Source organism: Dromiciops gliroides, chromosome 4, assembly GCF_019393635.1.
Source record: "Dromiciops gliroides isolate mDroGli1 chromosome 4, mDroGli1.pri, whole genome shotgun sequence".
NCBI classification, from domain to species: domain Eukaryota; kingdom Metazoa; phylum Chordata; class Mammalia; order Microbiotheria; family Microbiotheriidae; genus Dromiciops; species Dromiciops gliroides.
Window position 1 is genome coordinate 218,263,362 of NC_057864.1, and position 72,089 is coordinate 218,335,450.

At 39.7% G+C, this 72,089-nt stretch overlaps 1 protein-coding gene and 1 pseudogene across 1 annotated transcript; both read right to left on the reverse strand.

The window, feature by feature from the left end:
- Positions 1-28,630: 28,630 nt before the first annotated feature.
- On the reverse strand, positions 28,631-42,223 carry ENPP7 (ectonucleotide pyrophosphatase/phosphodiesterase 7). The gene is made up of 5 exons (XM_043964811.1): positions 41,968-42,223; positions 40,195-40,340; positions 33,448-34,074; positions 30,980-31,199; positions 28,631-28,707 (listed from the first exon to the last, which is right to left on the reverse strand). Exons 1-5 carry the CDS (start codon positions 42,221-42,223, stop codon positions 28,631-28,633), a joined length of 1,326 nt encoding a protein of 441 aa, XP_043820746.1.
- A 7,295-nt stretch (positions 42,224-49,518) lies between these two features.
- Positions 49,519-57,204, reverse strand: LOC122754868 (annotated as a pseudogene).
- Between the last annotated feature and the right edge of the window lie 14,885 nt (positions 57,205-72,089).

Genomic DNA, 72,089 nt, shown 5'->3' on the forward strand with positions numbered 1-72,089 from the left:
CTGGAGGTGAATCCCTCTATTTTACAGATGGGGAGAATGAAGGTATTTAGAAAGCCCCAGCATTAAGTTTCCCACAGTGTCACACTTTCCTGTAAACCAGCAGGTGCTCCTGTTCTGTCCCAGGAGTAAATTAAAAGATTGAGAACAGACCAGAGGAAGTGGTGGTGGTGGTGGTGGGGATTTTGACATGAGGCCATTAATCAGTGGGGCACCCAGCTGGAGGGAAAAACTGGAGCCAGGGGCTCAGCCAGCTTCTGAAAGGGAATAATTTATTGGCATCAACAAATAGTACTTCAGTAAGAAGAAAAGCTGGTTGGAATCAAGCTTCAAGAATTTAACCAATCTTCCAGCCTCAGGGCAGAAGCCTGGAGGATGTTCCCACCAGTGAAGTCTGGGGGATAATCTAAACCACAGAAGCAATGAAGCTAGTTCTTTGCACCCCCGCCCCATACTCCCTACCCCACTCTTGATGCTCCTATAAAACTCCCCTTCCGGATTCTTTTTTCACCTATTCACAAGAGAAGTAAATCTAAATTCTCAAGGACTCTTATATCCTAGATGCTTTTTTCTTCTACATCCCCCCTCCCACCTCTGGAGTGGGATGAGGGGGAGCTGCCCTAGAGATAAATGTCTCTCCACTCCGAGGAATTATTCAGACTAACCAGCCACCTAGGGATGTTGGAGAGCTAATGTGCTCCCCCTTCTGGTTTCAATGTGAATGACTGCTTCTAGCATCAGGGAGAGACAGGGAGTCTTGAAAACTATATTCACACTGCATGGACATCAAACCCAACCGTTCTGTCATAAAAATTATAGAGTTTTAGAGTTGGAGTGGGCTTTAAAGCTCAGTCAGTTGGAATCATCAAACCACATGATCTCAGCTGGAAGGAACTCGAAGGGACCATCAAGTCCAATCTTCTGAATTTTGGAGGCAATTTAATACTATGTAGCCCTTCAGACTGACTCCATTGGCAAGATGTTACAGTCACGTGAAGTCATCACTTGATTTACTTAATAACTAGTTCAGGAATAATTTTCCTCTGGTTTTTTTTTTTTTTAGGCTGCATTACAAGAGAGGCAAAGTAGAAAGAATCTTGGGCTTTAAAGTCAGAGGATGGGGGTTTAATCTCAGCCTTGCCACTACCTAACCGTACACATCATCTCACCTCTCTTGGCCTCAGTTGTCCTGTTTGTCAAATGATAGGATTGGGCTAGATAACTTTTCTTTTTGCGGGGCAATGAGAGTTAAGTGACTTACCCAGGGTCACACAGCTAGTAAGTGTCAAGTGTCTGAGGCCGGATTTGAACTCAGGTCCTCCTGACTCCAGGCCCAATGCTTTATCCACTGTGCCACCTAGCTGTCCCCTCCAGATAACCTTTAAGGTCCCTCTAACTTTTTAAAAAAATTTAATTTCCCACCAATTACTTGTAAAAACAATTTTAAACATTTGTTTGAAAACATTTTTTTTTTTGAGTTCCAAATTCTCTTCCTTCCTCTCTATCTCCCTTATTGAAAAAGGCAAGCAATTTGATATTGGTTATATATGTGTAGTCATGCAAAACATATTTCCATGTTATATTGTGGAAGAAAATACACATAACTCCCCTGCCCCCAAATAAAGCAATTAAAGAAAAAGTATGCTTCAATCTACGTTCAGACTCTATCAGGTCATTCTCTGGAGATATATAATAGCATTTTTCATCATAAGTCTTTGAGAATTGTATTGGATCAATGTGTTTCTTTTTTTATGAGGCAATTGGAGTTAAGTGACTTGCCCAGGATCACACAGCTAGTAAAGTGTCTGAGGCTGGATTTGAACTCAGGTCCTCTTGAATCTAGGACCAGTGCTTTATCCACTGTACCACCTAGCTGCCCTGGATCAATGTGTTTCTGAGAAAGCTAAGTCATTCACAGTTGATAATCATAATAATATTGCTATTACTGGGTACAGTGTTCTCCTGGTTCTGCTCATTTCACACTGCATCAGTTCATGTAAGTCTTTCTAGGTTTTTCTGAGAGCATCCTACTCATCATTTCTTATAACACAAGAGTGTTCCATCATAATTATGTACAACTTGTTTAGTCATTCCCCAATTAATGGATATCACCTCAGTTTTCAATTCTTTGCCACCACTAAAAGAGCTGCTATAAATATTTTTGTACAAATAGGCAATTTTCCCTTCTAACTTTAAATTTATGACCCAATGGATTGCTGCTTTTGTTTTCTTTTTCTCATATAGTTTACCAACTTAAGGCTTTGTTTTCTTAGGTCATATGAAAAAAAATGGGTACAAAGAGCATTCACTGGAAGTCAGGAGTTTGGTATTTGTATATTGGCTCTGCCACTAATTGTGTAACTTTGGGATAATTTGCCTCACCTCAATTTCCACGTCTATAAAGTGAGAGGATTGTATCAGATGATATCTGAGTCTCTTTCAGCTTTGACAGTTTAGGATTCTTTAGGTTTTTATCCCCTGAGCTTACAGCAATTGATGGCCAAGAAATTCAAAAGGCTTCAAGAATACATTTCTGCTGTAAAGAATCTACAAAATGGGTACTCCACATGGGGATAATTATAAATTTTAGATTAACTGTAATGATGATAATAAGAGAGTGGGCCAAAAAAAGTCCAGCAAGTTGAGTACACACTTAATAAGTGCCTGCTTCAAAAAGTACTTATTTGTAGAATACTTTTCTTACAGTAAGCCTATGAGGAAGGTAGTATAAGTCCCAATATCCCCATATTACATATGAGAAAACTGAGACTCTGAGAGGTTGTAACTTGTCTAATGTTTTTTACACACACACACACACACATACATACATATATACACACATATACATATACATACACACACATATATAAAACTCTGAGTCAGGATTCAGACCTAGGTCTTCATTATGCTATGTGGCCCCTGTTATGGGGCAAAAAACCCCATACCTTCCCACAAGGTGGGTAGCAGGAGGGATAAAAAGAAGGAAAGGGTATGGATAATATCCATAGGTTAGAAAACTCAACAAGCATGAAGCTTAGGCTCTGGTCTCAGTCTCCCAACCCCCATCCAGTCTAGCAACTCTTTTACTTTTCCCTTTAGGGTTTTAGGATTAACCTTGATTGGTTGTGTCTTTTGGTACTAATGTTTATTAGTCTCCATGTATTGTATCCTCCCATAAGATTAATCAATGAGTTAATAACTTCCCAATATCAGTTGTGAGGTGATCTTTCCTCATCATCAATCAGTTCACATCAATCTGCCTTTACAGAGGGCTATCTACTGAGAAAATACACTATGAACAGAAATATAACAACCTCTGAGCAGAGAGCACACTCTCCTTTAGTACCACCATCCCTGGGGAAAGTGGGCTCAAACTTCAGGTCATTGCCACAAACATTTCTACCACCAAGTGGGACCCAGCTGATAGAGAAGTGGTTCTTTTGCTCACAGGACATGATGCCTTGGCTTCCAGGTTGATTCACTGTTGGGCTGGGTGCTTCTTTCATTGGGATTGGTTGCTGTGGTTACTGGAATACTCTGCAGTGGACTCCAGCTTTTGGATCCCTGGTGTCTCCTAGGACTTTTTGAACATACCATTTTCTGATACTCATTCATATAAGATCATGAAAGAATAGACATACCTATGACAGGAGAAAAAGGCACCCTACATCATAGCCTCATCATAGCCTGCTGCAGCAGTGCCTGCCACTGCCTGTTACTTCCCTCCCAAGTGGCGGGGAGAGCATTTTTTTTTCTCTCATGCAAAACCCAACAGGAATAGAGTGCTCTTCTGTCCCTACAAGCCCTTTTTAAAATGCGCATTCCATTCTGGGTCAGCAGCCAATTAAAAGACTTTTTTTTTTTTTTAAATCACAGTAAGCCAACAGGAAACAGAAAATACTTATATGTGCACTTAGGTAGAAAGGGAAAGGACTCCTGCATCACACATTTCTAGAAGAAAGCTCATCAAGCTTCCAGATGGATTTGCAGCAGACAGAGAATATTGTGCATGCTTTAAGGATTGTGCCCTCATTGACCAACTCCCTCATTATGTTTAAATTGATCAGCATGGACTGAATTTGCATTTATTCGCCATCAAAACACCCAGCCAATTAATTAAAACATTTAGTCACCTGGATTTTTTTTGGGGGGAGGGAGGACCAAATGATGACCAACATCTGGATAGACTGGTTATATAAATGTTAACTTCTTCTTCATCATCATCATCATCGTTCTTTTTAAATTTAATTTCTTTTCAGAATCTCAGGCATTTAAAAAATGAACATTTCCCTATACAAAGTAATACACATAGATTGGATATGAAACACTATTCCATACCATTTGCTTATTTTTATGAAAAGCACGAAACAGAGTACTTTGAAAACTGCCCTGTTTGCACTTTATTCTTAACTTCCTTCTGTTCCTCTCTGTGTAGTTTTTTTTAAATTTTTTTTCTGTGTAGTTTTTAAAAAAAAAGTTTTAATGGCCTCCTTTGTTTTTCTTCTTCTCCCTTTTAAAAATCACCATTATTACTCTGATCTCTTGCTGCTCTCCTTCCCACTTAAAAATAGAAATAAATAAATAGTTAAGCAAAACAAGTCCACATAGTAGCCACTTAAAAAATGTGTATCTCCTGTACCTTAAGTCGATCATGTCTGTCAGGAGAGGTACCTCTGGATATTTGAGTGGTTATTGCTTGGATCAGAATTCTGGAGTCTTTCAAAGTCATTATATTCTTTTTACAATGTATAAATTTTTTTCATGGTATAAATTGTTCTCCCATTTATATTTACTTATAATATGGTTAATACTGGTTATATTTGCATTAGTTTCTTCTTTCCTGGATTTTCTAAAAATCATCTTTCCTTATCATTTTGTATTAGCACAATAATGTTCTATTATATTTATGTACTACAATTCCTCGGATGATAGACACTTCCCTAGTTTACAGTTCTTTTCTTTTTTCTCTTTTAATCAACCCTTTAGGATTAGGAATTTTTTTTCCCTTGTGGCTATTCCTTCCCCTGCATTATTCTCCTTTTTAACCCTTCCTCTTCCTGTTCCCATCTGTTTCCCTAAACCACATAGGTTTGATTTATTTCTATAACAAACATATCCTCTCTGTCTCTGTCTGTCTCTCTCCCTCTCTCTGTCTCTCTCTGTCTCTGTCTGTCTCTCTGTCTGTCTCTGTCTCTCTGTCTCTTGCTCTCGCTCTCCCTGTCCCCTCTCTCCCTCCCTTCTCCAACTCTGTCTCTTCCTCTCCATCTCCCCCTCTTTCTTTTCGGCCTCCCTCTGTCCAGTTCACACAAGAATGATGTTCATCTGAAGGCCACTTCCCTCATCCCTTCCTCCTTGTTTGTATACTCTTTTCACGTACCCATATTATGAAAAATAGTAAATTATACCTCCTCCTCCTTCTTTTGTGCACTTGTGTCTTCCTTTTACCCTCCCTTTCCTCCCTTCTCTTAAAACTCTTAGAAATGAACAAATCCACTCCCAGGTTCTCTATTTTTATTAACTTCCTCAGTAATCTTTGATGTCCTTATCATTCTGAGAGGACATTTTTTTCCCTCCATTAGAATGTTAGCAGCAGGGGCGGCTAGGTGGCACAGTGGATAAAGCACCGGCCCTGGATTCAGGAGTACCTGAGTTCAAATCCGGCCTCAGACACTTGACACTTACTAGCTGTGTGACCCTGGGCAAGTCACTTAACCCCCATTGCCCAGCAAAAAAAAAAAAAAAAAGAATGTTAGCAGCACTACATCATACAGCCTATTCCAGTTGCTCAGATGTTGCTTTCTGCATTTCTCTTGAAACATAGCTCTAGTCTTTTCATTGGTAATTCTTGAAAGTCCACCAAAGGCTCATTTTTTCACCCTGTTAAATTATTTTCATTTTTAGGATGTTATTCTTGGTTGTAAGTCTATATATTTTGCCTTTTGGAATATTATATTCTAAGATCTCTTGTTTATAGTAAGAAGTTGCCAGGTCTTGTGTGATCCTGACTGTGTTTTTCTGGATGGTTGTAATATATTTTCTTTGATGTGGGAGCTCTGAATTTTGACTTTGGGGTTCTTCTTAGACTGTGCATGATCAGAGGATTCTATCTTTACTCCACATTATAATTTTAATAGATTTTGGCAGTTTTAATTTATGATTTCTTGAAATATAGTCTACAGCCTTTTCTTTTTTTTAAATAATGTTTTTCAGGGAGTAGGATGATCCTTGTAATATTTCTCTTTGTTTTCCTGTTTTCCACATCAGTTGTTTTTGGTAGCATATAACTTACATTTTCTTCTATTTTTTGAGCTCTAGATATTTTTTGCCCTGTGGAATCATTGATTTATTCATTCTATTCTCATTTTTAAGAAGTCTGTTACTTGTGTACGGTTTACCACTTTCTGTTCTATACTATTTATTCTTACAATTCTTAAGTCTGTAGCTTTTATTTCATTGTTTATCTCCTGATTTATTTTTTCTAGGTATCCATATAGTATTTGTGAAAAATCTTTTTTTCCTCTTTGAATCATTGCTTATAGTTACTGTGGAGTTAACGGTTTCCTTCTAGGTTGGAATTTTGAGCATCTCTTTCTTTTCTTTTTTTGCAGGGCAATGGGTTAAGTGACTTGCCCAGGGTGACACACCTAGTAAGTGTCAAGTGTCTTAGGCCGGATTTGAACTCAGGTACTCCTGACTCCAGGGCCAGTGCTCTATCTACTGCACCACCTAGCTGCCCCGTTGAGCATCTCTTGATAATTCTTTACAGTAGTGATTGTCTTCTTCAGTCTTAGTTTTTCAGTTAGGACTTTATGCCAGGGTCAGGCTCCTCTCTCTGATATATTTTTGGGTAGGGTGGTCGGCCCTGCTCAGTCTAGTATTGGATCACCTAGATTCTTCTGCTGACTTCCACCTGCCTGGATTAGGCCCCCCAGGATCTTTGAATTTCAGAGCATTGAACCTCAGGTCTTTTGGATTCCCTATAGTTTCTCCGGATAGAGTGCCAGTTTCAGAGAAACTGGACTTGATATGTTCTGGTCTGAGTGCTCCCTTACCCAGACTGATTGTTGCTGATCCCTGAAGCTATCCACCCTGGGATGTCTAAAGGAGTTCTTGACTTTTCCTGCCATGACATACAGATCCTTGTTGGCTATAATGGTCTCTGGCACATATCTAGTCATCCTGAGAGGCTACTACTTCTTTATCTGTGCTGGTATAGTTACTGGCTTCACTAATGGATCCCCTTATCTGTCACTTTGGGGCTTCCTAATTTTTTTTTGTGGTTCTGGAGTGTATGAAGTCATTTACTATAGTTTCTCATTGGATTTCTTGAGGATTATTTTTCCTGGGATTATTTTTGGGTTTTTGCTAGAGTAGGTATATGGGAGTTAGGCTCCCTCATCAGGCAGCCAACTTGGATAGAAGTTTTATCTGTTTATTTTATTCTTTTTCAAGAGGACAGGTAGAGATGACCCTGGGACTGGTGACTATCCTGCTATTGTTCTTTGAAATCTAATGTTCTGTAGATGATTGCAAAGGTACATTAAATAAACTTTTTTTGGTAGTAGAATAAATGTATTAGAATATCTTCTATAAGCTTCCTAAAAGCAGCCTCAGTTCAACTTCATTAACAAAGAGGATAACAGAGATGATATATCCTTTATCTCATTTCTCCATTATTTTCATTTTCTTTAATAAGACTCTATATTCTGAAAGTTTTTTGTTCTACTACAGCTTGGTGAGTATGAGTATTTGGTATGATGACATATATTAAAAATATGGATGAGTGTTATGGTTGAGCATTTCTCCTTGTGACAATGGTCTTGTTTCAGTACAATTTATTGGTTGAATTTCCCAGAATATTTTGAAGTTTATATTTTAGTATGGGGATTTGATATCTCCCAGTTCATAAAAGATAGTCAGATTCTGGTATATAATTCTAGCTTCCAGGTCATGCCTTCATTCCTTCATTAGGTTCTAACATTTTCTAGCCTGTTGTGAAGTGTTTATTTGTTGAATTTTCAAAGACATATTGAGCTTTGAATTTGTAGTAGGGGGTTTGTCCCAGCTCTAAACCTCTGATGGAATGAGAAAACAAATGTAGACATTGTAGTATCTCAGAATAAGATGAAATTTTTATCTTGTTGGCTTTGGAGGTTCTGAATGTACACCAGAATCCCATTTTAACATTGCTAATTATTATGGGGATTTGGATATGTCATACCAGAACATTTTAATGATTCATGTAATGCTTTAAAGTATGCAAAGAGGGGCAGCTAGGTGGTGCAATGGATAAAACACTGGACCTGGATTCAGGAGGACCTGAGTTCAAATGTGACCTCAGGGGGCAGCTAGGTGGCGCAGTGGATAGTGCACCGGCCCTGGAGTCAGGAGTACCTGAGTTCAAATCTGGCCTCAGACACTTAACACTTATTAGCTCTGTGACCCTGGGCAAGTCACTTAACCCCAATTGCCTCACTAAAATTAAAAAATTTTTTAAAAAATGTGACTTCAGACACTTGACACTTACTAGCTCTGTGACCCTGGGCAAGTCACTTAATCCTCATTGTCCTGCACCATAATAATAACAACAACAACAACAACAATAATAATAATAATGTATGCAAAGAACTTTACATGGATTTTCTCATTTGAGCTTCAGTCAGGTGTAACACATCACTCTCACCCTCCACTACCTGATGGTCAAGGTTTTATTTTAGCTCTCCCCTCCCAGGGTTTTCATTACCCTTAAGGGGATTGGTTAAGGTGTCTAGGCTCTCTGCAGATGGCTTCAGCCCCATATCATTTGTGTATGGGGGGGGTTCCCTATACCCCAGCTTGTTTTAGGGGTGGCTAGGTGGCCCAGTGGACAGAGTACCAGACCTAGAGTCAGAAAGACTCATCTTTCTGAGTTCAAATTCGGCTTCAGATACATACTAGTTGTGTGTCTCTGGGTAAGCCACTTCACCCTGTTTGCCTCGATTTCCTCATCTGTAAAATGAGCTGAAGAAGGAAATGGCAAATCAGTCCAGTATCTTTGCCAAGAAAACCCCAACTGGGCTCACAAAGTCAAACTGACAAATTGAAAAAATAACCAAAAATTTATTTCAGACGGTTTAATTACAAATATACAAACTTATTCCTCCAGTACATGGAGGGTATGATCATTCTTTTCCCTTGCACCACCTCTGGAGAGGGGAAAGGCATTAGGTTGATACTTTAGCTTGGTTCCTATAGAATACAATCCCAATTCCAAGTCCAAATCTTCTCCTGGGCTTTTGTCCCAAGGACCCTGTCTTCTCAGGGCTTTCATACCAATACTGGCTGGTGTTGTGACAGATAGCCAAGGTGACATCCTGGTAACATATTGACACTAGGGTATGAGTTATCAGTTTGTACCTGTGTAAGTCTTACTCCAGGATTGCCATGACTTGAATTCCAAGGTTCCAGGGAGATCCCTGAAAACTGAGGAGAACAAACACCCCCCAAGCCCATTTTTCCAAGTCAAGATAAAAGAGAGAAAGCAGAGAAAGCCCTTCCCACTTACTGGCCCAGTTTGTGGCATCCTGGCTGTAAGTAAACTGGGATCTTCATCCTCTAGTTGTAGCAGATAAAAGTAGTCCCAAAGAGCACAGCCAGAAAAAAAGAGCAATATGTTTAATCTTGTCAGTTTTCATTTTGGCAGGCAGCCAATCAAAGAAGGCTTTCTCCACCCATGTGATAGAGAACAAAGGCCTCTCAAGAGCAGCTCCATTGTAGGCAAACTGGGCATTTCCAAGAAAACCAGATTACATGGGTTTTATGGTTTGCCCATTGTCATACAACTAGTAATAACCAGAAGCAATATTTTGAACTCAGGTCTTCCTGATTTCAAGTCCAGTACTCTATCAGTTATGCCATATTAGCCCATTAAAGATGTACTGCGATAGCCACAATGTGGTTTCATCTCAGATTTCCTCTTTAAAAGCGCATTGTGGGCAGCTAGGTGGCACAGTGGATAGAGCACCGGCCCTGGATTCAGGAGGACCTGAGTTCAAATCCAGCCTCAGATACTTGACACTGACTAGCTGCGTGACCCTGGGCAAGTCATTTAACCCCAATCGCCTCACCCCCCCCCCAAAAAAAGAAAAGCACATTGTGAGATGGCAGAGTAGAGAAAGCATTCAGCTGAGTTCTCCAACATTTCCCTCCAAATAACTTTAAAATAACACCTCAAATAGAATTAAGGAGTGACAAAATCCACAAAAGGTCAGAGTGAGACATTCTTTCAGCCCAAGACAATTTAGGAGGTTGGAAAGAGAGATCTATTACATGGAGGTAGAGGCTGGCTATGGATGGATGAAACACCAGTGGTGGGATTAGGTGGTGGTAACAGAAGCAGTAGCAACTTTGGGAGCTCTCAAGGTAGAGTCAGACATGGCTCCTGGAAATTGTTCAGAAAGATATTATAGGGGAACCCTGTGCTAGCACTGGACACAGTATCAGATGCTGTTTGGCAAATCCACTGCCTGTACCCACTCCTGGGTCATAGTTCAAGGGCAGAGAGGAGCACTTTCACTTGAGAGAGCAGTATCCCTGAGGAGCAACTTTTTGGCAACTTTACTGCCCCCTACCTATTTCTGGGTCATAGTTCAAGGGCAGAGAGAACCACTTTCAGTGAAGAGGGAACAGAAGCCTTGAGGGGCAGTATTGATTTATTGATTAATTCCTTAAAAAGTAGAATTGGGCAAGTGAAAGGTTGAGACATCAAGAATATGAGACATGAAGAAACAAAGTCAAAAGAATGAAAAAATATCAGAAAATGTGAAATAAAATTACATTTACCCCCCACTCCAAACAGATTAAGGAGAGATAATTTAAGAATTATTGGACTATGTAAAAACTATGATCAAAGAAAGATCCTGACATCATATTTCAAGAAGTCATCAAGGAAAACTACCCTGATCCCAAAATGAAAATTCCTAGGAATATTATAACCAAATTTCAGAGCTCCCAGATCAAAGAGGATGTAACAATTGGAATGATGCCACCTGCTGGAGAGTTACTGTAACTTCTAAGAACTTTATCATTATCAGGGCATTTAGAAGGAGTCTACATAGAAGGAGGGTGTAGGAATGAGTCAGTTATGTTGGGATGATATAAAAAACCAGATAGGTGGGAAAGAGGGATGCCCTGGGGGGGAAGAGGGAAAGAATGGGGAAAATTATCTCACATAAAAGAGGTGCACAAGGAAGAGCTTTTACAGTGGAGGGGAAAATGTAGGAGAGGTGGGCAGCACTTAAATCTGCCTCACATCTAAAATGGTTCAAAAAGGGTATATATCTCTATCTTTATCTATATATGCACACATACTTAATTGGTAATAGAAATCTATCTTACCCAAAAGGGAAGTAGATGAGGAAGGTGATATGGGAAAGGGAAGTCATATATAAGAAGATAATGGTCAGAAGCAAAACAAACTTTAGAGAAAGAACAGGACAAAAAGAGATAGAGAAGGATAAACAGAAGAAAATAGGATGGTTAGTAATTACAGCTACAAATGTGAATGGGATGAACTCATCCATAAAACAGAAGCAGATAGTAGAATGGATTAGAAGCCTGAATCCAACAATATGTTGTTTATGTGAAACACATTTGAAACAGAGACACACACAGAATTAAAATAAGGGGCTGGAGCAGAATCCATTATGCTTCAGCAGTAGTAAAAAAAGCATGGGTAGTAATCATGATCTCAGACAAAGCAAAAGCAAAAATAGAGCTAATTAAAAGGGACAATCAGGGAAACTACCTTAGAAGGAACCACAGACAATGGAGTATTATCTATACTAAACATATATGCACCAAATGGTATAGCATCCAAATCTTTAAAGGAAAAGTTAAATGAATTATAGGAGGACATAGTAAAACTATACTGGTGGGAGACCTCAATTTCCCCCTCTAAGAGCTAGATAAATCTAATCATAAAATAAATAAGAAAGAAATCAAGGGGATTAATTAGAATCGTATAAAAAATTTGATATGTTAGACCTCAGGAGAAAACTAAATGTGAATAGAAAGGAACATACCTTTTTCTAAGCTGTATATGGAACCTTCAAAAAAAAATGCAACATATATAAAAACCTCACAGCCAAATGTAGAAAAGCAGAAATATTGAACACACTCTTTTCAGACCATAATGCAATAAAATTTCATGTAATAAAGAGTCATGGAAATATAGATTATAAATTAATTGGAAACTAATAATCTAATCCTAGAGAATGAATTGTTCATCCCCATTACATATAATGTTTGCTGATGGTTTTAGATAGATACTACTTATCATTTTAAGGAAAGCTCCATTTATTTCTATGTTCTCTAGTGTAACGATTGGAATGACGCCACCTGCTGGAGACTTACTGTAGAAAAGCTGTGCCATGAAGTGAACGTCTCTGAGGGCAAGACCATGTGTCTTTTCTTTGGCATCAGGAAGTGATGTTTGCTGGCGGGAGGAAGAAGGGGGAGCTGGGTGCTCTGACAGGGCTTTTTCCTGAGGACGCTGGTGGAGTAGGGAGCTAGAAATGTGCTCTCCCTTTAATAGATAGATGAATGTAGGCCTTTCTCTCTCTCTCTTTACCAAATTCTTATTCTCCTTAATAAATGCTTAAACGTCTAACTCTTGCTAAAGCTTATAATTTATTGGCGACCACTCATTAGATTTTAGAGTCTAGCTAGAATTTTAGCCTTTAACACTAGTGGTTTTACTAGGAATAGGTGCTGTATTTTGTCAAAAGCTTTCTCTGCATCTATTGAGAAAGTCATATGATTTCTGTTAGTTTTGTTATTGATATGGTTAGTTATATTGATAGTTTTCCTAATATCGAACCAGTCCTGTGTGATAAAATAATGGAATTTGGCAGATGCCCAGGGGTCCCACTTGATTGATTTAGTATTGTTTGAGAAACTGACTAAGTACCTACTTGGGATGATTAGATATAGGCCACATCAGGCCTGCCCTGAGTGACCGATACTGCTGATATCACCAGGGGGACAACTCTTGACCATGCAACTTGAAGGACCTCCCTTTTGGGGGAGGGAGAGAAAAAGTAGAAAAAAGGGAACACTTGCTGAGAGGAGCTTTCTTTCCTGTTGGTGAGCTTCTGAGAGTGGACTGAAGAGGGGCTGCACAACTGACTCCCATAGAAACTACGGACCCCAGGTGGTGAGTTAACAGAAACGAGGCCAGCTCTTCGAATTAGCTAAGCTGGAAGTAAGTTTGGGGATTGAGTCTTTGCTAGAACCAGGGAGTTTATCCATTTTTCTCTTCCCCTATTCCCTTGTCCCTGACTTTATTAACTTCACCTTTGTTGTATATTTTATCCCCGTTAATAAAATCTGGTTTGTTGGTGGAAAAGAGGCTGTTAATCTCTTTTCTTATTAGCCTGGGAGAAATAACTAAAAAGGCAGTTTGGAAGAGAGGAAATTTTGGACCTAGAGGTCCCTCATTATTTTCTGAACCCCAATATTATGGTGAGCCACCCAATTAACTCTTCCATAATAAATTTGGCCCTTACACCTGCATTCCTAGTATAAATCTCATGTGCCCATAGTATTATCCTGGTGATAAATAGCTATAATCTTTTTGCTAATAGTTTATTAAAATTTTACATCAATATTCATTAGGGAAATTATCTATAATTTTCTTTCTCTGTTTTGGCTCTTCCTAGTTTAGGTATCAGCACCATATCTGTCTCATAAAAGGAATTTGGTAGGATTCCTTCACCTGTTTTTCCAAATACTTTAGATAGTATTGGAATTAATTGACGAATGAATTGTTCAAAGAACATGTAGAAATAATCAATAATTTCATTAAAGAGGATGACAACAATGGAAAAACATGCTAAAATTTGTGTGATGAAACCATAGCATCTTTGCTCTAGCTAATGATAATAGTAACTTGAATTTATGGAAAACTTAAAGGTTTATTAAGCACTTTTTTTTTTTTAGTGAGGCAATTGGGGTTAAGTGACTTGCCCAGGGTCACACAGCTAGTAAGTGTTAAGTGTCTGAGGCCGGATTTGAACTCAGGTACTCCTGACTCCAGGGCCAGTGCTCTATACACTGTGCCACCTAGCTGCCCTATTAAGCACTTTTTACATTCTTTTTTTTTTTTTCAGTGAGGCAATTGGGGTTAAGTGACTTGCCCAGGGTCACACAGCTAGTAAGTGTTAAGTGTCTGAGGCCAGATTTGAACTCAGCTACTCCTGACTCCAGGGCTGGTGCTTTATCCACTGCGCCATCTAGCTGCCCCTTATTAAACACTTTTTAAACAGGGCTACATGCATTAAAGACTGAGGAGTCATAACCTAGTGTCCATATATCAATATATTTTTTGAAAATCTTAGCCATGACTGGTTATAATGCATATGTATAGAAAAACAATAGCAACTATACAAGTTACTGAATTTTAAGCTACTTCAAATTATACTGATAATCTAAATAATTTTCTACTCACATCAGCATCTGTCTTTACAGTACTTGCTTTGCAGAATACTTATATCTCTACATGTATACATCAATAAAAGAGAAAGAGCAGATCAATGAATTGAGCATTCAACAAAAGCAACTAGAAAAAGAACAAAATAAAAACCCCAATTCAAAAACAAAATAAAAATCCTTAAAGTCAAAGGAGAGAGTAATAAAACTGAAAGTTAAAAAACCCATTGAACTAATAAATAAAAAATTAAGAGCTGGTTTTACACAAAACCATTGGTTAATTTGGTTTAAAAAAAAACACCAAATTTTCAGTATCAAAAATGAAAAGGGTGAATGAACCATCAAAGAAGATGAAATTAAAGCAATTATTGAGAGTTATTATGCCCAATTATATACCAGTAAAATTGATAATCTAAGTGAAAACAGTAAATATTTACAAAAAAGTTAACTGCCAAGATTAACAGAATAGGAAATGAAATAGTTAGATAATGCTATCTTAGTAAAAGAGATTGAACAAGCCCAAAATGAGCTCCCTGAGAAAAACCCTGAGGACCAGATGGATTTAGAAGTGAATTCTACCAAACATTTGAGGAACAATTAATTCCTATTACTATATAAATTACTTGAAAAAGTGGGCAAAGAATGAGTACTACCAAATTCTGTTTATGACACAAATGTCTAAGCAAGGGAGAGCAAAAACAGAGAAAGAAACTATAGACCAATTTCTTTAATCAATATTGATGCAAAAATTTAAAATAAAATACTAACAAGGAGATTACAGCAATATTAGGAATGCATAGCTGGTTCAATATTAGGAAAACTATCAGCATAACTGACCATGTTAATAACAAAAACAACAGAAATCATATAATTATATCGATGGATGCCAAAAAAGCCTTTGACAAAATGAAATACCCATTCCTGTTAAAAACACCAGAAAGCATAAGAATCAATAGAGCATTTCTTTTTCTTTTTCTTTTTTCTTTTTTGGTGAGGCAATTGGGGTTAAGTGACTTGCCCAGGGTCACACAGCTAGTAAGTGTTAAGTGTCTGAGGCCGGATTTGAACTCAGGTCCTCCTGAATCCAGGCCCAGTGCTCTATCCACTGTGCCACCTAGCTGCCCCAATAGAGCATTTCTTAAAATGATAAGTAGTGTCTAAAACCAAGTATAAGTATTAATTGTAAAGGGGATAAGCTAGAAGCCTTTCCAATAAAATCCAGGGTGAAGCAAGTATGCCCATTATCACCACTATTATTATTATTTTTTTTTAAGTGAGGCAATTGGGGCTAAGCGACCTGCCCAGGGTCACACAGCCAGCAAGTGTTAAGTGTCCGAGGCCGGACCTGAACTCAGGTACTCCTGACTCCAGGGCCGGCGCTCCATCCACTGCGCATCACCACTATTATTAAATAAAGCTAGCTATAACAACAAGAAAAAGAAACTGAAGGAATAAAACAAAGGCAATGAGGAAACAAAACTATTACTCTTTTTTAGATGATATGATAGTATACTCAGATTACCCTAGAGAAGCAACTAAAAACTGGATGAAGCAATTAACTTCAAGAAGGTTGCAGGATATTAAAACCCCTCTACATAAATCATCAGCATTCTTTATGCTACCACCAAAAACCAAGACATAGAAAGAGAAATTACATTCTAAATAACTGCAGACAGTATAAAATACTTGAGAATCTACCTGCCAAGACAAACCCCAGGGACTATTGAATACAACTATACGACACTTTTCACACAAATAAAATCAGATCTAAATGATTGGAGAAATGTTAATTGCTCATGGGTAGGCTGAGCCAGTGTAATAAAAAATGACAATTCTACCTAAGTTAATTTACTTATTCAGTGCCATACCAATCAAACCACCAAAGAATTATTTTATAGAGCTAGAAAAAAACAAAATTCATCTGGAAGGAAAAAAATTCAAGAATATGAAGGGAATCGATGAAAAAATGTGAAGGAAGGAACTATATCACAAAGCGGTAATCAAAACAATCTGGTACTGGCTAAGCAACACAGTGGTGGATCAGCGGAATAGATTAGGCACATAATAATACTGTGGTAAATGACTATAGTAATCTGGTATTTGATAAGATCCAAGTCTTGGAGGTAAGAACTCACCATTTGACAAATATTGCTGGGAAAACTGGAAGTAATTTTGGCAGAAACAAGGCATATACCAACATTTTACATTGTATATCACGATAAGGTCAAAATAGATAAATTATTTTGACAAAAAGGGTAATATCATAAATAAATTAGGGGAGCATGGAAAAATGTATATGTCAGAGCTATGGATAAGAGAAGATAGAGAGGATCACAGGAAGTAAAATAGATAATTTTGATTACATGAAATTAAAAAGATTTTGTACAAACAACACTAATGTGGCCAAAATTAGAAGGAAAAGAGGGAACTGGAGAAATAATTTACAGCAAATTTCACTGATAAAGGTCTCATTTCTCAAATACATTTGGTACTGAGCCAAATTTATAAAAATAAGAGCTATTCCTCAGTTGATAAATAGTTAAAGGTTATGAATAGGCAGTTTTAGAAGAAGAAACCAAAATTATCAATAATCATTTGAAAAAATACTTAAAATCACTACTGATTAGAAAAATACAAATTTAAAAACTCTGAGATACCACCTCACACCCATCACATTTGCTAACATGCAGAAAAGGAAAATGACAACTGCTAGAGGGAATGTGGAAAAATAGGTATATTAATGCATTGTTGGTGGAATTGTGATCTAGTACAAACCATTCTAGAGAGCAATCTGGAATTATTTCCAAAGGGCTATAAAACTGTGCTTACTCTTTGACCCAGCAATATTACTACTAGGTCTGCATCTCAAAGAGATGAAAGAAAAGGAAAAAGGACTTATTTTTACAAAAGTATTTATGGTAGCTCTTTTTGTGGTGTCAAAGAATTGGAAATTGAGGGAATGCCCATCAATTGGGGAATAGCTGAACAAGTTGTGGTATATGAATATAATGGAATACTATTGTGTTATAAGAAATGAAATGCAGGATGGTTTCAGAAAAACCTAGGAAGACTTAAATAAATTCATGCAAAGTGAAGTGAGCAAAACCAGGAGAACATTGTACACAGTTATAACAATATTGTAAGGATGATCAGTTGTGAAAGACCCACCTACTCTGATCCAGACAATGATCCAAGATAGTTCTGAAGGACCTGTAATGAAAAATGCTATTTCCAGAAAGAGAACTAATAAACTCTGAACGCAGATTGAAGCATACTTTTTTAAGCTTTTTCTTTCCTTTTTTGGTTTGTTTTATTTTGCAACATGGATAATATGAAAATGTGTTTTTCATGACTACATACATAATATACATATACATACATACATATACACACATATAAAACCAATATTAAATTGCTTGCCTTCTGAAGGAAGGGGGATGGGGTGGGAAGGAGGGAGAGACTTTGGAACTCAAAATTTTTAAAAATGATCATTAAAAATTTTAACAGGCAACTGGGAAATATTTAATGAAATAAACAGCACTAGAAATTTAAAAACAAAGTTCTATGGGCTTTTTATTATTAATGCAGGGAAGGTATTTATGCTAATGGAACAGGCATACTATGTCTAATTTTAAATAGAACATGATACACAGGTTAAGAAACTTTGCTTTTCTTTTGAAATAATGACCTGCATCACCATTTATTTATAAGTAAAAAAGTCAATAGCACTGTACATTAGATCTCTTCTGGTTCAATAAAAATGTTAATTAAAAAAGCTTACTACAACAGCACTAACCTATAGTTTTGCAATTCTTTGCTCTAGCTAATGATAATAGTAAGTTGAATTTATGGAAGCTTTAAAGGTTTATTAAGCACTTTTTAAACAGGGCTACATGCTTTAAAGACTGAGGAGTCATACTCCAGTGTCATTATAGCACTGTATTTTGCATATTAGTCATATCACCCAATATATTTTTTTTAAATCTCAGCCATGGTTTCTTTTAATGCATTTGCATAGAATAACAATAGCATCTATACAAGTTACTGAATTTTAAACTACTTCAAATAATACTGATAATCTCAATAATTTTCTACTCACATCAGCATCTGTTCACAGTACATAATGCTTATTTTTTCCCCCTTCATTATATTCTTTGAGCAAGAGGCTTTACAGATGGGGAAACTGAGTACCTGAGAGGGATCCTTTACTTGTCCAGGTAGGCTCAGTGACTTCAGGGGAGAGGACTAGATTCCTGGTTTTCTGAAGCTTCTCCCCAGCTCCCTTGCCTTTTTAAGCTTCCCCAGATAGCACCAGCAGCTAGGGTAATGAACAAAGAGCAGAACTAAACGGAGAATCGGCTCAGGGTGGGTGATTCCATTCACATTTCCTGCTGAATCGTTTGCACTGAATTCATTCCTCCATAGTTTGTCAGGCCAGAATAAATGACCCTCCAATCCTAAAACTGAACTCCATTACATTTTCCTCTTCTCCGGAGCAGCTCAGAATTGGGGCTTTGTGCAGTGAAAAGGGATGCAGAGAGCTCGCTGGTACTCCCTAGTGGTTACAACTGGCAGGACTTTATACAACACTTGGAGAGATTTTTTTTTTTCCTTCCCCTTTGGAGAGGTTGTGTGAGCCTTTAGAACTAATTCCATGGTGGTAAGAGTCATTGAGGGACAGAGGGCTTGCAGGGACTGTGGGCTGAGAAGAGAGGAGCAGGAAGAATTGCATTAAGCTGCGTTTTGAAGGTACAAGTCTTGAACCCCATGCTGTCATACAGTAAGCATTTATTCCATATTCCAATTACTCAGCATTTATCAAATTGCCAGCTTTATGCAAGGCTCTGAGGCTACAAAGATGACTAGGATGTAGTCTCTACTCTCAAAAATCTAGTGGACCCACAATATTTGTTGCATCTTATGTGCCGAACACTGTGCTAAACCTGGTGGGAAGATACAAAGAATGATAAAACTTGATTGGTGTCTTCAGGGAGCTCAGAATCTAGTTGGGAAAACAAAAGGAACTGAAAAGAAAAGATAAGAGAACAAAGCAAGGCAGAATATAATTGAGAATCTGGCTTAGGGCTTTGAATACACTAGACAATAAATGCGTATTGAATTGAACTAAAAAGCTAATGTGTGACTGGAGGTCAGAGAAGTGAGAGATGATTATATACTGCGGCAGATGGGGAAGAGTTTCTGTAAGAGGTAGGACTTGAGTTGAACTTTGAAGAATTATTAGTGTTTGGGTTAGAATCATTACCCCCCCCAACAATTCCTATTTTAGGATTTACAAAATTTGCAAATTTTTGAGGCTTTTTATGTTATACCCCTAAACAGATAAGAAGCTTGGGGGCATGGTGGATGGAACACTGGCCCTGGCATCAGGAGGACCTGAGTTCAAATAAGGCCTCAGACACTTAATGTGTGATTCTGGGCAAGTCACTTAACCCTATTTGCCTCCAAAAACAGAACAAAACAAAACAACCAGATAAGGAAATTGAATTTCATTGAAGATGGAAGGGACTTGCTCAAGCTCACATAGCTAGTATAAGTGAAGATGTAACTATAACTCAGGTTATAGAAATCCTAGCAAGATCATGTATCATGTTAAAATTCCATCTCAGATACTCACTAGCTAAGAGGGACCACTTAGTTAACTGCTCCCAGTCTCCCAGTTTCTTCCTCTGTAAAATGATGAGAGCACCCAAGCACTAACTTTATGGGTTGTTGTGATAATCAGATTAAACAATGTATAGAAATTGCTTTGTAAAGCATTATATAAATATCAACTGTTTATAGTTATTATTGTGGTGATGACAATGGCCTTACTCTTTCAGAGCTTGAGGCTGGCTACCTGTATTTCCCCATCAGAGTTCAAGGACAGCCCTGAAAAGAGTGTAGTAAATCTTCTCTAATGTCTTCAGCTTTAGCCGCCCTTTCTGATAATGTTTCCCTACTGTTAGCTGCCAGTAATTAGTGCTGGATTTCCATTTAACCAGTTAATATCAGTTAGCTTTTTTTTTTGTTCTTTGTTTTTTAGTGAGGCAATTGGGGTTAAGTGACTTGCTCAGGGTCACACAGCTAGTAAGTGTTAAGTGTCTGAGGCCGGATTTGAACTCAGGTACTCCTGATTCCAGGGCCAGTGCTCTATCCACTGCACCACCTAGTTGCCCCAGTTAGCTTTTTTTTAAACATACATTTTAAAATTTTGAGTTCCCAACTCTCTCTCTCTAGCCCTTCCCCCACCCATTGAGAAGGCAAGCAATATGATATCCATTATACATGTGAAGTCAAAAAAATAATATTTCCACATTAGCTAACATGTTGCAAGAAAACCCCAATAAAAATAAAGAAAGTGAAAAAAATTGCTTAAAATCTTCACTCAGAGTTCATCAGTTCTCTTCGTGGAGGTGGATAGCATTTTTCATCATGAGTCCTTTGGAATTGTCTTGAATCATTGTATTGACCAGAGTAGCTAAGTCTTTCGCAATTGATCATTGTTAAAATGTTACTGTTGCTGTATACTGCTGTTTTCCTGGTTCTTCTCACTTTACTTTGAATTAATTCATATAAGTCTTCCCGTGTTTTTCTAAACCTACCACCTTATCATTTCGTATAGCATAGTAGCATTCCATCACAATCATATACCACAACATGTTCAGCCATTACTCAATTGATGGGCATACCCTTGATTTCCAATTCTTTTACACCACAAAAAGAGCTGCGGTAAATTTTTTTTTTTTTGGTACACACAGGTCCTTTCCCTTTTTCTTTGATCTCTTTGTGATACATACCTAGTAGTGGTATTCCTGGGTCAAAGGCTATGCACATTTTTATAGCCTTTTGGGAATAGTTCCAAATTGTTCTTCAGAATGTTTGGACTGGTTCACAGTTTTACCAAGAGTGCATTAATGTACCCATTTTCCCACATCCCCCCCCCAGCATTTGTCATTTTTTCTGTCATTTTAGCCAATTTGATAAGTGTGAAGTGGTACCTGAGTTCTTTTAATTTGTATTTCTCTAGATATTAATGGTTTAGAGTATTTTTTCATGTGACCATTAATAACTTTGGTTCCTTCTGAAAACTGTTTATATCTTTTGACCCTTTATCAATTGGAGAATGGCTCTTATTTGTATAAACTTGTCTCAATTCCCTATGTATTTGACATATGAGACCTTTATCAGAGAAACTTGTAAATCTCCACCTGCCCGAGTTGCGCCCCGTGGCACCCCCCCCCCAATTGGGGTTAAGTGACTTGCCCAGGGTCACACAGCTAGTAAGTGTTAAGTGTCTGAGGCCGGATTTGAACTCAGGTACTCCTGAGTCCAGGGCTGGTGCTTTATCTACTGTGCCACCTAGCTGCCCCCTGAATTAACTTTTACAAAGAGATATTTACTTACAAGTTATAGAAAGAACAGAAGTATAAAAATATCCTTTCAGTACATAGGGACACATTCTTCCTTTTGTCCCTGAGAAGAGTGGGCTCAATCTTAAATCAGTTTTTACATGGCATTCAACTCACCAAGTTATTTCCAAATTCAGCATGGTTAGGTCCATTATGTTGCTCAACCACTTGGTCTTCACCATCTGGCTTCTAGCAAATCCTGGGAGAGACTCTAGTTACCAGACCTTGGTGGCTTGCTCTTTTGAACTTTGGAAATTCCCCAAATCAAAGTCATTTCCAGTCTTCTCCCCCTAATATAAGAAAGAACAGATGCTAATACTATTTTTATTTTTGTTGTTTTGTTTCTTCTTTCTTGTGGTTTTCCCATTTTGTTATGATTCTTCTTTCACAACATGACTAATGTGGAAATATATTTAACATGATTATACTGTATGACCTATATCATATTGCTTGCTGTGTTGGGGAGGGGGAAAGAAAGAGAGGGAAGGAGAAAATTTGGAACTCAAAATCTTACATAAATGAAATGTTGAAAACTATTTTTTCATGTAATTGGAAAAAAAGAAAATAAAATGTTTTTTAGACATTAAAAAAAGAACAGATGTGGAAGCAAAGAACAGATTCCTTCAATGAGGAGGGCCCGAGGCCTCTTCCATCATTGTCTTTGTCACCTGAATAGCAGGTAGGTGGGAAGGAACCAGAGCAGAACAAGGGACTCACTTCTGCTGATCAGCACCTTTCGAATATACCTTAGGTCTAGCTCTGAAGTCACCAAACGCTTTGTCTCTCCATCATGTGGTTTGTAGGCTAGAAGCAGTTACAGAATGTCTGCTCATTCTCCAAGCTGGGGAGTAGGGCACTTCCATTACACAGCTTTATGCCTTTCTGAAAGCAGGCTCCCCAGTTTCTTCTGTGTAGGGATTGTACTTGGTTACATTAAATTGTTATTATCGTTATTATTATTTGGAACTGAAAGAGACCATAAAAGTCATCTAATCCAACCTCTTCATTTTACAGTTGAAGAAACTACCAAAGCCCTAAAAGGTTAAATGACCTTTAGCTGATAATAACTGACATTTATGTAGTGCTTTAAAATTTACAAAGTCCTTTACAAATGTTCTAATTTGAGTCTCACAATAACATTGTAAGATAGGTTTTATAGATATTATTATGCCCATTGTACCACTGAGTTAACTAATACTTAGAGACTTGTCCATGGTCACACAAGTAGTAAGTATCACAGGTGGGATCTGAATGTGTCTTTCTGCTCCCACTGCCTTGGATGGGCACATCCCCTACAATGGGAATCAGTGATTTTCACACAGAGATTTTTCATGCATCAAATACTTCTCCTTGTTCTGCATTTATTGTTATTTTTGGGGAATCAGAGATCAGCATTTACAGTTGGGTAAACGGATTTTGTCCTTCAGTCATCCAATTTATTTGCCTTTGAAACATTAGCCTACTGTAGTAATTTACAGAGAATAAAATGTAGCAAAATTAACAAATTGTTTGATACTATAATTTGTGGTACAGGATTGCTTATTGGGATGTAGGCATGTATTTTTGCTACGGCTGCCACTAGTGAGAACAGGGGTTCTTAAGCTGGGGTCTTTGCACATGACTTTTTTTTGGGGGGTGGGGCAGGGCAATGGGGGTTAAGTGACTTGCCCAAAGTCACACACCTAGTAAGTGTCAAGTGTCTGAGGCTGGATTTGAATTCAGGACCTCCTGAATCCAGGGCTGGTGCTTTATCCACTGTGCCACCTAGTTGCCCCTGCACATGACTTTTTTTTTTTTTTAGTGAGGCAATTGGGGTTAAGTGACTTGCCCAGGGTCACACAGCTAGTAAGTGTTAAGTGTCTGAGATCGGATTTGAACTCAGGTACTCCTGACTCCAGGGCCGGTGCTTTATCCACTGCGCCACCTAGCCGCCCCATGCACATGACTTTTTAAAACATCTTATATCTGTATTTCAGTATAATTGGTTTATAATCCCATATATTTAATTTTGTACATTTAAAAACATCCTGAAAAGGAGTCTGTAAGTTTCTCCAGAATTCCAGAGGAGTCCATGGCATATGAATTTGTAGGGCCTTTCTCCCTGAATCTCCCACCTCTCAGGTGGCATAACATGGCTGAAATGAGCCATGGAAGGAAGGAGGGTAGGAACGTGGTGCTTTCTATACTTATAGGATGAGTGGGGCTAACCCAGAAGCATGTAAGGCCTTTATCCTAGGAGTATGTCTAGTAGGTATACATTTTCTGTGTTTCAAGACATGGAAAACAGAAGACTGGGCACCATTGATAGAAAAAGTGAAGTGGGTGTCTCCTGTACTTCAGGTTTTTCCACAGGGCAAGGGGAATTAAGAGGAAGTCAAAGATCCAAGGCTGGAGCTGGGCTTGGCTCCAGGCTCTGCTGCCACAGTGGCAAACATGAAGCAGCCATAACAAAGACTACTTAAGTGAATCACATCTAGGCCTATCATCTGGGTGAGATGATGACATGTTTAAATTTTTTTTATTAATAGATGATTTTTTATTAATCTTTTTCACGTCACTTTAGTTTTTCCCCACTAATTAACAAAATTTTATTTTCTTGTTCTCCCATCTCTTCCCCTTTCCACTGAAAAATAAAATCCTCATAACATATACATAGTAAAGCAAGAGAAAATCTTGTACTGATCATTACCAAAAATATATGTCTCATTCTGAATCTTGAGGCCATTTCTTTGTTGGTTTTGTGTGTGTGTGTGTGTGTGTGTGTGTGTGTGTGTGTGTGTAGGCCATTTCTTTGACAGTAGGTGAGTAGCATGGTTTATACTGGATTCTCTGGAATTGTTTTTGATGGTTGTATTTTTCAGAGTTCTTGTCTTTCAAAGTTGTTTGTAGTTATTTGTATACATTTTCTTCCTGTTTCTGCTCACTTTGTTCTATCACAGTTAATACACATCTTCCCAGTTTTCCCTACTTTTTATCATTATAGAAGTATTCCATTTTATTAAGAAACCTAATTTGTTCAGCCATTCCTCAACTGATGAGCATCCTCTGAGTTTTTATTGTCATGAAAGAGAGCATTATATAAATATTTTTGCACGTATAAGTCCTTTTCCTTTTATTTTGTTCTCTATGGTCAGTAGGCCTAGTTGTAGTATTGTGTCAAAGGGGGGATGCATAGTTCATTGACTTTTTTAATATATTGGATATATATTCTAAATTTGTTTTCAATTATGGCTGGACCATTTCACAGCTCTTTCAATAATATTTTTCCATAGCCCCTCTAACATTTGTTACTTTCCTTTTTTGTTATCTGCCAACTTTATGGGTGTGAGGTGGAACCCCAGGGTTTCTTTAGTTTGCATTTCTCTAATTATTAGTGATTTGGAACTTTTTTCTTTTTTCTTTTTTTTTTTTTTTTGCGGGGCGAAGCATTGGGGTTAAGTGACTTGCCCAGGGTCACACAGCTAGTAAGTGTTAAGTTTCTGAGGACAGATTTGAATTCAGGTCCTCCTGAATCCAGGGCCAGTGCTCTATCCACTGTGCCACCTAGCTGCCCCTGGAACTTTTTTTCATGACTATTAGCATGCATTACTTACTTTGAAAATAACTTGTTCATATCCTTTGACCACTTATCAGTTGGAAGATGGCTATTATTCTTATAAATTGGAATCAATTCCATATAAATGTTTTGAAAATGAGATATTTATTAGAGAAACAGGCTGTAAATATTTACCACAGTTAATGTTCTAATTCTTTCCTTTCTTGTTTTAAGTGCATTGGTTTTGTTTGTGCAAAGCCTTTTTAATTTTATGTAATCAACATTGAGCATTTTATCTTCTGTGATTCTATCCATTCTTTCTTTGGTCATGAACTGTTATCCTAACCACTGACCCTGGGGATAGCAAAAGGAAGAGAGGATTTTATAAGTCTTGCTTTGATTCATGGCTATTGATTTAGTGAATTAAAGTGTAGTGTCCTCTTTCTATTGACACCTACATGTCTACATCACACAGAGAAACATTCTCAGTGTTTCACAGAGACTCAGGGGCAGGAATTCACAAATGTAACAAGAAAAGGTACAAATATCTAGCTAGATTGTGTTCACATTCTTATGCCTAATTTTAGGCACATCCTTAGAAAGAGAGATATAGGCTCATGTGCAAAGAAGATCAAAGCTCGAGGGAACCTTAGAGATAATCTAGTCTAGGGCTTAATAACTTGGGGTGGGGTCCATGATTATTTAAAAAATATTTTGATAATAGTATTTCAATATAACTAGTTCCTTTTTTCATCGTATGTATTTTATGCATTTAAAAACATTATTCTGAGAGGGGAATTCTGAGATAGGATGCACCAGATTGCCAAATGGGTTCATTACACAAAAAATTTAGAACCCTTCATCTAGTACAACTTCCTAATTTTAAAAAATGACAAAACTGAGGCCCAGAGGAAGGGAAAGTGATTTACCTAAGGTCATAGCAAGTAAAAAGCAGAGTCAGGACTAAAACCCCATTTTTTGGTATAGATACACACACATACACAGCCCTGGTCAAGGCATACTCACATTTTCCTTTTGATTTTGGCTATAAAGAGCCATGACTTGACAAAGTAGGAACCCAAATAGATCTCTCCCCACAGGGTGAGGTAACGTTCACACAATAACTATGGAGGTGGCTGGGTCTCCAATAATCTTCATGCTGATGAATCACTAGGCAGTTTTCTTAGGGCCATTGCTGCTCCCTTTCTTGCTAAAAGTTCCCCAAGTAGAGTCTTCCTAAGTCTTTCAGATTCCCATAGCAAATATCTGGAATATTGTTTCAGGTGGGAGGAGGGAGATGGTGCTGGAGCCACTCAGTATTCCAGATTGCATGGTGAGTGATATTAAGAGAACAGAGTGGTCTTACCTGACAATGACTTGAATTTTGTATTAATTTACCTAGACTAAGAACTAGGAGCAGTTCATTAGAAATTCATGGAGGTCACATATAGGCCATATATGACATATATAGTTCTCTTCCTAATACTACATTAAAACATGGGACATTCAGATATCTAGACAGCTTTCAGGGACATTAAGAAACAAAAAGCTAAAATCTAGGACAATTTCATTTGTATATATGGAGAAACTAGTGCCTCTAACTTTACCCTAAGGGCCACCAGGCAAATGTTATAAACCACCTTGTCCTGAATTTCTGACCCTTCAAGGCTCAGCTTACGTGCCATGTTCTCTAGGAAACTTTCCCTGCAGTCCTCCAACCATAAGTGATCTTTTCCTCCTTATTTTCTTGGAATTCTTTCTCTGATCTCTTCTTTTTTTTATTATTTATTTTATTTTTTGGTGAGGCAATTGGGGTTAAGTGACTTGCCCAGGGTCACACAGCTAGTAAGTGTTAAGTGTCTGAGGCCGGATTTGAACTCAGGTACTCCTGAATCCAGGGCTGGTGCTCTATCCACTGCGCCATCTAGCTGCCCCCTGATCTCTTCTTCATCTCCATTACTCTTCCCCTCTTCCCACCTCCCCCACCCATCTCATATTATACTCTTTTTGTTGTTGTTGGTGGTGGTGTAGTCCTTTGACCAAGGGCATTCTGTCTTATAAGTGATTTATTTTGTTAGCTATAGTAGGAGAATCATAAGTGATCCAATTTTAGGATCTCTCACGGGAGAATGGGGGAGTATTTGCACTAACTTTGTTCAAGAGTTCTGTATTTTTTTATCGGTTCTCTTGTTCTTTTCCCCCTCCACCCTCCAAGAAATAACAAAAGGAATATTTTAATTCTTTGTCCCCCCCCCCATTTTTCAGGAATAAAATTTTTATCAAAACGAAAAAAAAAACCCTCAAAGAATGTTTTGAGAGCAAAGACTTTGTGTAAAGTAGGTGCTTAATGAATGAATGAACCACAATCTCACTTCAGCTGAGACAACTCTGACTTGGGCCATAAATAATGCTTGAATGAAGAGGCAAATGGACTGACTGTAGGTTCTGGAGTTTTAGAGGAGCCCAGAGCAGGAAACCTGCCTCAAGGAGCAGCCAGAGAGAGCCCTTCTACAGTAATGAGTCCTTTTCAGTTGCACTGTTACCATTTGTTTTATTCAATTCAGTTCTATTCTACCAATATTTGTCAAGAAATTACTATACAAAAGGCACTCAAGATACAAAGAAAAAATAAAACATTCCTCACCCTCACCCTACAGATAAATAAATCCAAGAGAGAGAAAGTACAAATAATGGAGGTGACATCTTGTAGGAGGTAGCCCTTGAACTCAGTCTTGAAGGAAAATAGGTATTCTAAGAGACAGCGGTAAGGAATCCATCTTGTACAAAGGCCTGGAGGGAGATAGGAGTTGGCATGTTATGTCGGAGGAAAAGCTAGTGGTCTGGGTTGGGTGGAATAGAGGGTGCACAAAGGGAAGTAATATGAAAGCAGTCTGAGAATGCAGGCAGGCTGGGGCCAGATCGTGGAGGGCTTGATATGTCAGGCTGAAGAGTTTGCATTTGACCTTAGAATCAATAGGGAGTTGCTGAAGGTTTTCACATAAGGGAGTGGTGGGGTCAGAGCTGTGTCTTAGGAAGATTAATTTGGCAGCTATGTGAAAGATGGATTGGAGAGGGGAGAGACTGGAAGCAGTCTCTCTTCTTCATCCAGTCCTGACCTCCCCTGAATTCAGGAAGGAGAGAGAGCCTGGGGAGCAAAGATGACATTTCCTACCCCTTTATTACATTTCCACTGAATACTTACCTTGAATGGTGGTGGATGTTAGAAGATTGTCCTCAGCAAGGTCAAGGCCATCATGAGTCCCAAAGGCAGCTTTCCATATGACAGGTGGGAAGAACCTAAGGAAAGTTTTTTTTTAAAAGACTTCTAGTGAACTAGAACTAGAGATGAAGATGAAACTAATCCAGGGTGCAGGTGGAGGGATCTCTATCTTTCACTCTTTTATGGATGGGAGAGAATCTGCCCTTGGAAACTCTTTTTTTTAGCCCAGGATTACTGGGGTTTGAGATTTCTTATGGAAGATGTACAGTTTGTATTTTATTCTTTTTTTTTTTTTTTTTTGGTGGGGCAACGAGGGTTAAATGACTTGCCCAGGATCACACAGCTAGTAAGTGTTAAGTGTCTGAGGCCGGATTTGAACTCAGGCCCTCCTGAATCCAGGGCCAGTTCTCAATCCACTGTGCCACCTACCTGCCCCTTGTCTTTTTTTTTTTTTTAAAGTGAGGCAATTGGGGTTAAGTGACTTGCTCAGGGTCACACAGCTAGTAAGTGTTAAGTGTCTGAAGCCGGATTTTAACTCAGGTACTCCTGAATCCAGGGCCGGTTCTCAATCCACTGCGCCACCTACCTGCCCCTTGTCTTTTATTCTTTTTTTTTTTTTTTTTGGTTTGTTTTTGCAGGCAATGGGGGTTAAGTGACTTGCCCAGAGTCACACAGCTAGTAAGTGTCAAGTGTCTGAGGCCGGATTTGAACTCAGGTACTCCTGAATCCAGGGCCGGTGCTTTAACCACTGCGCCATCTAGCTGCCCCTGTCTTTTATTCTTAATAGTTTTTTGGGTACAGCTTCCACATTAGTCCAGGCTGATCTTGGTGATTTCAGGCAGGACTTCTGGATGTGACAGGGGCACTCCTATTTTTCCTTACCCCCTTTAGGGTGAAAAAATTATGTGAGTCATAGAATGCTTTTTGAAGGAGTCTGACCCTAGAGTTAGTTGAATGACAGAAGCTTGTTCCAGGTTATCCAAGTGGAAAACAAGACATCACTTCGCACGGTGAACTTAGGCAATTTACTTAACCTCAATAGCCTTGGAAACCTCACCCTCGCATTCAGTTCAAACATCTGATGATTCTAGGAAGTGTAAGATATTATTATAATTGTTGTTGTTTTGTTGTTTTTTGGCAACTAGGAAATAGAGTGCTGGAGCTGAAATCAGGAAGTTATTGTGGAGTCATTTCAGTTGTGTCTGACTCTTTGTGACCCCATTTGGGGTTTTCTTGGCAGAGATCCTGGAGTGGTTTGCCATTGCCTTCTCCAGCTCATTTTACAGATGAGGAAACTGAGGCAAACAAGGTTCGTACAGCAAGTAAGTGTTTGAGGCTGGTTTTGAAATCATGAAGATGAGTCTTCCTGATCCACAGTTCAATCCACCACACCACTTAGCTGCCCACAGGAATCAGGAAGACCTGAGTTTAAATACTAGCTGTGTGACTCTGGACAAGTCATTTAATTTCTTTTTGCCTTACTTTCCTCAACTATGAAGTAGGGGGTAATAAGAACACCCACTTCCCAGGGTTGTTGGGGGGGATAAAATAAGATATTTATTTGTAAAGTGTTTGGCAAAGCTTTAAGTGCTATATAATTATCTCAGAGAGCTGAGGAAGAAGAGAGTAGGTGAGAGACTGGTTATAGGCAATACTTTTGCATGGTTTGTGTCATGGAATTGGTGGCCCATGTTTTCCAAAGTTTTATAGTGTTTGCAAAGTGAAAGGAGAAACGGGAATGGGAAGACAGTATTGTGCCTCCTGGGTAAACTATAATGCCTTTGGGTTCCACTAGATGTCACTGTTTCAAAAGGAATTTTCCTAGATCTCCCAACATATCTTTAGTCACCACCACCTAAGCTCCTCAGAGAGGGAAGGGGTGTGTGTGTGTGTGTGTGTGTGTGTGTGTGTGTGTGTGTGTGTGTGTGTGTGTGTGAGAGAGAGAGAGAGAGAGAGAGAGAGAGAGAGAGAGAGAGAGAGAGAGAGAGAGAGAGAGTGCATGCGTGTGTGCAGGCACGTGGCTATGGTCATCTTTTCCATTGAGCTCGAGAGTATATAACCCGTGCACAAACCCACTGGGGGGGGGGAGGAGGAAGGGAGGGGAAGAGAGAGAGAGAGAGAGAGAGAGAGAGAGAGAGAGAGAGAGAGAGAGAGAGAGAGAGAGAGAGAGAGAGGAGGGAGGGAGAGAGAGGAGGAGGAGGAGGGGGAGGAGGGGGAGAAGGGGGGGAAGGAGGAGAAAGGAAGGAAGGAAGGAAGGAAGGAAGGAAGGAAGGAAGGAAGGAAGGAAGGAAGGAGAAAGCTAGACAGATAGGGACAAAGGCCAGTACAGGTCTGAATCCCCGCTGGTACCTGAGTGTAGCATGGGCACAGTGATATCTAGGCTCCCATCGTTGGCCTCTGGTACTATGCCCAGCAGTTTACAAAGAAGCTCGTATACATGGACACTCTCAAAGGGTTCTACTTCCAAGCCTCTCTTGAAGTCAGGACCCACAGCTCGGAAGATGGTCTTCATGTCCATGCCTTCATTGTCAAAACCATGTTCCCCATTGTTAAATTGGACATTAATTCTCTGTAAGGAAGGAGAATGCCAGCCATTGCCGGCATTGCTAGGTGAGATCGCCTGTTCCCCCAGCATCTTACTCTAGCTTCTTGCCTGCAGATTTCTCATCCACATTCAGCCCTTCTCCATTGTAGTCACATGCACAGAAATGGGAGAGAGCAAGAGCAAGCTAAGACTCAGATTTTTTTTTTTTTTTACTCCTGGTCCTGGAGACAGAAGCTCAATGAATATTCATCATCATGACTTATAAATATAAATAAATGAGGGGAACTACCAATCCAGAAATTTTTGTGTTTGTTTGTTTGTTTTTGGTGGGGCAATGAGAGTTAAGTGACTTGCCCAGGGTCACAGCTAGTTAAGTGCCAAATGACTGAAGTTGGATTTGAACTCAGGTCCTCCTGAATCCAAGGCCAATGCTTTATCCACTGTGCCACCTAGCTGCCCCCCTAGAAACTGCATTTTTAAAGTAGGATTTTGAGCTGGAAGGGTCCTTAGAGAGGTAATTTAGTTTGATCCCTTCATTTTATAGATAATATAGAGGCCCCAAGTGGGTAAGTGACTTGCTTCAGCTCACATAGGTAGCAAATTGCAGAGCTAGGATTTGAACCGATGTCCTCTTATTTCAAATCTTATGTTCTTTCCATTATATATCACAGACTCTCCAGTTCCCTAATAATACCTTTCTCACCTGAATGACTTCCTCTGTTCTGCTCTTGGCTCCTGGTTTACCTGTTTTCTAGTTTTTCTCCTCTCGGCCAGCCACAATTCTTCTGTTCTTGACCATGTCACACACACACACACACACACACACACTCCTGATAGAGTGGTTGATATTTAGTGCAAATTGTGTATTGGATAAAAGTAGTGAAAAGTCTCTGATGATACTTGAGAATTGAAATAGATCACCTATTGAATGGCAGGGTTTTCCAGAATTTGGGCTCCAGAGCCTTGGTCTTCCATTGGATGTGAAGATGTGCTTTGTGAGATAATGTGGATGCTAGGAAAAGCTGTCAAGGGTAAAAGAAGCCAGGAGAGCAGTCTTCTAAAATTTTGATTTATCCGAATCCCTGACTCAAGCGTATGCTGACTGTATGACCCTAGGCAAGTTGCTTAACATCTCTGTGTTTTAGGCAACTTTCTTTGACTCTGGATTGCACCCAAAGTGCAAGTGCTTGGAGCTCCCTGCACCAAGGAAATCCAGTTCCTCAGTGGAAGAGGTAGGAGAAGGGGACTCCGCCTGAAGAGCCTGGATCAGGAGGGATATTCTTTTGGTAGAGTGGAAAGTGTGTTAGGATAGAAGTCAAGGACCTGGGTTTGAATCCTGGCTAGCTATGTGACCTTGGGCAACTGACCAAACCTGTCTGGGTCTTAATTTCCTCATCTGCAAAGTGAAGGGGCTGGACCAAATGGCTGGTCCCTTCCAGCTCTGAATCAATGATCCTTCTGTCCCATTATATTTACATGGATCATCCATTCCCATTATATCACACAATATGCAGACACACATTACAATCTCCACATTCTTTATCTTTTCCCTTCACTCCCCCAATGCTATAAGTTTGACATTCCCCTCCACTCCTCAAGTCTTTCCCATGCTGTATCAGACCCGTTGCCTTCTAAAATAATACTTTACATTCTGTGTCTGACCACCCTCCTCTCCTGTGGTTCCTCTCCATACTGTCTATCTTCTACTTTGGGCTGTATCTAATAGTTTCCCATAGTCCCTTCCACCCTCTGTGTGACACATACCCTTTGCCATCATTCCTTTTATCTTGTGTCTGTTCCTCCATACAGCCTTCCCTTCCCCTGTGTCTGACACATATCCTTTACCATCAGCCCTTTCTACTTGGGTCTGATACACGTGCCTCATGGACTTCCCTTATCCTGTATCTCTCATGCACATATTGCTATCTTCTCCCTGCATCATATATAACACACATATACCCCATGTTTTAGTATCATTGATGTCTCCATTCCCCGCCCCCCAATTTCCTGATACCCTCTTTATTGCATTTAGTCCAGGCCCTCCAAAATTACAATTTTTGGATGCTGTCAACATATATCATTTCCAGAAGTATTCCACAGCCAAATTAATTTGGGAAACTCCCAAACACTACCTGAATAGATAAATGAACACTTGGTTAACACTTCCTTTCAAATGAAATAATAGGCATAGTGCCTGGCACATGCTAGGTGCTAAATCATTGCATATTTCCTTCCAATTCCTCACCCCCTTCCCTTTCATCAGCCACCTTACCCCATGAATGACGTAGCCTGAATCACTATACATGACCAGTGGAACAATTCTGTCGTTATTGGCATAGTGAAAATGCTCAGGGAAAGACTCCTTCTTGTAGACGTGGAGTTTAGGATGTGCATTCTTAAGGATTTCATACACCGTCTCTAGCTTCCCTTCTTTGGGGAGTAGCATCCCATTAGGTCCATAGTCTAGGAGTTCAAACTCAATATCCTTGAAGGTGAAATTGGGGAACTTGTGAAATTCGACCAAATCACTGGCATTCTTTAGAACAGTGGTCATGCCATGGTCAGATGTAATTATCAAGTTGAGGTTATCCATGAGGTTATTCTTCTCAATACTTTCCCGGAGGTAACCCACAGTTCGGTCCACCTGTAATACCATGTCTTTTCTCTCTTGGGACTCAGGGCCATACTTGTGGCCTGTGGAGTCTGGCTCCCCAAAGTAAAGGGTGACCAGATCCAGGTCATCTTCTGTGAACCAGTTCATCACCGTGTCAATGTTCTGCCTCCATTCTTTCTCGTCATTGTACTTATGTAGGACACCTTCCTTCCTGCTCACAGTAACTGATTCACCTTGGTAGCTGACATTACCACCTGGGTAAAAGAACGATCCGGTTTTTAAGCCCTGTCAAGGAAAGTTAGCAGATGGATCAATAGATGTTTGCAGTTCACCAGTATTTTTTTCTGTCTATTCTGGTTTACTTCCTTTTTTTTTTTTTTTTTAGTGAGGCAATTGGGGTTAAGTGACTTGCCCAGGGTCACACAGCTAGTAAGTGTTAAGTGTCTGAGGCTGGATTTGAACTCAGGTACTCCTGACTCCAGGGCCGGTGCTCTATCCACTGCGCCATCTAGCCGCCCCTCTGGTTTACTTCTTAATACCCACTCACTCATCTAATTTGCTTATCTACCCATCCGTGATTCTGTGTTACTGGAAAAACTTACACAAACTGATACAAAGTGAAATGAACAGAACCAGGAGAATATTTTATACAGTAATAGCAGTATTGTTAGATGATCAACTGCGAATAACTTAGCTATTCTCAGCAACAATGATTGAAGACAATTCTGATGGACTTATGATAAAAAAAATGCTATCCATCTCCAGAGAAAGAACTGATGGAGTCTGAATGCAGATTGAAACTTACTTTTCCCTTAATTAATTTTCCTTTTTTTTCTTTCACAGCATGATTTACATGGAAGTATGTTTTGCTTGACTGCACATGTATAACTTTTGTTAAATTGCTTGCCTTCTCAATGAGGGGAGCAGGAAGGGAGGGAGAGAATTTAGTATTCAAAATTTGAAAAAAAGAATGTTAAAATTATTTTTACACATAATTGGGGGAAAATAAAATATTAATTTTTAAAAAGAATTTATATCTCTGATGTTATGCTATTTTCAAAATATTCTTATGACACAGGTAGAGTAGGAATTGTTATCCTCATTTTATATAGGAGAGAGTTATATCTCAGAGTAGTTAAAGATCAGTAGGTATAATTTATTCAAACATTTCACAATTGATTTTTCATTTCTTTGCTATCACTAAAAGAGTTGCTATAAATATTTTTGTACATATAGATCCCTTTCCTCTTTAATCTCTTTGAGGTATAGGTCAAGTAATAGTATTGTTGGGTTGAAGGGTATCTGAAAGCCATTTGAAAAAAAAATGCTCCAAATCAATAATGGGGAAATGCAAATTAAAGCAAATCTGCAGATCTACCCCACATCCATAAGATTGGAGAAGTGGGCAAAAATGGAAAATGACAAGTGTCTCAGGAGCTGTGAGAAAATAGGCTCACTGATGCACTATTGATGGGGCTATGAATTGGTTCTACTGTTCTGGAAAGCAATTTGGAACTACACCACTAAAGTTACTCAACTGCAATGGAAAGGCATTTATGAAAACCAGAGTGCTATATTAAGTAGTATTCTAATTACTATTATGGTTTAAAGTGACAACCTTAATTAGGGTCAGACCTGGGACTAGAAACCAGATCCTTTGACTGAGGCTTAGCAAAGAGCCCGAGTTCTTTTATTAGTGTTGTGCTTCTTCTATCCATTTGTTTTCTACCAGAGACTTATGTGAAGAGGCATTATGGTCTACCGGAAAGAGAGTTGGAACTGGAATCAAGAGACACCTGGGTTAGAATTCCAGCTCTGACTCTCAATTGTTCTTTGAGTCTGAGAAAGTCACTTAATCCATGTGAGCCTCAGTTTCCTTATCTGTACAGGGGGATAATAAGATTTGTTTTATGTTCTCTTAGCACTTTGCAAACCTTAACGTGCTCTACCAATGAAAGTAATTATAATGATTAAATAGCATAAAAAAGAGATAAACAAAGACGTGTAGACAGAAAAAAAGGGGGGAGAGCTACACAGACTGAGTTGAAGGATAATGGTTGGACAGCATAAGGGTTGCCCTATATTGGCATTTTTTTTTTGGTCCAAACATGTGATTTCATTGATATGGGGAATTCCCATTGAGGAACATCTCCAAATGCCTCTACCAATGATCAGCGACTGTAGTGGCTTCAATGGTGGCAACTTAGAGAGTTGCCCAGGGACATTGAGAGGTTAAGTGATTTGCCCGTAGTCACACAGCTGGTCTGTGTCAGAGGCGGAATTTGAACCCAGCTCTTCTTGACTCTGAGACCAGTTCTCTGTCCACTATCTTGCCTCTATCTACTCAGTTCCCTGACGCTGTGCTAGTATCCTTAAAATATTAAGAGAATCATAGGATTTCATTTAGTATGTTGGGGTGATCTTCTAAGGATGATTCCAATAGATATATGAAAAGAATCACACAGGGTAAAAGGGTAGAGAAGGGTTTTGATCTGCAGTGAGTGGTGATCTGAAGGGATTATTCACATCAGTGAGATTATCTGTCTGTCCATCTATCAGGTATAAATAGGTAACCACCCATCCCCATTTTCTTTCTTCACACAATTTCTGACCCACATCATCTTTCCCATTGATCTAGCTATCATTTCACATAGACTAAGTACTCACACAGTGGTAGATGTTGTCGGGTACCAACTAATTAGTCTTTTCTTCTTTCCAGCACAGCCCTATGGAATGAGGCCTAATCAGTTTTCACATTCACTCTCCGACTGAGGGAGACTCAAGTTTGTGTTTACTCAGGTTACTATGTGAGGAGTGGGCTCTTAGGCTTATGTTATTCTCACTTGCAAATTTCCATTCCTTCTTGACTGTAAGAATAGTCCTTAGTCTATGGCCCTGGATTACCTTTGGCAGCAAAATTTGATCTGAAATCAGGAGATCTGGGTTCAAGCCTCAGCTCTGTCACTTTTTAGCTGTGGTACCCTGGGAGAGTAATTTCATTTCTCTGAGTTTGTTTCTTTCTCTGCAAATGGGGGCAAGAATACCTATTTTATGTTTTGAGACCCAAATGAGATAATGGATGTGAAAGTGCTTTGTGACAATTATTATCACAGCAGGACTGGAATACAGGAGGTCTTCATTATTTGAGGCTAATTGGTACTGGAAAAAGGTGAATCCACTTAAAATAGGGAACAAGATTTCATAGTAAATAGTGAAAAAGGGTTTGATGAGGACTTTATTTTTGAAAAATAAGTCTACAAAATATAAAAATAGGCTTGTTTTATATTATACATTTAAAACTTTTTAAGTAATCTTATTTTTAATTTATGGAATAAAACAAGCATTTCCATAACATAGTATAATAAAAAAAGATGATGGCTCATGAACCTGCAAATCTATTATGTACAGCTTGCCATTCCTTTTAAATATATGATAAAGCTATCATGTACATTTCTTTTTTCCTTCTTTTTTCTTCCCCCACCCCTACCCTACAGATGGTTACCATTAGACACAAATATATGTGTGCATGAATATATATGTGTATATGTATTGTGTATGTATGTATATATAATCATAAATATACATACTGAACTGATGTTCATTCTCTGGATGTAGATATAATTTCAGTTATGTGCTATTTCTTAGAAGGAAAATGAATGAATCAAATTTTTTGGGGGTGGCATAGTATTATATAGAATCCTTTATTTCAATATGACTTTTGCAGCATGACCATAAGGGTAATTGTTGCAAAAAATATCAATTTGTTTCATCAATTTTCCTGAGTCTCTTAATCCTTTGATATTTTGAATCATCCTCTTTTGAAGTACCTAAGGACAATCAGTGAGTGATTTCCTGCAGATGCAAGAGGACAGGCAGGTATAGACTCTAGTTTTAGGTAGAAAAGGATGTTTGAATCAGGGCCAATTTTATAAATTTATTTCATATACATTTTTAATAACTTCATATGTTTATTAGTTAATGTTTTTCATGTTATGATAACTTGTTTCCTCCCTCATACAACTTCATTGAGAGGCAGTATGGAGTAGTGGATAGAAAACTGACTTCAGGAAAACCTCACTTCAAGTGCTGCCTCTGTGTGACAATGCATTAACTTCTCAGTGTTCCAGGAAACTCTTTAAGACTATAAACTGCAAAGAAGGGTCGTTGTTCAGTCGTGTCTGACTCTCTGTGACCCCATTTGGGGTTTTCTTGTTGAAGACCCTGGAGTGGTTTGCCATTTTCTCCTCCAGCTCATTTTACAGATGAGGAAACTGAGGCAGGGCTAGTTGACTTGTCCAGGGTCACACAGTTAGGAAGTGCCTGAAGCCAGATTTGAACTCAGGAAAATGTTTTTGTGACTGCAGATTCTGCACTTTATCTGCGGTGCCACCTAGTTGTCCATAAAAAACCATTATTGATCTGTATTGGTGGGCAGAATTTCCTCATTGAAATCATAGGTCTGGACCAAAACAAAGTACAACCTAGTCACTCTGAGGACTTGGATAAATACCTGGGTAATGAGGACCTACCATACTGGGACCCATCCATAAAACCCTTGGTTGCTTCCATACTAGAAGGAGGTATCTGTGGATATAGAACTGGTGGGGATATGGAACTTAGGCTCCTAATAGATCAACTAATCTAACCTCTCACCCCCACTTTACTGCTAAGGAAACTGATGCCCAGAGACATAAAATGATTTCCCAAAGTCACACAGTTAATACATATCGCAGAGAGGATTTAAATAGGTCCTCCAACCTCATATCCAACATTCATTTCTCTAAGCTGCAGTATTAAGCTGTCCGACCTTGAGTTAGGAATTGGAAGGATTTGAAAAAATGCACATTGTCTCCTACAGTCAGCTGTCTACACTCTGGCCAGATCCTCGGTATTGCCCTCTCTGCATCAGATGTTGGCAGAACCATAACCCCATAGAAAGAGGAAGTATCTTGGAGCTTACCTAAGTCCAACCCTTTTGATTTTGAAGATGGGCAAGTTAGCTTGGCATAAGACCTGGGTTCAAACTCCAATTCTAACACCTTGACCGTGTGACCCTTATCAAGTGTCTCTCATGCTCTCAGCACTCTAGGTCAGTGGTCTCAAATTCAAATAGAAATGGAGCTGCTGGACCATACATAAGGATCCCTCCAGGCTGCATATTGACTTAGTTTTAAAATGTAATATCATCTGTGTTTTACGGTTTTTATTTATTTTGTTAAATATTTCCCAATTACATTTTTTTTAAGTGAGGCAATTGGGGTTAAGTGACTTGCCCAGGGTCACACAGCTAGTAAGTGCTAAGTGTCTGAGGCTGAATTTGAACTCAGGTACTCCTGACTCCAGGGCCAGTGCTCTATCCACTGCACCACCTAGCTGCCCCCCCAATTACATTTTTTTTTCTTTTTGGTTTTGGTTTTTGGTTTTTGCAGGGCAATGCGGGTTAAGTGACTTACCCAGGGTCACACAGCTAGTAAGTGTCAAGTGTCTGAGGCCGGATTTGAACTCAGGTATTCCTGAATCCAGGGCCGGTGCTTTATCCACTGTGCCACCTAGCTGCCCCTCCACCCCCAATTACATTTTAATCTGGTTTAGGTGGCATTCAGAGAGTGTTGTGGATTGTATTTCCCAGATAATTAGTGCCAGATCAGGGATTTGAACTCTGGTTTTCAAGAATCTAGCCCTTCCTACTTAGACACATTGCCCAAACAAAGGACCTTAGAAGATTTCTCTGCTTGTCATTTCTCACCCCACGGAAACACAGGACCAACTGAATTCTCCTTGCCTTGTCCTGTAGTTGTAAACATGAACCTCAGACACTTTTGGTTAGCTGTCGCGAGTGGATGGTTTGAACAGAGTTGGGCTAAAATGTTTATGAACCTGTGACAAGACTTGGCTTCTTCATTTTCCGCCCTGAGCCCTGCACCCCACTTAATACCACTAAAGTTAGCTCTAGACATATAGCCTGTGGGCCATATGGACCACACCTTCAACACACTCTGGGTTTTCTCCCTTTTTCAGATCTCTAACGAGGGCAGGGTTGCCAGGGTGCCAAACTTAGAGGATATCAGCTCTTTCTGTGCTATAATAGTGTGAAAGCAAAGAAGTGCTTAGCACTTAATTAGCAAGACTAATAGGAAGCTAATGACACTGGGAAGAACTCCTGCCATATTCTCCTTTGCATTAGGGTAAGTGTCTCCCTTGCTCTTGTGGCTTCTCCAGCCATGGCCTCCCCACAATCTCCACCCCCCCTCCCACAATAAGATGTTGGTTTACCTCCCTCACCTGACAACTGAGGACTTGATTTGTGCCACTTGTCCCTAGCCTGGTTTGTGGTAATTGCCCTGGGTGCAAATGTTCCTAGTTATAGCTCTGTTGATGTTCCTCTGGTAGGCAAGGCAATGTTACCTGTCTTTGGGCAGTGATCCAAATGGGCAGGCTACCATTGTCCCACCATCTCTCAATCCCCAGTGTGGCATGGTAAGGTAGCTTCACTTTGGTGGTGGTATTATAGTACATGTTATGGACGACACCATGGTTTTCAATATACTTCCCTGCAGGAGTAAGAGATAGTAGTAGTATAGTAATGGGAGATGGTAAAACATTAGTCACCAGGACTCTTGAGTAGGGTCAGAAAAGCTTTCAAAAGTCAAATGGGGGATGATGAAACCAGTGAAAGAAGGAGACCAGAGACTACAGTAAGGAGGTCGAAGTGAGCAAGGATATATATACGTGTGTGTACACACACACATACACGCATGCATGCACACACACATATGTATATATATCCTGAACAGGGAGGAGGTAAGAAATAGGGGTAGAGGGTGGAGAGGAACAAAAACAGGGAAATCAAACCATGATCCTCATACCTTTCTAAGTTCTCTTGGACTTAGAGTCAAGACCTAAATTCAAATTAGAGCTCTGACATTTACTAGCTATGTGACTGGGCCTCAATTTCATCTGTGAAATGGAGATAATAACAGCATCTACCTCCAAGGGTGATTGTTAGGTTCAAATGAGATCGTGTTTATGAAGTACTTAGCGCAGTACCTGGTACACAGTAGGAACTTAATTAATGCATGTTTAAAAAAAAAAGTTCACCTCTTCAAGGAAGCCTTCCTGGGTGATCCTCAGAAGTCTTGTATTTTAGGTTGATTTGGTACTTGCAAAGGTAGTTTTTATGGTCTCTTCTGGGTCTGTGGGTTTATGATTCTACTTAGTTTGCACTATGTGTGCTTTGCTCAGAGATTGGGAAAATGTATATTAGATAGTTGAGAAGTGTATCTTCTTTGCTTAAATATAATATTCATGTCCTTAAGAAGATAATAGAATTTTACTGGATGGGACTTGACCTAGGTAAGTCACATTTCTTCTGTTTAACTTTCTTCATAGGGATAAAAATGGTGCCCACTTCCCAATGTTGTTGTAAGGATAAAATGCAATACTATTTGTAAAGTGGTTTGCAAACCGTAAAACGCTATATAAATGCTAGCTGTTATTGTGATGAAGAAGAGGAAGAAGACGAAGAAGAGGAAGGAGAAGAGGAGGAGGAAAAAGAGGAGAAAGACAAGGAAGAATGCTTCATTCATTATGCTGTGTTGCCCTCTAATATCTGAAAATTAGATTCCAAATATTCAGTTGAAAGGTCCACGAAGACAAGGAGACATGTTTTTTGGTGTGGTTGGACTTGAAGTCAGATAAATCTAGGTTCAAATCTCACTTCTTTTTTTTTTTTTAATCCCCCAAATCTCACTTCTAACACTCTGTGACCTTGGGCAAGTAATTTCTCTTCTACAAACCTCAGTTCCATTGTCGATAAAATGAGGGTGCCCATAGTACCCACCTCACAGGATTGTTGAGAGGCCCCAAAATAGAAAATATTAAAGCATTATATCAATGCCAGCTATTATTATTTATACTATATTCACCACTAGTTATTAGCATGCTCCCTCGTAAGTATTCTGAAGTTGTTTTCATGGGTGTTTATTTCATCTTTCCAGTATTATAAATAGCCTGTGATTAGGGCCAGCATATCTATTATTTGTCCTCTACTTCCTGCCTCTTAGCATCCTGCATAAAATTCTACTTACTTTAGCTACTCAATCAGTTACTGCTGCCTTACTAAACTGTTTCTCCGGGGGTTCTCTTGTCTCTCTCCCCAAACCTGAGCAAGGTACTCACCAGTGACCAAAGTGAAGTGGCAAGGGCTAGTCATAGTGACAAAGGCTGGAGTCATGTAGCGAGCTTTCACACCATCTTGAACCATGGCATCCAAATTGGGGGTGTCTACATCCTGGTCATAGTTCCAGCGAAAGCCATCAAAAGAAACAAGGAGCAACTTGTTCCTGGGGAGCTGCCTATGGTAAGGAACTCCAGCCACTAGAAGGAAGAGGTTGAACAGAGTTACAGAAGACAGGAGAGCTCTTTGGCACCCCATCTTGAAATGCGCAGGGAAACTCGTTTCACAGAAATGTGATCAGTCAAAGGAGAGGAGCAAAGTCCTAGGGCCATACCTGCCTATCTTATCCTAGAATATCTTTAGAGGAAAATTTCCACAAAGATCTAGCCTATTTCCATAAGAGATACAATTTAAAGGCACCATTCCAACCAATCTTCACATTTGTCACCAGGAATTATAAGCCATATATAATAGAAAAAGTGCTGTACTCTGAGTAAGGAAAGTCCTGGGCACAAATTATGCCTTAAACACTCACCAGCTGTAATGCCAGGGTGTACAGGAATAAACTCTAATATGTTATTTATTTATTTACTTTTTGAGATCCTTGGGGTTAAGGGACTTGTCCAGGGTCACACAGCTAGTAGGTATCTGAGGCTGGATTTGAACTTAGGTCCTCCGGATTCCAAGACTGGTGCTCATCCATCACCTAGCTGCCACTACCCTTATACTTTAGATCTTCCTTCCTGGGATTTTGTTCTTTTCTCTCCATTGTCAATCTTGCTGGTAACATTCAAGTGAGCAGAAGTGGCGCAAATTCAGATGGCCTTCTTGATTTTTTTTTTTTTTTTTAGTGAGGCAATTGGGGTTAAGTGACTTGCCCAGGGTCACACAGCTAGTAAGTGTTAAGTGTCTGAGGCCAGCTTTGAACTCAGGTCCTCTTGACTCCAGGGCCGGTGCTCTATCCACTGCGCCACCTAGCTGCCCCCTTCTTGATTTTTTATACTACTCTGGTTCTAGCCTCCACTATTTTCAACCTGTCTTCCAGGTAAACAGTCACTTTTGCTTTTCAGCGTCTCTCATTTGCTTGGCCTTTTCCTACACACAAAGTCCCTTCAGTGTCAGGGTTAAAAAAAAAAAAAGACTGGGAATTTGCCGTCATGTAAAATCTTAAATCCCTTTTTGCTATGTGAGCTCTGGAAAAGGGGCTTGTCCCTAGGCTCTGAACCTACTTCTCCTTGGTTTTGTTTTATTGTGGTTGGTTGTTTGTTTTAAGATAGCAAAAGGTGCATTATTTTCTTGTTTCAGAATAAAGCCCATGGTATCTGACATTTCCATCATCTCCATCATCTCTTCCTCTCATAGTCCTCCCCCATCAAAAAAAAAAAAGTACCAGCCCTACTTTTTTGAACAAATTGAAGACAATTGAGTGAGAAACAGGTAGGATTCCAAGGCGAATAGTATAAAACGTCTGGGTAAGCAGGTGCTTTAGTCTTCCCCTTGCTCTTCCCCAAGCACTTTTGAAGGAGTTTTAAAAGGTGGGGCCACACAATGTGAATAGGTAGTGTGCCCTTAGACGGTAAGATCCTTGAGGGAGGGGCTATTGACTTTTTGTATTTGTATGCCCAGCTGCCTCGTACAATATATGGTACATAATAACAACTTAGTAAATGCTAGTAAATTGACTGATCCCAGGGGGAGAGGCAGAAAGTACTGCCTTGGCCAGGGAGATTCTGGGACTGGTGGCACTGTCTTCCAGCTGCTCAGTTTAATATCATTAGATTCGGTGACACTACCTTCCCCCATTCCTCCTCCCCCCCCTCCCCCCCCAAAAAAAGGCCTATAAGTTCAGCAGGCCATTACTTCAGTGATCTGCCTGGGATGGCTACTGCTCCTTGATTGTTGGGGCCTGACCTGACCTTCAGTACAGCAGGATTTTATTAGCATGAATCTCTACTTTATCAATCACTGTTGCCTTTTATTACTTCTCAGGGGCTTTATCACAAGGGCTGCCTTGCCTTCCAGCTAAATAAGGATTAATATTTAACAGGATTATGTACTATGGGTTAATAGCACTCCTGGGAGAGAGTTGCTGGGCCCTTCTCACACACTCCCTGCTCTTCATCCTTCTCATTTTCTATAATGGAGTTGAGACAACCAGATTTCAAATCCAGGCTTGGTTACCTAAAACCTTGGGAAAGTTATTAAAAGGAACCCAGTTTATTCCTCTGTAAAAAGTGGGGGTCGAATTAGGTGATCTCTAGGATCCCTCCCAGCTTTCACATCACAGAATATTTTTTTTTTCAGCAGAAGAGACCTCAGTAGCCATCTAGTCCAACCTATAACAAAAAGGAATCCCTAACTCTAACATGCTACAGCATACTCTAACATACTCCAGTGGACGAGGAAGGGTTTGGTTGGTGACTAGAGTGATGTTTTCTTTCTATTTTTTTGCGGGGCAATGGGGGTTAAGTGACTTGCCCAGGATCACACAGCTAGTAAGTGTCAAGTGTTTGAGGTCAGATTTGAATTCAGGTCCTCTTGAATCCAGGGCCGGTGCTTTATCCACTGCGCCACCTAGCTGCCCCAAGAGTGAGGTTTTCACCATTCATTCTGTCCTCCCTACCTTTCTACCCTCTTGGTCTCTGGAGATTTAATCAGTCACACCTTCTTACACAATTAATGTGTGGCTTTGTTTTTTCTTAAAGCCAATGGGGGAGGGGAGGCGTGGCAGTATCTCTTAGGTCCTAGTGGGTCCCTCCTTTGCTGAAAAGTTAGGTGTATAGTCCTAATTCCTAAGACCCCAGTTAGGAAATTCCTGACATTGAGGCGGAGGTTTGGCTTTCTTCCTTAACTTAAATTTGTTTATTTCTAGGTATCCCTTGGCCTCTTCATGGCTGAGACAAAATTTAGGTTACGGGAAACATTTGGTTAATGAAACACTAAGTGGAGTATATAATAGTGTCTGTTAATAGCCAGACACTGGCAGGGGAAGTTGGCGAAAGGATACCAGACCTTTCCTTAGAACTTCCCTCCTTTTCCTTAAGAACTAGGTAAAGCTGGCGGATTTTGCCCTGAGATGCCTGGAGGGCAGGTGCCATCCTCAATCTCTCCCATGTCTGCTACTTTCTAGCTCAACTCATTAAATTCTGGGTGGAGCTGGGACAGGCTAATCCCATTGCTGCTGCTCAGCTATTGTGTGTGTTCAGTCTGTGTGTGTCTCTTTCAGGAACTCTGGCTCCTGACTCATTTTTACCAAAGATCTCCATCTTCCCAAATTGCTTCCTAGGGCTAAGAGGGGAATCCTCTTATCCATATGAACTACAAATCCCAAGATGCCAGTCAGCTTTCAAACTGCTAGTATAATGCCTTACAAGGGGTCATCCACTCTGTTTGATGAAGATATCCAGTGAAGGGCAACCTACCTCCTCCACAGACAGTCCATTCCATTTTGAGACTGCTTTCATTGTTAGGAAGTTTTTCCTGAGAGCAGGTCTGTTTGCCTCTCTGTTGCTCCCACTTATTGTTCCTGATTCTGCCCACTGGGGCAAGTAAGACAGATCTAAGTCTTCATTCATCATGATGCCCAAATACTTAAAGATTGAGCTCATGTTTCCTATGAGTCTTTCATTTTGAACCTTGCGTATTGTGTCTGTGTTCCAGGGTTCGAAAAGTGTTTTATTCCATAAGCTTAGAGACCTAATAGCTGCCAAGAAAATAGTAGAAGATGATGTGAGATGATCCAGGGTTTAGGACTGCAGGGATAGAGGAGTCGAGGCTAGATTGACCTCATTTTCCATGTTGGTGGAGTCCTTGGTCTTCCAAGATGATGCTGTAGTTAGGGACAGGAGGAGGCCTGGGCCCCTTTCAGAGGCTCTGGGCATGTTTTCATAGGTAGTATAATTTTGTTGCTTTTGGTAGAATATAGGGTTTGGTCATGGGTGCTTAGAGCACAGAATAGATGAGTGTTGGGCAGGTACCAGGGGCAGCTGGATGGTTCAGTGGATAGAGCACTGGGCCTGGAATCAAGACCTGAGTTCAAATAGGGCCTCATACACTTTCTAGTTGTGTGACCTTGGGCAAATTACTTAACCACCATTTGCCTAGGAGGTAGCTAGGTGGTTCAGTGGATAGGGTGCTGGGCCTGTAGTCAGGAAGACCTGAGTTCAAATGTGGCCTCAGACACATACTAGCTGTGTGACCCTAGGCAAGTCACTTAACCTCTGTTTGCCTAAATCCACTGGAGAAGGAAATGGCAAACCACTCCTGGGAACAGTGGACATGTGAACATAGTCCAACAGGGTCATGAAGAGTCAGGCATGACTAAATCAACAACAAGGGCAGGTCTTAAGCATAGTAAGAGTAGGAGATGATCTTTGTGTTGTTTTCTGAGGTGTTAAAAATATTCCTGTCCCTTTTACCTAACAGCACCTGAAATGTACACTATTATGCCTCTTGTTGAACTAAAAATACCTAACCTGGGAGGGGTAAAATATTAATTCACTAATATGCATTCAAGTGTTATGGTGTAGTGATAAGAGCCCTGGACTCAAGTTTCCTGCTCTGTAAATCAAGTTGGTGTAGAGGCAGAATGGCCCAGTGAAAATCATGTCAGATTTGGAGCTGAAGGACCTGAGTTTGGTTCCTGCCTCTGGCACTTTAATGTGTTTGTGACTGTGAGCACATCTTTTAACCCCTTTGTGCCTTAGTTTCCTCACCTGTATATATGAGAGGGTTGGACTAAATAACCTCCAGGTCTTTTCTAGCTATGATCTGGTATTCTCTAAGGACCCTTCCAACTCTGACATCCCATTCAATCCAGTCATCATTTATCAAGCAGCTTCTCCATTTGAAACACAGTGCTAGGTGCAAGGGCCACAAATCCCAAAGGAAACAGAGATGTTCTTCCTTTGTATTCGAGGAGGAGCAGTGACATCATGGGCGATGTCTTGACTTGCTCATGAATTGGATTTAAGTGAAGCCGAGTTGTACAAAGTCATCAGCCTCACTCTGTCTTCTAGAGTGCCTGAAGTCTAGTGGTAGGACAAAAGTCAGGGTGATTAGTGATGGACGGCTGGGATGCAGTGGATGACTTCGGTGTCTTAGATGTCTAACAAGTTTTTAAGTGCTCCATAGCACCAACTTCAGCTGCCTTCCTGTTTCTTCCCTCAAGGAATTTACATTCTGTCACGTTGTGTATCATTGGGTCATAATTTAGAGTCTTTAAGAAGCCATTTAGGGGCAGCTAGGTGGCGCAGTGGATAGAGCACCGGCCCTGGATTCAGGAGGACCTGAGTTCAAATCTGGCCTCAGACACTTAACACTTACTAGCTGTGTGACCCTGGGCAAGTCATTTAACCCCAATTGCTCTGCCACCCCCCCCCCAAAAAAAAAGAGTAGCAAGAAGCCATTTAGTCTCTCCCCGCTCATTCTACAAATGAAGAAACTAAGGAACAGAGAAATTAAGTGATTTGCCCAGGGTCACACAGCTAGTAAGTTCCTGAGGCAGTTCCTAACTCCAGCTCCAGTGTCCTATCCACTTGTAGTGCCCACTTGGCCTCTATCTCCACCTATTGGGGAATGTTCAGTGGGCACTTAAGTCAACCCAATGGAAGCTTGGGGGCATGTGTGATGGGGGACCCTTCCCCACCTCTTCCCCGCAACACTTCAGAACATACATAATATCATCTGACTGCTTTCTGTAGGAGTGATAACTCAGAAGTTTGTACTATGTGGGGATAAAAAGCCTTTTAATTGGCTGTTGAACTCCACGGATATCACACTAAAAGTGTGAACCCAAATCCCTCTTCCTTGATTGTCAAGTGAGGAGATCTGCTATGAATTTCTGGGTGGAGCAAGGGCAGCTGCCCTGTCTTTCACCTGTCCAACAGTTGTCTCTCAGCATGTTGTCTCTTGTTTCTTTTGTGTTTATTTTTTCCTGATTTTAGGTGAATGAGTTTCCTGATATGAGAGTGTTTGGGTGCCTGGTGAGACCAAGAGATCCATTAAAGTCATTTGAAGTCAGATGAATGGCAGCTGAGCAGGACATTGGAGTGGGACTGGCCTCTCCCATCTGCAATGGGAGAGGAGGTATCCAAGGACAAATGGATGAATAGCAATGGCTTACCAGTGGTGACTCTTTTTTTCCCTGAGAGGAGCCAGCCCAGTTGAGCAAGAGAGTAACTCATCCATGGTCAGTGGCATATTTAAGAGACAACCTGGGGTGGGAGACTCCCCAAAAAGTAAAGTTCTGGCTTCTGGAGTTGGGAGATATGCCTGGGTCACATGTGTTCTTTATGTATGTGCCTCATTTCCATGGTACTTTTGAGTTTAAGTCTACTCTCCTGGGCCTTGGGTTTGCAAAGAGAGAATATGCCAAAGTTAGGGAGGGAGGGGAAATGTTTTATAGTCACTGCTTTTCCTTTGCCTTTTTAGTAAATACCGTTTTCTTTTTTTTCCTGATTGTACACAAAACTATTATGTACAACTTGCTATTTCTTTTAAATATATAATAAAGTTGTGTAAATTTCTTTTTTTTCTTCCTTCTCATCCTCCCACCCCTAAGAAGGCCAAGGTCTCCTACTGCATCTGGAGCCATCTCTCGTCATCCTGATCTATATCTTACCAGTGAATCCAGACAGCTCCAGAGGAAAGACTGAGGCTGGTGACTTTGCACAGTCCTGCCTCACTTAAATCCAATTCAATGCAAGTCATGACATCACCTCCCCTATGTCATGGTTCTCTTCGAGAACAAAGGACAAATAAGAGCAATAATAAAATTATCATGTAGCTATGTAGCTTTTTTCCTCCTCCCCCCCCCCGCCCCCCCCCAATACAATTTTCTAGAAGCTACTAGAGTTTTCTACTGTTTGAGCAATGTAGTGATGGCAGAGGCAGTGGCGGCAGCGGTGGTGGTGGTGGTGGTGAGGACACAATGGATGAAGTCTCATGAGATATATAAAGGAAACTATAACCCTTTAGGATTACCCTGAGGGCAAAAATTTTTTCCTTATGGGAACCTAACTCTATCTAGTGCTTGTTGGGAGAATAAGCCCAGAGGGGTATACTGTACACCACTCCCAACTGCTTCGATCTCTCTGAACCCCAGTTTCCTCATCAATAAAACAAGAACCTTAATATTATTGTGTCATCTACCTCATAAGGCTGTAATAATGACTAAAGGACAGGTAAGAGCTTTGTCAATGTAGAGGCCATGCAGGTACAAGGTCTCCATGATCTGAGCTCTGCAAGTCCAAAAAGCAAGTGTTAAACTGCAAATATATCTAAAGTCTTGCTATCTATGACTGTAGTGACCTGAAATAGGGCCCTGAAGGAACAGCAAATAGCATAGTGGATACTTTTTTCTTTTTTAGGAGCAGTTAGCAAATTTAATTTGGTGAAAGCAGAGAGCAGGTAGGCCAAAGAGGACATGTGGTGGGGGTTGGAAGGAAGGATGTTGGTAACCCTGACAATGTAGTTAGTTGCTTCAGGGGCAAGAGGATCATTTTCACACTGAGAAAGTTAGGGGACTCTTTGTGGAAAGGGGATTTTTGTTCTCACCCATTCAGTACCATCTGGACTAGCTCTTCATAGTTGATACAACCTTTGCTGTCCTCATGCCCTGCCACCAACACTTCCACTTCTTCCTCGGTCATCTTTTCACCCAGAGTGATGAGGACATGCCGTATTTCAGACTCCATGACTGTGCCATTCCCTTCCTTATCAAACACCCGAAGCCCCTCTGTGTAGTCTTCATATGTGCCCTGGTCCTTATTCTTTGCTACGGTCTGCAGCATCAGCAGAAAGTATTCACATTCATCTCATCACTCTTGGGATTCCCTAAGACCTTGAGCACCTCAGCATTGGTGGGATTCTGGATCAGGGCCCTCATCACGTCCCCACACTAGCTGTATAAGATCTTTCCATCACCTGTGCGGTCAAACAGCTGGAAGGCCTCCTTGAACTCAGCATCTGATCCTCCGTGAAGTCACATATTTTGGCCATGCAGGTCAGTCTCTGCTGCCACCTCTGCTGCTGCTGCTGCTTCTGTTGTATATAATGGCTCCCAGCATAGTGGATTCTTTTGTTTGGTGAGGGAAATCTGGAGCATGAGGTGCTGCTGAGGAGGGCAGACTCAGATAGGGAATTGTGCAAGGGCACCTAGGGACTAGAAATAAGATTTCTTCATAACTGGGCCGGGGCGGGGGGGAAGTGCTATTGTCAGAAGGAAAGAAGGCACTTTCTACATAATTTTACCTAGTCTGTTGCTACAAGGGGTGTGTGTGTGTGTGTGTGTGTGTGTGTGTGTGTGTGTGTGTGTGTGTGTGTGTGTGTGTGCATTCTCGTGCATATGCACCAAATTTTTTAACCTTTCTGGTTCTCAGTTTCCTCATATGTAAAACAAAGGGGCTAGACTAGATGGCTTTGGAGCCTTTCCAGTGATGCTAGTGGGCAAGGAGGGAAAGGAGCTGTGTGTGCTCTTTTATATATAATATTTTTTATTATTATTATTTTCCAGTTATATTTAGAGATAGTTTTTGACATTTGTTTTTTTTTTTTTTTTTGGTTTTTGGTTTTTGGTTTTTTTGCGGGGCAATGGGGGTTAAGTGACTTGCGCAGGGTCACACAGCTAGTAAGTGTCAAGTGTCTGAGGCCGGATTTGAACTCAGGTACTCCTGAATCCAAGGCCGGTGCTTTATCCACTGTGCCACCTAGCTGCCTCCTGAAATTTGTTTTTATAAATTTCTAGTTTCAAATTTTTCTCCCTCCCTCCTCTCCCTCCCCCCTCCCCAAGACAGCAAGTAATCTGATATAGGTTATATATGTACAATAACATTAAACATATTTCTGCATTAGTCATGTAATGAGAGAAGAATCAGAGCAAAAAGGAAAACCTCAAAAAAGAAAAACAACCACAACAAAAAACAATAGAAATAGTATGGTTCGATCTGCATCTAGATTCCACAGTTCTTTTTTTTTCTGGATTTGGAGAACATTTTCCATCATGAATTCCCATTGCATTGCTGAGAAGAATCAAGTCTATCACAGTTGATCAACACATAATGTTGATACTGTGGACAATATTCTCCTGGTTCTGCTCATCTCACTTATCCTCAGTTTATGCAAGTCCTTCCAGGTTTCTCTGAAATCTGCCTGCTCATCGTTTCTTACAGCACAATAGTATTCCATTACATTCAAATACCACAACTTGTTCAGCCATTCCCCAATTGATGGGCAACCCCTCAATTTCCAATTCCTTGCCACCACCAAAAGACCAGCTATAAATATTTTTGTACATGTAGGCCCTTTTCCCTTTTCCATGATCTCCCTGGAAAAAAGAACTAATACTGGTATTGCTGGGTCAAAGGGTATGCACAGCTTTATACCCCTTTGGACATAGTTCCAAACTGCTCTCCAGAATGGTTGGATCACAACTCCACCAACAATGCATTAGCATTTCAATTTTCCTACAACTTCTTCAACATTTATTATTTTGAAAGGAGCTGTGCTCTTAACAGTAGTGACCTGTAGCCTCTCCTCCCATTCTACTCTTAGCAACTTCTCTAGTAGCCTAGGACCTGTAGTAAAGTGGAGTGGGGACAGAGGTAGGGAGCAGGACAGATAATCTGGCTCTGATGGTAAACTCCTTGAAGGCAGAGGCTGTATCTTATATAGTGACCAGTATAAGTGCTGTGCATGTGATTGATGTGTTGAGTCAATGAATGAAGTGTTTGGCAAGTAAGTAGAGTGTATTATATGATCATATAGTGAGATAAATAGGTAATACATATAAACATACACATGTACAGACAGACATAGATAAAATATTTATTAAACTTATACTATGTTCCAGCCACTGTGTTAAGTGCTGGGAATACCAATACAAGCAACAAGAAAGATAGACCATGTCCTCAAAGAACTTACATTCTAGTGGAGGAAAATGACAGAAAAGGGGGCTGGGTAAGAAGGTTTTGGCTCAGGGGCAAGATGAAAAGTAGTATGGGAAATCTTGGCCTAGGGAAGGGGTGGGTGCTTCCTCACTTTTAGTTTGGGAAGATACCACTTTGAGAAAGAGGCTCTAAATACAAACAACCAATAATTTCGTCCAAGAAAATGACAATAATGAGACAACATACCAAAACTTATGGGATGCAGTCAAAGCAGTTCTTAGGGGAAAATTTATATCGCCAAATGCCTACATGAATAAAATAGAGAAAGAGGAGATCAATGAATTGAGCATGCAACTAAAAAAGCTAGAAAAAGAACAAATTAAAAATACCAAATTAGAAATTCTGACAATTAAGGGAAATAAATTGAAAGTAAGAAAACTATAGAATTAATAAATAAAACTAAGAGCTGGTTCTATAAAAAAACAATAAAATAGATAAACCTTTGGTTACTTTGATTAAAAAAAGAAAGTTGTTCTGTCTTGGGGAGGGGGGAGGGAAGGGGAAAGGGAGAAAAATTTGGACCTAACATTCTTATGAAAATAAATGCTGAAAACTATCTTTACATGTAACTGGAAAATAATAAAATACTTTTATGATTAAAAAAACAAACAATACCAAAAAAGATGAAAACCAAATTAATAAAAAATAAAAAGGGTGAACTCACCACCAACAAAAAGGAAATTAAAACAATAATCATGAGCTATTTTGCCCAATTATATGCCAATAAAATTTATAATCTAAATGAAATGAATGAATATTTACAAAGATATAGACTGGCCAGATTGAAAGAAGAGGAAATAAAATTCTTAAATAAGCCCATTTTGGAAAAAGAAATTAAACAAACCATCAAGAAACTCCCTAAGAAAAAAATCTCCAGGGCCAGATGGGTTTGCAAGTGAATTATACTAAACATTTAAACAACAATTAATTCCAATATTATACAAACTATTTGGGAAAATAGGTGAAGAAAAAATCCTACCAAATTCCTTATGTGAGACAAATATGGTGCTGATACCTAAAACAGAAAGAGCAAAAACAGAGAAAGAAAATGATAGACCAATCTCCCTAAAGAATATTGATGCAGAAATTCTAAATAGAATATTAGCAAAGAGATTACAGCAATTTATCACCAGCTTAATACACTATGACCAGGTGGGATTTATACCAGGAATGGAGGGCTGGTTCAATATTAGGAAAACTATCAACATAATTGACCACATCAATAACAAAACGAACAGAAATCATACGATTGTCTCAATAGATGCAGAGAAAACTTTTGATAAAATACAGCACTCATTGCAATTAAAAACACTAGAGAGCATGGGAATAAATGGGGCTTTCCTTAAGATGATAAACAGTAAGTATCTATTTAAACCATCAGCTAGCATCATATGTAATGGGGATAATTTAGAAGGGTTCCCAGTAATATCAGCGGTGAAACCTGGATGTCCATTATCACCGTTATTATTCAATATTTTACTAGAAATTTTAGCCTTAGCAATAAGAGAAGAAAAAGAAATGCAAGGAATTAGAATAGGCAAAGAAGAAATAAAACTATCACTCTTTGCAGATGATATAATGATATACTTAGAGAATCCTAAAGAATCAATTAAAAAACTACTTAAAACAATTAACTTTAGCAAAGTTGCAGGATATGAAATAAACCCACATAAATCATCAGCATTTCTGTATACAACCAACCAAGCACAGCAACAAGAGATAGAGAAATTTCATTTAAAATAACGGAAGAGAATATAAAATATTTGGTAGTCTATCTGTCAAGGCAAACCCAGGAAGTATATGAACACAATTACAAAACACTTTTCACACAAATAAAATTAGATCTAAACAAATGGACAAATATCAATTGCTCATGGGTAGGCCATGCTAATATAATAAAAATAACAATTCTACCTAAATTAATCTACTTATTCAGTGCCATACCAATCAAACTACCAAAAATTATTTCATAGAGCTGGAAAAAATAATAATTCATCTAGAAGAACAAAACGTCAAGAATATCAAGGGTATTAATGAAAAAAATGTAAAGGAAGGTGGCTTAGCAGTACCAGATTTAAAATGATATTATAAAGCAGTAACCATCAAAACTATTTGGTACTGGCTAAGAAATAGAGTGGTGCATCAGTGGAATAGGTTAGGCAAATAAAACGCAGCAATAAATGAATATAATAATCTTCTATAGGATAATAACTCACTATTTAATAAAAACTGCTGGGAAAAATGGAAAAGAGTATGGCAGAAACTAGGCATAGACCAACATCTTATACCATACACCAAAGTCAAAATGGGTACATGATCTAAACATAAAGGGTGATACCATAGGCAAATTAGAAAAGGAAGGAATAGTTTACTTGTCAGATCTATGGAGAGGGGAAGAATTTATGACCAAAGATGAGCTAGAGAACATTAGGAAATGCAAAATGGATCATTTTGACTACATTAAATTTAAAAGGTTTTGCACAAACAAAACCAACCCAAGCAAGATTAGAAGGAAAGTAGAAACCTGAGAAACAGGCTTTTTTTAAATCATAAAAGTGTTTTATTATTTTCCAGTTCCATGTAAAGATAGTTTTCAACATTTGTTTTCATAAGATTTTTAGTTCCAAATTTTTTTCCCTTCCTCCCTTCCCTCCCCCGTTCCCAAGACAGAAAGCAATCTGATACAGGAGATACACACACACACACACACACACACACACACACACACAGTCACATTAAACATTTCTGCAGTAGAACACAAGGGAAAAACTTCAAAAAAGGAAAAAAAAAACAGCCAAAAAGTAGAAACAGTATGGTTCAGTCTGTATTCAGAATCCACAGTTCTTTTTTCTGGATATGGAGAATGTTTTCTATCATGAGTTCTTTGGAATTGTCTTGGATCATTGCACTGCTGAGAAGAGCCAAGTCTATCACAGTGTATCATCATACAATATTGCTGCTGCTGTGTACAATATTCTTCTGGTTATGCTCACTTCACTCAGCATCAGTCCACTTAAGTCTTTCCAGGTTTTCCTGAAATCTGCCTCTTCATCATTTCTTACAGCACGATAGTATTCCATTACATTAATATACTGCAACTTGTTCAGCTATTCCACAATTGATGGGCATTCCCTCGATTTCCAATTCTTTGCTACCACAAAGAGAGCTGCTATAAATATTTTTGTACATGTGGGTCCTTTTCTCTTTTCTATGATCTCTCTGGGATATAGACCTAGTAGTGATATTACTGGGTCAAAGGGTATGCCCAGTCCCTTAGCCCTTTGGGCATAGTTCCAAATTGCCCTCCAGAATGGTTGGATCAGGGCAGCTAGGTGGCACAGTGGATAGCTAGGTGGCACACTGGCCCTGGATTCAGGAGGACCTGAGTTCAAGTTTGGCCTTAGACACTTAACACTTAACTAGCTTTGTGGCACTAGGTAAGTCACTTAACCCTCATTGCCCTGCAAGGAAAAAAACCCAAAACAAACAAAACCAAAAACCAGAATGGTTGATCAGTTCACAACTCCACCAACAATGCATTGGTATTCCAATGTGGGAAACAATTTTCTGATAAAGGCCTCATATCTAAAATAATAGAGAACTTAATCAAACATATAAGAATACAAGTCATTCCTTAATTGAGAAATGGTTAAAGGATATGAACAGGCAGTTTTCAGATGAAGAAATTAAAGCTATCTATAGCCATATTAAAAAATGTTCTTAATCACTACAGATTAGAGAAATGCAAGTTAAAACTACTATGAGGTACCAACTAACTCCAATCCAATTGGCTAATATGACAAAAAAAGGAAAACGATAAATGTTGGAGATATGGGAAAATTGGAATACTAATACACTGTTGATAAAGTTATGAACTGATCCAACCATTCTGGACAGCAATTTGAAACCATACCCTAAAGGCTATAAAACTGGGGATACCCTTTGACCCAGGAATACCTCTACTAGGCCTATATCTCAAAGTGATCATAAAAAAGGGAAAAGGACCTACATGTACAAAAATATTTATAGCTGCTCTTTTTGTAGTGACAAAGAATTGGAAATTGAGAGGATGCCCACCAACTAGGGAATGGTTAAACAAGTTGTGGTAATATGAATGTAATGGATTACTATCATGCTGTAAGAAATTATAAGCAGCTGAATTTCAGAAAAACCTGGAAAGACTTACATGAACTGATGCTGAGTGAAATGAGCAGAACCAAGAGAACATTATACACAGCATCAACAACACTGTGTGATGATTGACTGTGATAGACTTAGCTCTTCTCAGCAATATAATGATCCAAGATAATGCCAAAAGACTCATGATGGAAAATCCTCTCCACATTGAGAGAACTATGGAGTCTGAATGCAGATTGAATATACTATTTTCAATTTTATTGTTGCTTTGTTTTGTTGTTATTGTTTATTCTTTCTTGTGCTATTTTTCTTTTCTGATTCCTTTCTTACAACATGACTAATATGGAAATATATTTAACATGATTGTAATGTATTACCTATATCAGATTGCTTGGTGGCTTCAGGAGCAGGGAGGGAAGGGAGGGTGGGATAAAAATCTGGAACTCAAAAATATTTTTACATGTAATTGGAAAAAATTTAAAATAAAATAATACACTTTTTTAAAAAAAAGAGTCTGTAGTGGTAGAGTTATTGCCAGAGTGAGAAGATGGATTCTGGGGTGGAGGTGGAGAGGTGGGGAGTCTTGACCTGCTCTGGGTTTGAAAAGAGCATGTCCAGCTCAGCTGGTTCCTCAAATGGAGTTATGTAGTACAAATACTAAATGTTAGGAACTGAAGGAATATGGAGTTACAGAAAGATTGGAGCTAGGCAGGATTCATGGAAGGAGGAGAAAATGAGCTGTGTATGCTAGCAACCTGCCTAATTAAAATTTTACACATTCGCACTCATACACTCACACTCATATGCACATACCCCCTCAAACCCAGATAGTTCTTGTAGAGTAAAAATAGAAATCTGGTGGTGCCCTCCCTCTTAATTGGTCCCCCACCTCGAATCTTTCCCCACTCTATTCCATCCAACATACCATTGCCAGTTATTTCCCTTAAGGTTAGCTTTGACCATATTTCTACCTTATCACTATCAATAAATTCTAGTGGTCCCTTGTTGGATATAAGGATCTTCACAGTCGGGCCCCAATCTCTCTTTCCATTTCATAAATTACTCTTCTAGCACTCTGTGGTCCAGCCAAATTTGTTTTCTTGCTATTCCTTACCAATGATGCTCCCCTTCCATGTTCTTTGTATTTCGTCTCATGACGAAAACAGACTCCCTGCTTCTGTCTCAGAATCCCTTTCTATGTGACTTAGCTCAAACCTTCTGAAGAAAGCCTTTTCTGATCACCCCAACTCTGAGTGCCTTTCTACCCTATCTTGTATTTAACTTCCTTTCATTTATTTTCTATTTATTTTCTATATAGCTTGTGTGTGTCACTGACCCACCATATGTTTTAGAAACATTTACAAATGCAAACAGTAAAGCAGCCATTGGGAAAGTTATACAGTTGTCACCTATAATTTAGGCAATGGACAAAAGAACTTGGGAGACAGATTAAATCTCAGTTCAATCAAGAAGAGAACACTCTGGCCTGAGAACTCTCTTAGCAATCTCTGGAGGTGCAGGTGCTAGGAATCAAAGGACATGCTGAGGTGCTGGCTTTCCCATCTTCCTGTGGTTCTGGGGAGGTCTCCTCTTTGTCATTTAAAGACCATCTCTCTCTCTCTCTCTCTCTCTCTCTCTCTCTCTCTCTCTCTCTCTCTCTCTCTCCCTCCCTCCCTCCCTCCCTCCCCCTCCCTCCTTCCCTCCATCCTTCTCTCTGTCTGTCTCTCCTCTCTGTCTCCCTCTCTCTCCCCTTCTCTCTCTCCCCTCCCAATTAGGAGCCACAACTCTTTAATGTATTTGCCTCTTCAGGGACTTTCCAACTGACATCTAAAGTTAGCTTGTGGTTGCATTTTATAATTTGCTTGTTGAGCATTTCACTCTTGTATCCTTGTCTTCACCTTCTCCTTGCTTCCTCTCTCCTTCCTTTAGCTAATCCAAACCATATTCCAAACCTTATCCTCACTTCATTCCATTATCGATTCAATTATACTGGCTGCTCATTAAATGAGAATTAACTTAAAGGTCCTATTACTGACTTTGAAGAACTTGAGGAGAAGTCTTAATTTTTTTCTTGTTTAACCTAAGAGAATTGGATTTTCTTGGTTGTGAGATACTAATATGCTACCAAGGTACACTGATAGATCCTTGCCTCTCTATTCTTGAAGGAAGATTGGAAAGTGATTCATCTGGATTGGTTAAATGGAATATGACTTGCCAAGATCTTTTCCAGATTTTTTTTTTTTATTGAATGTAGGTAATGGTACAATACAAAAATGAACCAGACCCAGAGCAGGACATTTTAAGCACATTATGTAGCAGTATTTGCATGCATCATGTCACTTATTGCTTGACCTTGGCGATATATGACAATAGGAGTGGAGGAAGAAGTGGCAAAATACCCAAAAGGACTAAGGACTTTGAAGGGGATTTTCATGACTATAGAAATTTATCGGGAAAGGGCTTGAAAGCTCTGCCTGTTCTTGTGCCCAGAAACATTATGGTGCCTACTCTAATCTATCCCTTCTATTTAAGAAAAGGGATCCCTTAGGGATCTGGACCCATTAAATGAGGGAAGAGATGAGGGTCCTCAGTGGATGATTTCTTATTTCCTACTTCCAGAATTCTTCCACTGCCTGAAATACATGCCTTCTAGTCACTTCATGTTCTTGGGAAAACACAGTCTTCAGGAGAAAGAATGTTCAACCAGCAGCCAACATTCCAAGAAGGTACTTAAGATCTTTCTCAGCAGTTTCTTTTCCTAATTGGGACCAGAAAGCCATTTTACTCCAGACTCAGAATTGTCCCTTACTGGGTGGGACTCGGTCAAGTACTTAGTCCACAAACATTTATTAATTACTTACTATGTGTCAGGCACTGTACCAAATACTCTGTATACAAAGATAGGAAAAATGGTACTTGCCTATGGGCTCAACAATTAGACAACATTTAAGTAATGAGGTACGTACGTATAAGCTATATACAGAGTAGATGGAAAGTAATTTCAGACAGGAAACATTAGCAGTTGGGGGCCTAAGACAAGCTGTATGCAGAAGATTCGATTTGATCTGGATGTTGAAGGAAGCCAGGCAAACTAAGAGGTAGAGGTGTGTGTGTGTGTGTGTGTGTGTGTGTGTGTGTGTGTGTGTGTGTGTGTGAACATTCTAGGAAAGGCCAGTGCAAGCCTGGAGATGAGAGATGGCGTGTCACAGTCACAGAAATGTAAGTAGCCCAGTGTGGTTAGATTGTAGATTATGTGGAGGGAAATTAGTTATAAGAAAATTGAAAAGGTTGGAAGGGGCCAGTGAACAGAGAATTTTATAGTTGATCCTGAAGGTAATAGGGAGCCATTGGAGTTTATTGAGTAGTGGTGGTGGTAAGCCATGAAATATTCAAACCTATGTAGGACAGTAATAAGAAAGTTGGGAAGAAGGAAGAGGGGGGAAAGATAAGGGATTTTATTTTGGACATTTTGAGTTTGAAATACCTGTAGGACATCCAATTCAAGATGTCTAAAAGGTAGCCAAAAATGGGAGATTGGAGATTAGGATTGGATATATATGGAGAGAGATTAGGATTGGATATATAGATTTGGGCATTATCTGCATAGAGATAAGTGAACCCTGAGAGCTGATAAGATCACCAAGTAAATTCTATAGAGGGAACAGAGAAGAGGATCCAGTATAGAATCTTGAGAAATAACCATAGTTAGTAGGCATGTCTTGGGTGAAGATCTAACAAAGGAGAAAGAAGAAGAATGATGAAACTAGTAGCAAGAGAACCAGGAGAGAGCACTGTCACAAAAACCTAGAGGGAAGAGAGTATCCAAGGGGAAAAGGTGATCAAGTTTCAAATGTTACCGAGATCAAGAAGGATGAGGATCAAGAAAAAGTCCAGAAGGGCAGATCGGGGGTGCAATGGATAGAATGCCAGGCCTGGAGTCAGGAATATCAGAGTTCAAATCTAGCCTCAGACCCTTACTACCTGTATGACCCCTGGGCAAGTCACTTACTCCTGTTTGCCTCAGTTTCCTTGTTTATAAAATGAGCCAGAGAAGGAAATGGCAAACCACCCTAGTACTTTTGCCAAAAAAAAACAAAACCCAAAGGGGGTCATGAAGAATTAAATACAATTGGAAACAACAACAGCAAAAAGGATATCATCTCAGTAATTAAAAAATCACCAGTTGATTTTAGAGGGAATTAATTCAATTGAATGATGACGTTGGAAGCCAGACTGCAAAGGGTTTGGAAGAGAATGAAAGGAGAGAAAGTGGAGGTACATGGTATAAATGGCTTTCTTGAGGGAATTAACTGAGAAAGGGAGCATATAAAATGATAGCTAATAGGAATGGTTGGAACAAGGGAACATTTTTTTCAGAATGGGGGAGATGTGGTTGTGCTTATTTGTAGCAAGGAAGGAACCAGTAGATAGAGACTGAAGATGAGAAAGAGAGTGGGTATTATGGTGGAGATAATCCCTTGGAGAAAATAGAGGTTGGGATCAAAGGTGTGAGTTAGATTTTCCCCAACCCTTAGAGTTAAGCAATTCAACTTCAAACAAATCAGTTCTTTGACTAAAGGAATGTGATTTAATGTGCTTTACCTCTTTCTTTAGTAGCTAAAATTATTAGTAATGCAACAAATAGGAGTAGATATTATGTAATATGTTCTTATATATTGTAAATTTGTCCCTTGACCATGATCACAAGTCCATTTGTAACATGACTAAATGGTCAACGAGGCACTCAGAATAGTATCTTTAAGCTAAATGAACCAATCAGCATTGGAGGTTGTTTGATTTTAGGAATTTGCCACAAATGTTGTCCATTTGGCGGACTGCCAGCTATGATGGGGCACCCCTAAGCTCATGTTCATGATTTTTTAGATGATGACCATTTGTCAATGCTCATGTTCTGTACCATTTGAAATAGGTTCAGAAGATACTATGTGAGGAGTTTTGTCTAAAATTAATAGGGTACATAAGCATTTAAGACTTGCTGCGGTATAAAACCCACTGGATCCTTAGACTCAGGGTCTCTCAGGTCTTACCCCTGCCTGAGACTGGCTTTATTGTGAGACAGGTACCCTCTTTCAATAAGCCTATTTTTCTATGGCTTGGAGACTTTGCTGTTTCTGTTCTTCATTGGACTTAGAAATTTTCACGACCAAGGTACATATACAGGGATTAACTTTGGCAAGGAGAAGTGCCACCTCTTCAGTGAAGATAATGGGGAAAGATGTCTGAGTGACGGATGATGAGGACGGAGAGAAAAGAAGGGATTTTCAGCAAATAGCTTGAGTGTTTTGTGTGAAGTATGAGGCAAGGTCTTTAGCCAAGAAGGGGAGGGGAGGAGGTACATCTGGTGTAGTAAGTGGGATAGGGAATCAGCTAGGGAGATATAGAAGGTTGCCTTGTTGTAATGAAGGCCCTGGTTGAGATTATAGAACATAAATTTTTAGTGGACCCAATCAACACTGTTGGATGATTTTCTCCTACTCTCTTCAGCAGCACTTGAAAAGGAGTGAAGGAGGTGGATGGTGGGAGTAATCCAGGTTGGGGTCATCAACTGTCATCAAGTACTCACTTGTGCAAGGTTTTGGACCAGTCCAACAAGGGCACGCCTAGGGAAGATTATAAAGATGAATAAGGCATATGCTTATTCTCAAGGACATTGTAGCCTATTGGGAGAGGCAATTCAGTCATAAGGAATGCGTAAGCAAAGGTGTGGGAGGAGGGAGGTGTAGTACAGGGTCAAGAAATGAATAACTTAATTTGCCTAGGGTACAGAGTACCCAAAAAACCTTTGCCAGGTGCCAGAAGGATAGCACCTTTTTATTGGCATGTTTTGGATAATATCTAGTAGTTTCTGAGTACTCAGCACAGATTAAAAAGTGACAGCACTTTTTATCTGGTCAGTCACAAGTAAATCTCCCCTAAGGTTCAAGATACAAACCCGTTATCTCCTATCTCTCACAACTATCTACTTTATCTTCACTTGGACATTTGTTTATGCACTGATATGATGTGAGAAGACCTTTTTAGAACACATAGGGAGGATACCTTTGGCCAAGTCATGTGGAGAAAGGCTAAAAGTATCAAGCTGATTGTTCCAGGGTACAGGATCTTCTCTAGTATATCTCCTTTCATCATATGATAGAGAGGCTCTGATGGGCAGATAATTGTCAAGGGGCAAGAGTGCTTGGGGATGGTTATTATTTTATTTTGCTTTTAGGAAATTGTTTTGCTATTCTTTGCATAATAGCCACATCACAATCACTGTCATCACCATCCATATTCTTTATGCTGATTCCTTTCATATTGCCTATAAACATGCCATGACTCTCCCATCCTTAAAAATCCCTTACTTGCTCCTACCATCCTTATATCCTATATCTCTCCTCTCCTCAGTTAAATTCCCCCTGAAAGCCATCTATACCAGTTGCCTTCATTTCCTTTCCTTTTGCTCTCTCCTAAACCCTCTCTAATGTGCCTTTTGATCTCATTCAAAGTTACACATGATCTCTTTTTTTAAAAATAGATTTTTATTGAGTATTTTTTTTAAACCTAGACCCCTCTTGTATTGCTTATGTTACCTTCTCAGAGGTAACATGCTTCATCATAGGTCCACTAGAGACACACTTGGTCATTGCTTTGATCAGTGTTAAGGCTTTTAGAGGTGGTGGTGGTGGATTTTATGGTGGTTTTGTTCTTATGTAATTTGTTCTCCAGGTTTTGCTCACTTTGTTCCATCATTCTCAGGGTTCTATGGTTCTCTAACAATAACATTAGAAATACATTAGGATAAAGCACCGGCCCTAGATTCAGGAGAACCTGAGTTCAAATGCGGCCTCAGACACTTGACACTAGCTGTGTGACCTTGGACAAATCGCTTTAACCCTCATTGCCCCGCCAAACCCCCCCCCCCCACCAAAACCCAAACCAAAACAAAAGAAATACATTAGAATGTAATTCCGTTGCATTGTAATGCCACAACTTGCTCATTCATCCCCTGATTTATGGATATCCTCTTTGATTCCAATAACTCATTATTTTACCTCTCAAACCCTTCCCACTTTGTAACTGCCTTGATTGTTATTATTTGTCCTTAAAGAGTATCGTGACATCGGAGATGATGCCATGACTTACACTGAACTGTATTTAAGCAAGGGAGGGCTGTGCAAGGTCACCAGCTTCACTCTCTCCTCTAGAGCCATCTGGGTCCAGTGGCAACATATATATCAGGACAATTGGAGATGGCCCAGGATATTTAAGGCAATTGGGGTTAAGTGATATGCTCAGGGTCACACAGCGAGTAAGTGTCTGAGGTGACATTTGAACTCAGGTCCTCTTAACTTCAGGGCCAGTGCTCTATCCACTGTACCACCTAGCTGCCCCAACTCCATAATACTTTAGGGAGTACACCATTCTCCCAGTTGCTCAGACTTGAATGAGTCAGTTTGCTAGTGGTAAGGAAGGCTGGGAAAGGGTCCTTACCGAAGGTAGAACTTTAGCTGATATTTGAAGGAAGCCAGGGTAGCCAGGGAATGAGGAAGGAGAGCATTCTAGGCACTGGGGTACAGCCGGGGACAAGGCTCTGAGTCTGGAGATGAAGGGTCTCCTGTGAGAAACAGCAATATGGTCAGTTTCACTGGATTGCAGTGCTTGTGGAGAGGAGTAGGTGTAAAAAGACTGTCAAGGTAGGGAGGGGTCAGGTTATGAAGGGCTTTGAAAGCTAAACAAAGGATTTCATATTGGATCTTGGAGGTAATAGGAACCGCTGGTGTTTTTTTTGAATGGGTATGTGTGATATGTATGGTCAGATCTGCATTTTAGGAAGATCACTTTGACAGCTGAATGGAGGATGGATTTGAGTGGGTTGGAGGACTACAAAAGATATCATAAATGGGATTCCTGTCCTGGATGAGAGCTTCTGCCTCTCAGCTCCTTTCTATCTTTAAAATACTAGCACAGAAAGGGGGGAGGGTTTGCAAACATAAAGTAAGAAAACAATGATCTAAGTACCACCTCACTGAACCTCCCAAAGTCCCTCCTTCCCAGCATTCTGACTTTGATAGTGGGCCCCAAAGGATGTTTTGGTGGAGGGCTTGGCTGATTGCCTTATGTCAAACTGAAAGGTTAGAACTATGCCTGGCCTCATTGTCCTTAATAATTCCATTTTTGATTTTTTAATTATGAATTTAATTTGAGAATATTTCTATATTAAAAGGAAGAAAAAGATTTTATGAGAAACTATGCCTTCTATTAGTTTTAAAAAGCACATATTAAATTGAACATGTCAGTATCAAAATTTTCCTTCTTATCTGTATCTCTCTTCTATCTCTTTCTAACATCTTTCTTCTGCTCTCTTCTATGTTTTAAAAATATTTCATTGTTGCTCTTTTCTTTCTTTCTTTCTTTTTTTTTTGGAGTGAGGAGGGGGGGGGAAATGCATCCCTATCATTACTCCCCTTTCATTATTGATTTTTCATCCATCAATTTACCTATTTGAAAGTAATTTGATTCTGTTTTTGTTTCAACTTATACTGTCTCTTGGGTGGGTGGGGGAGAAGAAATTCCTTTTGTTGCTCTATATGACCATAGATGAGGATTATTGGAAAAAAGTTTCAAGGGTCATAGTGGACTCCCAAAATGGAACATTTGTCAGAAATGTTGTATTATTTTTAAAGAAGCTGACACAGATTGTCTAGGGGCTTCAGCAGTATCTGATCTAATACATCCCCAAAAGGAATCACTACTAAAACATGCCTGACAAGTGGTCATTTAAATTCAACAAACATTTATGAAGTGTCTAATTTATGTAAGGTCTTGGATGAGATGATCCCTCAGAGTTCAGCCTAGTTTTATGATTTTATGAATCTCATCCTTAGGAAACTTACAATAAGGGTTTGGCTCCAGAACCAGGTGACTAATGGAATCTGGGGGAGTCCATTAAAAGAAAAGTAACAGGGGCAGCTGGGTGGCTCAGTGGATGGAGCGCCGGCCCTGGAGTCAGGAGGACCTGGGTTTGGATCCGGCCTCTGACACTTGACACTTGCTGGCTGTGTGACCCTGGGCAAGTTTCTTAACTCCAATTGCCTCACCAAGAAAAAAAAAAAGAAAGAAAGAAAGATAGAAAGTAACAACATAATGAAAAAATGAAATGGAAATCAGGACACCTGAGTTCTATTCTAGATTCTGCTTCTAAATAACTATCATTTTGGACAGGTGATTTCTCCTTTACTGGCCAGAGTTTCCTCATTTGTAAAATGAGGGTGTTTAGACTAAAATAATCTCTAAAATCTCTTTATAGCTTTGGTATTCTATAATTCCATGATAGAGGTGACTAGTCTCCCAGCTTCTAGGAGGGATGCCTCATGGAAATCTGGTGAGGTAGTTCGACATATGTTTTATAGATGGAGAAACCTAGAAAGGTGTGTGTGTGTGTGTTTCTCCACCTACACTCCTAAAGGCAGGGACGATGTCTTCTCCTACCTGTATCCTTTATCCTCTGTCCCCACCCAGGGGTGTTTACATAGTGAGTGTTCATTTCATAGTATTGATTAACAAAAAAGAATGGTCTGATTATATTCACAGAGTCAGAGAGTATGAACTCCTAACTCTTAGCATTTCTAGACAAATGAAATCAGGACCTCAAAGAAATATTTTTCAAAAGTAGGTGATGTTTGAAGACATTAATTAGCAGCCAAATAAAAATTTATTTAGTATTTTATTTTATCCCAATTACATATAAAACAATTTTTAACACTAATTTTTAAAATTTTGAGTTCCAAATTCCCTTCCTCCTTCACTTCCCCTTCATTAAGAAGGCAAGCAATTTGCCATAGGTTATATATTTGTAGTCATGCAAAATCTATTTCCATAATAGTCCTGTTGTTAAAGAAAACATAGACCAAAATCCTCCAAGAAAAAGTGAGTAAAAAAGTATGCTTTGATCTGTATTCAGACTCCATCAATTCTTTCTCTGGGGATGGCAAATAAAAGTTTAGAAAACAATTTGAAAACACAATTTATAGCTTACATGCTAGAATTCCTCAGCTGTCACTGAAGAGCCTCAGATGAATCACCAGATATATTGAATCATATTACAAAAAGGAACAATAGCTACCAATGGTATCGGGCAGCTAGATGGTTCAGTAGATAGAACACTTGATTTGGAGTCAGGCAGACCTTAATTCAAACCTAGCTTTAGAAACTTACCAGCTGTATGATTCTGGACAAGTCAGTCGTAACTTACATCTGACTCACTTTCCTAATCTTTTAAATGGGGATAGTAATAGCATTTACCCTCCAGGGTTGTTGTGAGGATAAATGAATTAATACTTGTAAAGTGTTTTTGCAAACTTTAAAGCACTATATAAAATATCAGTTATTTTTATCTGTCGATCTGTCTTTCTATTTGTGGTAACAAATGTTTTGGCATCTGAGTGCTCTACTAGTATATTTTTACCTACTAATCTACTTTCTGCATAGGAATACATTTGTATAAAGTCATTAAACTAGCAACACTGTAAATGCAAAGTTACCATTGTCCAAAGAAAACAACTCTTGCTGAGCAACTGGAATAGGAATCACCAGACAATATGGGCAGATGAACTGTTGAGTATGGGAGTAATAGAGAGGATAGAGAAATCATCATGATAATTGGGAATATCCTGAAAGACAAGCAGCACAGATTAAAATGCTGAGTAGGGGAAGAAAGGTGAAGCCATCATAATATAGATTTCAATGTCATGGTTATTCCACAGATTGAATGTCATGGTTTCCCTAGAAGACAGTGAAGCATGTGTGTTATAGTTAACAACAGGGTTCTTTTTTTGGGGGGGGGCAGGACAATGAGGGTTAAGTGAGTTGCCCAGGGTCACACAGCCAGTAAATGTCAAGTGTCTGAGGTCAGATTTAAACTCAGGTCCTCCTGAATCCAGGGCTGGTGCTTTATCCACTGCGCCTCTTAGCTGCCCCCCAACAACAGGGTTCTTAACCTTTGTTGTGCCATGAAGCACTTGGTTGGTCTGATAAAGTCTACAGACCCCTTTTCCAAATCATGGTGTTTTTTTTTGTTTTTGTTTTGTTTTTTGCGGGGCAATGGGGGTTAAGTGACTTGCCCAGGGTCACACAGCTAGTAAGTGTCAAGTGTCTGAGGCCGGATTTGAACTCAGGTCCTCCTGAATCCAGGGCCGGTGCTTTATCCACTGCGCCACTTAGCCGCCCCCAAATCATGTTTTTAAATGAATAAAATACATAGGAAACAAATTATATTGAAATACAGTTATCAAAATACCAAGTTCATGGGCCCCAGATTAAGAACCCTTGCTATAGTGACCAAATGCCTGAATACTTTGCCTTGTGGCTTAGAGGTCAGCCAGTCCTTATGCTTGAATGATGATGGTGGTGAGGAAGATGAAAAGTGAAAGAAAAATGGACACTGGAGGGTTCTGATGCATTGATATGACTCCTGTCCCCTTCAGCCAATGATCACAGCAAGGACATGACAGATAAGCAAACCCAACCTCAACTTCTAGGACTTCATTAAGTCTTAAAGTTCTAACTGTTTAGACGAATTATAGGGTGTGAATGAAATTTCAGTCCGACTGGAGTTGAGAATTTGCTCACCTGCTACTAGCCATTGAAAGAAATAGTTAAGGAGCATTCAATTGAATTCAACAAACATTTATTTAGTGCCTACTATGTGCAAAGAGCTGTATGGTAGGTGCTACATAATAATCATAGTAGGAATAGCTATTTATGTAGCGCCATATTCCAGGCACTGCGTAAAATGCTTTACAAGTATTTTCATTTGATCCTCATAACAGCCCCGGGGGGTAGATGCTCTTATCACCCCCATTTTACAGATGGGGAAACTGAAGTAGACACCTGACTTGTCTAAGATCACACAGCTGAACTCAGTCTACCTGACTCCCAAGTCCAGCGCTTTATCTACCATACTACTTAGCTGTGAGTCAGAAGTGCTCTTCAATTTCTCCTTTATCAGACGTGTGTGTGTGTGTGTGTGTGTGTGTGTGTGTGAGAGAGAGAGAGAGAGAGAGAGAGAGAGAGAGAGAGAGAGAGAGAGAGAGAGAAAGAACAGAGAAAGAGGGAGAAAGAAAGAAGGGGAGAGAGAAAGAGAAAGGAGAAGAGAGTGAGAAAGAAGGGGGAGAGATAGAAAGAGCAAAGAGAGAGGAGAAAGAAAGAGACAGAGACACACACAGAACAGGTCTATCACCTTGGTGTATGTAGTCACCCAGACCCCATGCTTGGAAGAGTGCAAAAAAAAAGGAAATGGATTTGGAGTCAGAGAACCCCAGGGTTCACTTCTCATTTCTTATGATCTCTGTGACCTTTGGCCAGTCACCTAAACTCTTGGACTCTCAGGCTCCTCTATAAAATGAGGAGGTTGGATTGGACCCTAGCTTCTTAAACGGTGGGTCTCAACCCCACATGGGGTCTCAGAACTGAATGTGGTGGGGGTCACAAAATATTTGGCAATGGTAAAAGGTTCTGTATCCCTGTTTTATATACTTGTATACACAGAGTCACGTAAAAATTTCTCAGGGGAAAAGGGTTGCGAGTGGAAAAAGTTTAAGAAGCCCTGGACTAGATGGCTTCTCAGGTTCTCTCTCCAGTCTAAATTTATGATCCTAAGAATGAAATGTTACACAGCCATTGCATTCTCAGGGCTGACCTCCAGGTGACACTGTTCAGCTATTAAACAAACTGCCTCTATTGCGTGAGAAGGCTTTTATGTCTAAGAGCCTTCCAACAAATGTCTTGCATGGGGGCTCCAGTCAGTTGTACACCCCTCCTTTCTTCTAGTTTCCTTTGGAAATTCCCAAGGAAGACTTTTCAGAAATCTTCATAGGAAGGGTAGCTGAAGGGTGAGCTTGGGAGATGCCGGGAAAGTGGCTGTTTAAAGGAGGCTGGGAGTGAATGATTTCCCTGTCACTGTCCCCTAACAAGTTCATAAGGAAGATGAACAAAAAAAGGGACTGTTTTCATTCTAGCCCTGACCTCTCTTCATGTTCTTCTTTGTCTTTTGAGTGCTTTAATAGAGAAAAATAGATTATTGATTTTCTATTTGCCTGTTCCTCTGGGAAAGATGAGAATGGATGCTTGGATGTCTTGTCCCACCCTGTCTAGGAAGGCTGTAGATTTGACCCTGGGGGGATGGGCTTTGAATGCATTGATAGCCAGGGGCAGGGAGGATCCAGGCTAGAGGTATTCTTGGAAGAAGAGGGAAGGAATTGTGCATTTTTGCTGAGGGGAAAGGCCTCTCAAAGGATCTTTGAGTGAAAAAGGATGGTTTTCACTGGGTCCCTCATGGTGGGTTAGAAGCTGGTTTGGTCAAAAGAAGGTAGAGATATCATTTAAACCCCACCCCCACCTCAGTTTCTTCTTTTGTAAAATGAGGGGGTTAGATGACCTGTAAGGTCCCTCCCAGCTCCAAATCTATAATTCTATGATCAGATGGTAGACTGTCCAAATTCTGCAGGCCAGAATTTAGAGGCTCTAGTTCTCCAGTCCCATCATATTCTTCACATTTGGGTGCTTTATGTGCATCTAGGACCCAAACCATAGTATTGGAAAGGATCTTAGAGATCATCTAGTTCTCTCCATCCCCATTTTACAGACAAGAAAATGAAGGCCCGGAATGATTACCTGGCCTGTTCTCCTTTCAGAAGGTCAAGACAGAACTAAGGTGAGGCGGGAGCAACTAACCTTAGCAGAACAGAAAGGGTTCAGTCACATTGCCAGAAGTAGCAGGGTCCAGTCACCCAATGTCCTGATGTTCTCTAGCCCCCATATCTCCATGACTGTGCTCCTTGGATTTAAGGATGGCCAAATGAGACTGCTTCTTTCTCTGTAATCTCTGCCTGATCTTTCTAATTTACCCACTGGTCTTCCCAGAACCACCCACCCCTGTCTTATCTCTGTGACAACTTCAGCCTCAGGGAATCTGAGTAGTGTCTACATTAGGACTTGGGGAAAAAGAGGGAGACATATAATTTGTAACCAAACAGTCTCATTTCCCTTTTTCCTCCTGAGGGATGAGCTGGCACCATTTACCTGGTATATTTCATGCTCCTGACATTTCATTTACAACAGAGCAATCATGTCACATAATGAGGAGGATGCAGAGAAAAGAAAGCATGAACTCAGAGTGAGCATTTTCATGGGGATAGACCAAAGGCATGGTCAAGGTTCTTAACAGGCCTCAGATCTTGTACTCAATGAATGAATGAATGAATGAATGAATTAATGGATGAATGAATGAAAGAAAAAGCCTTTATGAAGCATTTATTGTGTGCATAGCCCTGTGCTAAATACTGGAGATACAAACACAAAAAACAAGATGGTCTTTCCTCTTAAGGAACTTACATCAGGGAACCCATATGGGGAGTAATGCCCAGGGAGGGATATTTTGGTCTGGGAAGTTACCAGGATGCTAGGTGGGAACCATGGGGCAAATCAAAACACATCTTTTCCAGCAATGATGTCTACTGGGTTATTGTTTGCTAGAGAATAAGGAAAGGGTTCTTCCAGTCTCATAGTATAAAGATAGCCAGGATGCATCAGGGTGGGTCTGGTTTGGGCTAAATCTGGTGAACTCTCCCCAATTAGAAGTCTACCTACTGTCCCTATGATTAAAAACAATGCGGGTGGGGGGGTGGGGGGGTTGTGGACTTCCCATTTCCTTCAACTTTTTATTTATCAATGTTTCCTTTCTCAGTCCAAGGAGTTTACATATTGATTTGATCTGCACTGAGCACCTTTCAGATCTTACTGCTGAGTGCACATGTATTGTTTCAGGGAGCCAATAGAGGTGAGAACACCTGGCCTGGCCTGGTGCAGTTCCTTGATCTAGCAGAATGAGAGCAGAAATAGTTTCATTATTGGGTTTGTCTCTTTAGACCCTGGCACAGTTCTTTATATATAGTAGGTACTAAATAAATGTTTCCTGAATTAAATTGAATTCTGAAGCTGCTAGGACCTTTTTAAGGATAGGTTCAGGGCATCTGCATTTTCCTTATTGGACTACATCTCTGGGTTTCCCTGATTTCCCAAGATCCCATCTTTAAGTCTCTATTCCTTGGATTAATCTTAAATGGGCTCCTACAAAATCTAACTAGGTGTTTTGAATAGAAGTGACTCACCTCTCCCAAGAGTTACAGACTGGGGATTATGGGGTCATCCAGAGAGAACTTTTTAAAAGGTACTTTCTGGTACCTTCATTTTCCTCTGAAATGGCAAGGATTCCCCTAAGAGGAGGGATAATCAGAGAATTAAGGGAGAGAGGAAGGAGAAAGGGACAAAAAGGAGGAAGAGGGGAAGAGAGGGTGATAGAATTGTGAAAGAGCATATTTAAGAGGAGAGAACGATAGGTCATCTTCAGAGAACCAAATTAGTTTCAATAGGTAACACTAAAATTTTTGTTTTGACCAGATGTGATTTCATCCATGAAGAGAGCTCCCTGTGAAGAACTCCCTTTGCCAATGAAGATTGGTGCCTATTCTGCAACTTACAGTCTTGGACCTGGGAGGTTGGGTGTTTTGTCCAGTGTCACACAACTAGTATTTGTATTAAGGTGAGATTTCTTCCTCAGTCTTAGGCTATGCTCAATATTCATTAAGTCACACTACCTCTAAACACTAGTAGCCTTTTTTTTTTTTTTTTTTTTTTTTTTTAGAGAAGCAATTGGGGTTGTCACAGCTAGTAAGTGTTAAGTGTCTGAGGTCGGATTTGAACTCAGGGCCTCCTGACTCCAGGGCCAGTGCTCTATCCACTGCGACACCTAGCTGCCCTGACACTAATAGCCTTTTGCTGCCATCAACCCATCACTCCCCCTCACCCCAGTCTTCAGTACCATATAGTCCTCTTATTTGTTGCATTTCTCTATCCATCATTAAAGAACTTCCTTTTCTTTGTGTGTGTGTATCTGTATCTGTATCTATATCTATATCTATTGGGTATTATCTCTGACATTTATCTTATCTTTACCTTCCTTTCTTCTTTTCCTCTTTCAT

What these genes read in the sequence shown, in the direction of transcription:
- ENPP7 (XM_043964811.1), bottom strand. Translation starts at nt 42,223, where the DNA reads ATGGGGTGCCAAAGAGCTCTCCTGTCTTCTGTAACTCTGTTCAACCTC. An exon ending in CAGGCTACGTCATTCATGGG is followed by an intron (nt 31,200 to 33,447) that starts GTAAGGTGGCTG and finishes CCTTCCTTACAG; the next exon opens with AGAATTAATGTCCAATTTAA. An exon ending in TGTGCCCATGCTACACTCAG is followed by an intron (nt 28,708 to 30,979) that starts GTACCAGCGGGG and finishes AACTTTCCTTAG; the next exon opens with GTTCTTCCCACCTGTCATAT.